At 52.6% G+C, this 67503-nt stretch overlaps 4 protein-coding genes across 12 annotated transcripts in view; 3 read left to right on the top strand and 1 right to left on the bottom strand.

The window, feature by feature from the left end:
• Positions 1–16354, top strand: part of MAJIN (membrane anchored junction protein) — a 25282-nt gene extending 8928 nt beyond the window's left edge. For 3 of the 5 annotated variants that reach the window (XM_059929795.1, XM_059929794.1, XM_059929796.1), the window contains exons 2-11: positions 829–946; positions 3417–3462; positions 6647–6722; positions 6902–7027; positions 7873–7904; positions 8203–8294; positions 9657–9720; positions 13738–13810; positions 15341–15458; positions 16076–16354. In XM_059929795.1, coding sequence (XP_059785778.1) covers positions 846–946; positions 3417–3462; positions 6647–6722; positions 6902–7027; positions 7873–7904; positions 8203–8294; positions 9657–9720; positions 13738–13810; positions 15341–15458; positions 16076–16121 — 774 coding nt within the window. In that variant the 5' untranslated portion in view covers positions 829–845 and the 3' untranslated portion in view covers positions 16122–16354. The remainder of the gene's footprint in view (positions 1–828; positions 947–3416; positions 3463–6646; positions 6723–6901; positions 7028–7872; positions 7905–8202; positions 8295–9656; positions 9721–13737; positions 13811–15340; positions 15459–16075) is intronic. The other 2 variants (XM_059929797.1, XM_059929798.1) reach the window with 2 other exon arrangements.
• Positions 16355–18746: 2392 nt separating this feature from the next.
• On the top strand, positions 18747–19600 carry GPHA2 (glycoprotein hormone subunit alpha 2). The gene is made up of 3 exons (XM_059931950.1): positions 18747–18849; positions 19010–19194; positions 19306–19600. The coding sequence occupies exons 1-3, from the start codon at positions 18747–18749 to the stop codon at positions 19405–19407; spliced, it is 390 nt and encodes a 129-aa protein (XP_059787933.1). The 3' UTR covers positions 19408–19600.
• A 10-nt stretch (positions 19601–19610) lies between these two features.
• PPP2R5B (protein phosphatase 2 regulatory subunit B'beta) lies at positions 19611–28097 on the bottom strand. 5 transcript variants are annotated; one of them, XM_059931944.1, is made up of 15 exons: positions 28008–28097; positions 27100–27556; positions 26125–26321; positions 25408–25509; positions 25155–25247; positions 24899–25029; positions 23376–23435; positions 23167–23275; positions 22565–22618; positions 22441–22491; positions 22197–22316; positions 21183–21310; positions 20814–20915; positions 20608–20673; positions 19611–20407 (listed from the first exon to the last, which is right to left on the bottom strand). In XM_059931944.1, the coding sequence occupies exons 2-15, from the start codon at positions 27296–27298 to the stop codon at positions 20260–20262; spliced, it is 1560 nt and encodes a 519-aa protein (XP_059787927.1). In that variant the 5' UTR covers positions 27299–27556; positions 28008–28097; the 3' UTR covers positions 19611–20259. The 5 variants fall into 5 exon arrangements, with proteins under 5 accessions (XP_059787927.1, XP_059787929.1, XP_059787931.1 ...); XM_059931946.1 differs by having other exon boundaries at positions 27100–27515; positions 28008–28095; XM_059931948.1 differs by lacking the exon at positions 28008–28097 and adding an exon at positions 27949–27967 and having other exon boundaries at positions 27100–27515.
• A 10722-nt stretch (positions 28098–38819) lies between these two features.
• ATG2A (autophagy related 2A) lies at positions 38820–59936 on the top strand. Its single transcript, XM_059931943.1, has 41 exons — positions 38820–39317; positions 41498–41660; positions 41786–41938; positions 42080–42182; positions 42588–42723; positions 42872–42970; positions 43259–43355; positions 43444–43608; positions 43713–43853; positions 44386–44623; positions 44709–44853; positions 44952–45044; positions 45503–45661; positions 45772–46015; positions 46374–46470; positions 46596–46752; positions 47433–47575; positions 47656–47795; positions 47881–48038; positions 48502–48652; positions 48789–48988; positions 49093–49173; positions 49372–49478; positions 49566–49658; positions 51718–51788; positions 52013–52089; positions 52631–52801; positions 52943–53069; positions 53156–53370; positions 53899–54107; positions 54371–54506; positions 55924–56124; positions 56351–56452; positions 56537–56621; positions 56720–56855; positions 56942–57014; positions 57189–57271; positions 57508–57629; positions 57772–57926; positions 58986–59138; positions 59230–59936. Exons 1-41 carry the CDS (start codon positions 39147–39149, stop codon positions 59464–59466), a joined length of 5787 nt encoding a protein of 1928 aa, XP_059787926.1. The 5' UTR covers positions 38820–39146; the 3' UTR covers positions 59467–59936.
• The last annotated feature ends 7567 nt before the right edge of the window (positions 59937–67503 follow it).

The raw sequence follows: 67503 nt of genomic DNA, 5'->3' as shown, positions 1-67503 counted from the left end.
GCTTGATTCTTACTTCTGAGTGCATATCAAATGCTCTCTTGGAGTAGAAGAGACATGCCATACTTCTTTTTCCATTTCTTCCTCTCCTGAGTTTCCAGCAGAGAGGACCTTAAGTGAGCAGAGATTCTGGAATAGGAAAAGTAAAACTAGTAAGTGCTAGGAGAAGAGTGGACACTCTTATGGCACAGGGCACTCTCATAAGTGGTGAGGAAGAAGAGTAGTTGAGAGGTAGGGAAGATAAGGCATTCCTTGGCAACACTGGAAAACATTAGTATACATCCTTATTTACTGCATTGGCTGTAGCAGGGAGGTGTGCTAATTCCTAAACTTCATCTTAATAGCAGAGGTGTTCCCAATTGTGCCTCTTATTGGTGCATCCTTTGTTTCATTATTTGATTTGAGCCCTCTTCACCTTGACATAGGTTCCAGGGAAAGTGGGGGCAAGGGACAAGAACAGATTCAAGAGATATTTGGGAGATAGATTTAATCCTAACAAAAACCCTGTTAGTCATCAGATGTTAGTATCATTAGTCTCATGGAAGATAAGTAATTTGCACAAGGTCATAAGGTAAACAGCAAAACTTCAACTCAGGTCTTTTGACTTCAAGTATAGAGATTGTCCCAGAATATCATGTATCCTCCCCATGCAGGTGGGGAAATGGTCCAGGTAATTAATATCAGAACTGAGCCTGGAACATAGGCAGTGACACTGAGAACTGGACATTATACTGATGAAGAGATGCTACAGATTAGGCAGGCTTTCTTTCCTGTACATAAGGAACCATATTTAGCTTTTTAATAATTCTCTAATATTTCTATTTTATTTAGGTTATTGTTTGGAAGCAATGAGTTTAAAACCTTTCACCTACCCATTTCCGGAGACGAGGTTTCTTCATGCAGGACCCAACGTGTATAAATTCAAAATTAGATATGGGAACAACATGAGGTAATTTTAAAACCAGGAGGGTAGTCTTTGCAAACACAGGTTAGTACCTTCCCACAGGTCATTCGTTCTCTGCCTTCACCCAGTCCAGGAGACTGGCTGAAGCAGCACCTTGTAGGACTCTTTCCCAGGTATTTTGTGTTCTATATATTTATTATTCATATAAGTTTTTAAATTAGCAATGGCATACCTTTGGGGTGGTGGTTCTCAAATTTTTTTATCTCAGGACCCCTTTGCACTCTTAAGATTGAGGATCTCAAAGAGTTTTTGATTAAGAGGGTTATACCTGTCAATATTCATCATATAAAATTGAAACAGAAAAACTAAAATAATTACTTATTAATTTTAAAATAATATAACATTTTATTAAAGTAACTATATTTTTGAAAAATTAATGAGAGGATTGACATTGTTTATATTCCCAGGACTTACCCCAGGAATGCAAGGATAGTTCAACATACAAAAATCAATCAACATAATACACCACATTATTAGAAAAAAGAGAAAAAAAACCACATGATCATCTCAATTGACGCAGAAAAGGCATTTGACCAAATCCAGCACTCTTTCATGATAAAAATACTCAAACTAGGAATAGAAGGGAACTTCCCCAACATAAAGGCCATATATGAAAAACCCACAGCTAACATCATACTCAGTGGTGAAAAACTTAAACTTTTTCCTTAAGATCAGGAACAAGATAAGGATGCTCACTTTCGTCACTTCTATTCAACATACTACTGGAGTTCTAGCCAGAGCAATTAGTCAAGAAAAAGAAATAAAATGCATACAAATTGGAAAGGAAGAAGTGAAACTTCTCTGTTTGCAGATGACATGGTCTTTTTTTTTTTTTCTTTTTTGGCTGTGCTATGTGGCTTTGCGGGGTCTTAGTTCTGTGACTAGAGATTGAACCCACGCCCTCAGCAGTGAAAGCACAGAGTCCTAACCACTGGACCGCCAGGGAATTCCCAACATGATCTTATATGTGGAAAAACCTAAAGAATCTACACAAACTAACAAAAAACTGTTAGACCTTATCAATGAATTCAGCAAAGTTACAGGATACTAAATCAACATCAGTTGATTTATATATACTAGCAACAAACACTCTGCAAAGAAAATTAAGAAAACAATTTTGTTTACAATAATATCAAAAAGAAAAAGTACTTAGCAATAAATTTAACCAATGAGGTGTAAGACTTGCACACTGAAAACTACAAAAAAAATATATTTCTGAGTGAAATTAAAGGAGACCTAAATAGAAATGTATCTGTGGGAATTCCCTGAGTGGATAGGACTCAGCAGTTTCCTGCCGGGGCCGGGTCTAATCCCTGGTCAGGGAACTAAGATCCCACAAGCTGCACAGCGAGGCCACTTGATTTTGTAACCTGAAGTGTTTCGTTGGTCATTTGAAAAATATTGGTTCACTGGCTTATGCAGATTGTTCAAATGTCAACACATTTCATTATATAATATCAAAAAATCACATTTGCTAATATCACTACTAAACTTGTCAGAAAAATGTCTAAGTATTTGGAAGCTGTCAACCCCACAGTGGTGGATAGAAGTTTTCCAAAATTCAAAATTTTGCTTGAAATCCCAAAATTTATCCTTAACAACAAATACTGTCAATTGTTTTCCTTAGATTGATAAGCTCACTGTTCATTTTTGAGAAAATGTCTGTCACATTCCCAAGTCTGAATAACAATCATAGTTTATCTGTCAGCTGATCATTCAAGTAAAATATCATGAAAAAGCAAGTGGTTCAGTTTGCAACTTAAACAGTTGTACAGGTGCTTTTTCTCAAGACAACCATCATCTTCTGGTATGCAGCAGAAATGCTTTATGCATACTTCCTGTTTTATCATGTAATATTAAAAAGACATGTATTCAAGGGTTGAGATTTATAGAATTATTAATTTTTCACTGCTTCCTCTAGGATATTAAATGAAACTGGATTTTTTTTCCTGTGTGGTGGTAAAGATGACTACAACTGCTAGTACAGTTTAGTGCAACTGGCTAGATTTGTGCTAAGGCACCAGCAATTTTGCCCACCATTGATTTTGCACTACAGATTACAAATGTTAACATAGTGAGAAAGGCAAATAACATCTTAATATTATTATGAAACTAGTTTTGCCCTTGGAGACTCCTTAAAAGGGTCTTGAGGACCCCTAGAGGTCCACAGACTGCACTTGTACAACTGGTCTAACAAATTATTAACTTTCACAGTGGAAATTTCAGGTCTTGGCGGGTTAATGGAGAAGATATTTTGGTACAGCCTTGTACCAATTCTCAGACCACACCACCTAGGTGATCACTTCTTCCCTTGAGCACTGGGTCAGCACACACAATTGTTATTTAGCTATGTTTCCTTAGCTCAATGGAAGTTTCATTTTTTGCTCTACTAGAGTCTGTTGTCTCCAGAGCTTTCCTTCTTGGCTTACTTATCTCTTGTCTGTTTACCTTCTAGAGGAGAAGAGGTAGAAAACAAGGAAGTCATCGTCCAGGAGCTAGAGGTAGGGAAAGAAGCAGACAACTTCTGGGAATGTTATTCTTTGAGCTGAGGATGCGTCCATATTCAGATTTTAGTTATTTCCAGCAAACTGAGTCACAACCTCCACTTGATTACTTGGCTTCTCCCTGCCACATTTCCTCTGCAAAGAAACTTTACTGTTTTTCCAGGGAAATTAAAGCCTATACTCTTTCTCAGTTCTCCTAGTTGAAGTGTCAGCACCTTTGAGGCTAAGAGTTATTTTGTTTCCACTAGAGTTCCCAGCCACGGGCAGCTCTCTTTTGTGGCAGCTGGCAGTAGAGAAAGTTTCCGGAGGACTGCAGCCTTCCAGGGCTCTGGGAAACCTCACCATCCCAACCACTGTCTTGTACTTGACGTTCAGGAAACTCAACTGTAAATACACAGACAAGGCTGCTGTGTGTTCATTTTAATTGGAAACATTTGCAATTGCTTTATTCCCACTTCATTTTCATTCCTTTGCTACCCAGCTTCTCTAGCTTTAGATCCTCCCACAGGAAGAAGACAGAGAAGGTGGGCAAATTCGCAGATTGGTGAAAGCACTGGAAAAGAAATTAGAGTTCTGGGGGATGGCCCTGGGTTCCAGTCCTGGCTGAACCACTAATTAGCTGTGTGAGCCTTGGCAAATCATTTATCTCTCTGGGTCTTAATTGCCTCATTCATAAAATGAGAGTTTTAAACTAGCGTATTCTCTTCTAACTTCACAACTGAGTGATCTATGACTGTTGTGATTTATGAAGACATATGTTGCCACATTACAAAGAATTTGAATATAATTACATACACAAACAAAACTCTGTGAAACCAAAGTCTTAAAGGTACCTGCGGCTCTTCAGCTGTGTGTTGTAAGATACATTAAGATCTTTGAGGACTTCAGAGGCATCATTATAAATAACAATTATTTTAATATAGGACCATGACAGTTTTCTGCTTATTTTATTTATGAGTAGCGCAGAATTTATTTCACTTTGCTTCACTTAATATGGGCAGAGAAAAGCTCAAGGCAGCATAGTAGAGTGGAGAGAGCTTAGACTTTAGAGCCAGTGAAACCTGTATTTGAACTCTAGTTTTGCCTTTACAGTGTGACTTTGGGAAATTTGTCTGCCTTCTCTGAGTCTGTTTCCTTACCTGTCAGTGAGATTGACAAATAATATCAGTTTTCAAGGTTGTGGTGAGGATTAGAAATAGATGTATGCAATGCCTGCCACACAGTAGTTCAACTAAGAGTAGCTAGAGAGCATTTATATCCATTTATAATCATATTTAAAGTTTTTGAAATGCTTTTTATATGTTCTTTTTCTTACTCTCATCAGTTTTGAGGCAGATGTTATCCTTTTCCACTCATTTTGAAAACATTTATTTATTTATTTTTAAATTTATTTTTGGCTGCGTTGGGTCTTCTTTGCTGCGCGTGGACTTTTCTCTAGTTGCTGTTGTCTTCGTTGTGGTGCACGGGCTTCTCATTGCGGAGGCTTCTCTTGTAGTGGAGCATGGGCTCTAGAGCGCAGGCTCAGTAGTTGTGGTGCACAGGATTAGTTGCTCCGCGGCATGTGGGATCTTCCCGGACCAGGGCTCAAACCCATGTCCCCTGCATTGGCAGGTGGATTCTTAACCACTGCGCCACCAGGGAAGCCCGAAAACATTTATTGATAGGCAGTTTAGTCTAATGGTTAGGAGTGTAAGCTCCGAAGCCCCACTGCCTGGGTTAATATCTTAACTCCATCATTACTACCTGTGTAGCCTTCCATGAGTCATTTTACCTCTTTGTCTTAGTTTCCTCATGGGTAAAATGGGGATAATAGAAGTGTTTATGTTATAGAGTTTTATGAGTGTTAAATTCATTAATATGTATAAAAACAAAAATATTTGCCATAGTGATTACTCAATAAATACTAGCTATTAAAATTATAAGCTAGATACTATTCTAATAGAGATCATACAAGATGAACATGACAGTTTCCGTTTTCTCTGAGCCCAAATATGAGGAAAATGAGGCTTAGAGAGATGAAATGACAAAACTGAGACTGAAATTCAGATTTTTTTCCCATAGAAATTTAGTAGTCTTTTCATGATACCAATTGTTTAATTAGTATATACTAATAAGCATAGGTTAATTAGAGACTAATCAATTCAGATTTAAAGAGAGTAGAAGAAAAGATTTGACTTAAGCAAAAGCAAAATAAGTACATGTAGATAAATACCAGTATTATTCACTAATCCAGTATATATTTGTTGAGGACCTGTTATGCTTCATCCACTAATGGTAGACACCATAGAAGGGATGCTAAGATAAATCAGGTGTATATTCTACTTCAAGAAGATTTCTCAGTAAGGAAAATAAAAGTATGTACAAAATAAAAATATGTACAATAAAAATATTCCCTACATAAAAATATGTAGGGATGGGCTTCCCTGGTGGCGCAGTGGTTGAGAATCTGCCTGCCAATGCAGGAGACACGGGTTCGAGCCCTGGTCTGGGAAGATCCCACATGCCGCGGAGCGACTAGGCCTGTGAGCCACAATTGCTGAGCCTGCGCGTCTGGGGCCTGTGCTCCACAACAAGAGAGGCCGCGATAGTGAGAGGCCTGCGCACCGCGATGAAGAGTGGCCCCCACTTGCTGCAACTAGAGAAAGCCCTCGGACAGAAACGAAGACCCAACACAGCCATAAATAAATAAATAAATAAATAAATAAAATTAAAAAAAAAAAATGTAGGGAATTCCCTGGCAGTCCAGTGGTTAGGACTCAGCCCTTTCACTGCCGGGGCCAGGGTTCACTCCCTAATCAGGGAACTAAGGTCCTGCAAGCCACGGGGCATGACAGAAAAAAAAAAAAAAAGTACATGGAATATAGTAAAGACCCAAGGCTAACTACTGTGAAATTTGAGAATAATAGTTAATAAAACTCGGGAAATCAGGGAAAACTTTCTGGAGGAGATGGCTTTTGAGCTGTATCATAAAAGGATAGGTTGAATTTGGTCATATACTGATGGGTTGAAAGGGTATTTCAGGCAAGAGCATAGAAATAGAGAAGCAGAAGGCATATTCAGGGAACAGCAAGTAGTTCAACTTTAAAAGCATATAGAGTATGTGAAGAGCAGTGATAAGGATAAATTGATAGATTGGCTGAGATTAGACAGTATTAACGTCATTTCAATTTTTTTTTTTCAGGATTCTATTCGTGTGGTCTTGGGAAACCTGGATAATCTGCAGCCGTTTGCTACAGAACACTTCATTGTATTTCCCTGTATCCTTTCTTTACTGGGTGGAAATGAACTACAATTCACACTATAGATTCAAATGGAAGCAACAAACACATAGGCAGTTTGGAGGGTAGGTCAGGGAAACCAGAGGGAGTCTTTTCCCTAAAATAGTACTCAGGGATTCGTACTGGCTTCTTTCCTCACTCCTTAGCACATTTCCCAGATAAAAGCAAATGGGAGAGAGTGTCCCACCTGAAATTCAAACATGGAGAGATTGTCTTGGTCCCTTATCCATTTGTTTTCACTCTGTACGTGGAGATGAAATGGTTTCATGAAAACCTGTCAACTGGTAAGTAGAATGATAGAAGTGTAGGTGGTGGAGAAGAAAAAAGGGAAGGTTGAACATCCATGGGTTAGCAGTGCAAGCTGAATATGGTGAAGCAGTCGGCCAGATTGGGCGCCAACACTGGCAGTGCGGAAGTCAGGAGCATGTGCTCCAAACTAGACTGCCCGCTTCAAGTCTTGGTGGCTTTGCCACTTAATAGCTCTGTGACCTTAGATAAATTACTCAGTCTTTCTATGCCACCTTTGTGAAATGATGAAAAATAATAATGGTACCTATCTCATTAAGTTGTTAAAAAGATTAAATGTATAAATACTGGAAGATGGAAAGTACAGTGTGACTTAGAATAATCATTCAATGAAAGATACTTATTATATAAATAATTCCTCCATTTTAGAGTATTTAATGACTTTCACCTTAGTAGTATCTTAAAGATATCTCCCAATTTTTAATCTCTGGGGGCCACCGCTATTTTTACAAATAGAGGGAAAAGGAGACACCTGCCAGTTTGATTTGAAAAAAGGTACAAAGGCCTTACCTCAAAATATCTCCTCAATTCATTTGTCACTCCGCTGAAAGTTCCACTTTTTTTCTTTCGTAATAGAGATCATCCCCTTTTAAGTGACATATAGTTAGAATATAGTACGAATCGAACTATTTTTAGCTTGTAGATGACAGTAGTTCTAAAATAAGGGAGGAAGAAAGTTTGAGGACACAGTATTTGTAGGAAAAGTGGTACCGGGCGGTAGGGAAAAGGGCACACACCAAAGTTTTGTCTAGGACCAGGTCTAAGACGTCAATGATAGCCAGAAAGTCTCGCTCCATTAAGACATTCAAATTTTCTGTTGCAGGAAAACCAGTAAACAGCAGTCCTCTTGGGTTGGTAAGTTTACCTTTTCTGTGAGAAATGAAAATTGCCTTTATTGCCTTCTGTTGTCCCAAAAGTCCTGCTCTTGTCTTTTATGCCCCTTGGTTGTTGCCCAAGTCCAATCAGAATTGTATACGTGAGACATTCTTTTTCCCCTTGGCTAGATTTCTGAGACTATGTCTATCCTTACTTGCAAAGCTGGTGTTAAAAGTTGCCTTTGGCAATTTAAAGATGGGGAGTTCTCGTCACTGTGCCCTCATGTGAGCAACTCTGGAAAAGGAAGAGTCACAGGAAGTGTGGTTCCTTTCTAAAGGTCCTGGCAGAGAGGAAAGCAGCAGGAGCCATGACGAGGAAACGAAAACACGCAGAAGCGCCCGGCTCCCCAACCAGGCCAGGGCTGGACAGGTCAGTGGTTTTGGCAGAGGGGCTAAATCCTGCGTCCTAGTTAGGCTTTGCCAGCTGTTGCTGCTGGTTGATCTTGTCCTTGGGCGTGTCACTCTCTGTCTCAGGGCTTCATTCATACCTGCCTATTCTAGTGGGGGGACTAAGAGAAGGAAGCAAGTTGATGTTTGCAGTGTAATTGGAACACGGTCCCTTCCTCAGCAAAGTAGAATTCTTCTGTTCATCAAGATGAAGACTGAGGGAATTCCCTAGCAGTCCAGTGATTAAGACTGCGCTTCCACTGCAGGGGGCACGGGTTCGATCCCTGGTTGGGGAACTAAGATCCCACAAGCCGCATGGCACGGCCAGAAAAAAAAGATGAAGACTGAGAGGAAATGTAAACATATCTGTACAATTGAATCCAACAAATATTCAGTGAGTACTTACTATGGTCATACTATAGCAAAACACAGAAGGCACAAGATATGAAGTCCCAAAATATTATCCGAACATAGAGAAACCCTCAAAAGAGTGAGAATGAATAAAATATAATCTTATTTTATCCAGTTAGCAGTAAACTTTTGGAACTCTACCTTAAGAGGTAGTACAGACTGAAACATAAATGTCTGCAACAGGATATGCATCAATTACTGGGTGAGGTGCTGCGAATTAGGGGGAGTGTTAAGCACAACCCTTAACATGTTGAAGTTGCTGTTGTAGAGGCTACTTATTTTCTTCTTTTGATTCTCTGTCAGGGACAGAATGAGTCAGTAAGACAATTCAGTTGTTCATGTTAGCACCCAGAGAGGGATGATGGAATAATCCAAGGTGTGGTTTGCTCCCAGCCCAAAGTGCTTTCAGCCCAGGTTCACAGAAAGCAGCTGTTCTTTTCCTGGTACTGTATGGGCCCCAAGACATACAGGAGCAGTGAGGGTAGACCATGAAGGAGCTGACCCCTACACCCTCCAAATGCACACATCGGTGAAGAGTTAGGAAATTCCTTTCCCAGCCAGGTGGGATGTGAGGGTACTTGGAGGTATGAAGCTTTGGTCAGTTCCATTTGACTGAATTATCCATGGAGATGAGGCCTCACATCTTCCCTTTCTCTGTGTTTTGATGCACAACCAAGTATTTCAAAATCTGATACCTGCTGTCAATCACATTTTCCCTTTCTCAACCCCTAGATCCCAAAATGTCTCAAATTGTGATTCTACTGTGAATTAAAGCAGCACCCAAAGAGAGTTTGGCCACACAATTTATTCTGCAGGCCAGGAGTGGCATAAAAATAGCCAACCTGCTGAAATATTCATTTGGGCCACATTTGCTTGAATGTGGTGATGTTGCTGCTGCCAGTAACACTTCCTGGGCTTTTTTCTCCCACCTCAGGCCCAAGAAGGGGACTTCCAGCCAAGAGCTCAGCAAAAAGAAGGCCCCTATGGAAACCAGGAGGGTAAGCACCAAAATGGAGACTTCGAGACTCTTGGCTATTTCTGCTCAATTACAAGTCAGGATTCCTGTTACCAGCACATCTTGATCCTTAGTACAGACTGAATTCACTGGACTCATTCTCACGTTTCACCATCTGCAGAACAACTTTCAACCATTCCACCCTCGCCACAACCTGTCCTAAATGTAGCTGCATAATACACACATTGATGAATCCTTTTGTTAAAAGGTCTTCTCTTAGCTTAAAAAGCTGCTTTCTTATACTCTGCAGTTGAAAAAGAAAATAGATCTGTTGAATTGAGGTGGGATCCAGCTTAGAATTTTTTTTAGAAAACTTTTTGCCTTCGTCTGCACTGGACTCTGAGTCTGGGAACATCTAGTTTTTTGGTTTTGTTTTTTTTTTTGAAATTTTGAATTTTATTTTATTTATTTTTTATACAACAGGTTCTTATTAGTTATCTATTTTATACATATTAGTGTATATATGCCAATCCCAATCTCCCAGTTCATCCCACCAACCCCCCACCACCACTTTCCCCCCTTGGTGTCCATACGTTTGTTCTCTACATCTGTGTCTCTATTTCTGCCCAGCAAACCAGTTAATCTGTATGGGAACATCTAGTTTTTACAGGCAAAATAGGTATGTATCAGCACAGGATACTGGTAAGAGAAAACTTCATTTAGAGCAGTGATGGTCCGGCCTTAATAATATATGATTTCATTTTGTGAGGTCTGCTCTCCATTTAGATATTCATACAACTGCTACTCCTCCATTTCAGGACTCCTTTTCCATAGTAGTCTCTAAAATAGTGCCCTTTTTCTTGAAATAGCTGTTATTTGTGACTTTATTTACTTCTTTGTCATCGCTCCAAAGCAGCTCTGACCTTAGGTATCCAAACATTCCCAACTCACCTCCCTCACCTTCCCAGGATCTATAACATGATCAGTTATTGAACAAACATTTACATATGCATTCATTCCACAAACATTTACTGAGTGACTCCTATGTGCCAAGTACTAGAGCTATCACACACACTCTCCCCGAAAAATGCCAAAAGTGTAAAGCTGGGCAGACATTACTGATAAATGTGCTACGTGCAGGAATGAAGAAAGCACAGGGTACAAAGGGACCACAAAGGAGAACCTCATTCAGACCAAGTGGATGTGAAAGAGAGTTCCCAGAGTAGCTCAGAGTAGCTCAAAGAACTAAGGCTAAGAGGAAAGAGTACAGTGCTTTTGGTGGCTGGAAGCCAGTGCACCTGGCGCTTAGAGGACAGTGCTGAGAAATGTCACTGGAGAGGTCAGCACGGGCTGGATCCTAAAAGGCTTTAAAGCCACCTTCAAGATCATAGGAATTCCCTAAAACATTTTAAAGTAGAAAAGTGAAGTGATTTTCATTTCTAAACAATTCTGTCTCTTGTTAGCAAGGCATTGTGTTAGGTGCTGGGGTGCACCCAAACATATAAAACCTAGTTTTTTTCCAGGAGCTTATTAGCATTTAGTTGGGAGTAGAGTGAACCCTTAAAGATGAAGACCTCTGCCTCTGTGGGCGGGGGCACAGTACAGAGCCCTGTTGTGCCCATGGCCAGCTGGCCCATGGAGTGATTTAAAGCAGATGGTTTCCCTCTTCTATACTCTCATCCTTCAGAGAGGGAAGAAGAAGAAATTAGAAAGTACAAGAAGAGTACACGAAGCTCTGGAGAACAAAGACACTTTATACAACCAAGATAATTACTATTAAAGGAACATTTCCCTCACTCTCTACCCTTTGTATCTTCCTATTCTTAGTTTGACACATCATCTCCCTTAAGAACCCACAGTTTCTTACTCAACATAATTACCTTTTCAACCTGATACTGGGTTTAGAAAAAACTCTGAGCAAAAAAAAAAAAAAAAAAAAAAGGAACATGTTTATTGATTTTGACTCAAAGCCCAAGCGGTCTCCATTGTAGACCCTGTTCCCAGAGAGCAGACTTCTCCTAAATTAAAGTGATCACAGGGACTCTTAGTGTAAGTCACTTGAGCCGGAAGAATTGAATTCACTCCTATGGTCCAATGCCTAATATCTTCTCTTCCCTTTGGGGGAAGTTAAGGTGTAGAAACACAGTGTGGGTTGTGCACATCTGTACACACAGGGAGCCTGTGCAGGGAAAGCTTAGAAGAATACAACATGCACCTGAATAAGGTCTCTGTTTCATGAGAGGTGTTTTGAGGAGAATGGGACGGAAGGACAGACTCATTCCCTTTGTTACTTTGGCTCCCAGATCTAGAGATCCAGACTTTAAAAAGATAAAAAATGGGAGAGAGCAGATGAATGGACCAGAAGTGAAACAGACTGCCATGCACGTAGCTTTTTTTTCAAGCCTTTGCTTGAACTGCACTTCTAAGCAGATCTGACCCTGAACATACAGGGGACAACCTTGCATCAGGTTTTCAGGGTATTATGTGTTGTTGGATGTCCTAGATGGTACCCTCAGTCTTAGTCAGGCTATAATGGTTTTCCTCTCTTAACAACGTTGGCCTGAGGAAACCTCTATCAAGATTTCAGGAGAGCACAAAGGCTGCCTTATGAGGGAAATTTCCCCTGGTTCAGAGGTAGGCTATACCTCTGCCCCAGGGCCTTTGCCCTTCTGGTCCCCACTACCAACCTTAGTAGATGCTTCCATTAGGGCCAATGAAGCAGTATTTAAACCCCAAACCATAGTTTCCATACCTTACCATAGTAAGTTTGTGAGAATCATTCCCTCAAGCTAGAAATCAGATCTGGGCCCTCTAAATTTCATCTCCACCCTGTCCGGAAGAGAGAGTCTCCTTCTCCCCAGAGTTCCCTTTCACTTTTATAGGAGTATGATTTAGGTGGCTGCCCATGTGGTCTGGGATTTGAGGGGTTTGTGGAAAAGCTTAACAGAAATATCAGCTTATGCTTAGGATGGGGGATCTGTCCTAATTTTCCTGGGATTGCTGTGCCTCTGCCTCCTAGATACACCCTTGCTATAGAATTCTTCACCAGCGGGACTTCCCTGGCAGTCTAGTGGTTGAGAACCTGTGCTTCCACTTCAGCGGGCATGGGTTCAATCCCTTGTTGGGGAACTAAGATCCCGCATACCGCGCGGCGTGGCAAAAGAAAAAAGAGAGAGAGAGAATTCTTCACCAGCAAAATGGCTCAAGGAACTCCCCAGCACTGCTGGGCAGGCAAGCCCTCAGGTTGTGCCTGGGTGAGGGAAGTGGCCAGTTGGCAGATTCTCAAAGGAACTATATCAACCATGTTTCTGGCTACCAGGGTGTCTCCTAGAATATTATAGGCTTGGAACCAGGTTGTAGGATGTCCCCTTCAAAGTACAAAGGAAGGTCTATAGAGCAGTAGACAGAAATAATAAGATTGCTTATGCCATAGTCATGTTTCTGCTGCCCTGGCTCTAGCCATGTTGATCATATTTACATATTAACGGCGATGTGCCCTTGTATGTCATGTCCCTTTCTGGAATGCCCTGCTCTCTCTGACCCCTTGATGCCATCCACCAAGGCCCCATTTAAATAACACTTTCCCTGTGAAGTCTTCCTTGATTAACCACTACCCACTCTATTCATGTCCTCCTCAGTAACCAGGGCACTCTATATAGACTGATGGAGTAGTCTTATCACACTGACTTATAATACTTAGTTTATACATCAGTTTTACCACATAGATTATACTTTTCTCCAAGGTAAAGTAAAGGTCCTCCTGATATCTGAAACCTCAATATTCTGTCCTTGGCAATAGTTGGCAGTCAGAAACATGGAATGATAAGGTATACCCAGCTTGGTTTGTTCTTGGCTGTTAAATATTATGATTTTAGAGAGACAGTGTTTGGGAAGCTGATATGGAAAAAGGACAGTCCTATAGAAGGAAAAATAGAACCTGCCTGGACAGTCAGAAGACAGTCCCCAGCACTGATGTGACATCACCTTACCAGCAAATAGCATTCAGACCACCAAGCTGTAAAGGAGTAAAATTTAAGACTTTTCTTGGTCTTTTTATCAGAAGAGAGAAAGAAAAACCCAGCAGGAATGGCAGGAGACCTCAGCATTTGATATCACTGATGTTCAGGACCAGGGTAGGTTCTGGGAAATTCATATGTATTCTCCTCTAATAATCATCCTGTCCTCTTTTTTTTTTTTAACAAATTTATTTATTTATTTATTTATTTTTAACAAATTTATTTATTTATTTATTTAAATTTATTTATATTTATTTTTGGCTGTGTTGGGTCTTCGTTTCTGTGCGAGGGCTTTCTCCAGTTGCAGCGAGCGGGGGCCACTCTTCATCGCGGTGCGCGGTCCTCTCACTGTCACGGCCTCTCCCGTTGGGGAGCACAGGCTCCAGACGCGCAGGCTCAGTAGTTGTGGCTCACGGGCTTAGTCGCTCCGCGGCATGTGGGATCTTCCCAGACCAGGGCTCGAACCCATGTCCCCTGCATTGGCAGGCAGATTCTTAACCACTGCGCCACCAGGGAAGCCCCCCTGTCCTCTTTAGTCATCTGATGAGCAGAGCAGCACGGAGCTCTGAGTCTGGACACGCTCAGTGGGTGATGTACCTCGCTCCCGTGGAGGTGCTTGTTGGCCATCCTCCAGTCTGGGGGCAGGCTCTTGAGTAATAGAAGCCCCCGCAGTTCCCAGAAGGAGTGAAGGAGGCAATGCATGTCCTTCTTGTGCTTCTGATAGCGAAACTGATGCTCCCACAGTTTCAGAACATTTCCATATTGTGTGGTAAGTTTTACAGAAGAGTTGGGAGGGATATGTTTCACTTTTCTATCCTGGAGAACAATCTCTGGGAAGCTGTCTCTCCTCCTCTCCCCTTTGGGGCACTAGTATTAATATTGAAGGTGCAGGTGGATGCTTGGCAAGGGCTGGGAATGCATGTTGAGGTATCGCTCTTTCAACTTGCTGATCTTTCACTCAGCATGAGGATTCGGTATGGATGCAGTTATCACAGATGCAGTCCTGTGAGCAAGTGAGTTCTTCAGTAAGTTGTCATTCCATGTGTAGACACACCAGCCATGGTAGGTGTCTAGGATTTGAGCAGTGTAAAAATCTCAGGGGCAGGGCTTCCCTGGTGGCGCAGTGGTTAATAATCCGCCTGCCAATGCAGGGGACACGGGTTCAAGCCCTGGTCCAGGAAGATCCCACATGCCGCGGAGCACCTAAGCCCGTGCACCACAACTACTAAGCCTGTGCTCTAGAGCCCGTGAGCCACAACTACTGAAGCCCACGCGCCTAGAGCCCATGCTCTGCAACAAGAGAAGCCTGCACACCGCAACGAAGAGTAGCCCCTGCTCCCCGCAACTGGAGAAAAGCCCACGCAGCAACGAAGACCCAACGCAGCCAGAAATAAATAAATAAAATAAATAAATTTATTTAAAAAAAACAAATCTCAGGGGCCTGACTTTGAAAATACTCCAAGGTCAGAATAGCACCTTACTGAGCTGAGATGAAATTGGGATGTCAGAACAAGCAATTCACCTGGCTTCGAATAATCCTGGTTTGAGGCTGCCCTGGGCTCATGCTCGGTGTCCTGCCTTCTCCTGCTCACATAAAAGTAGCCTGAGGACTGACACCTTTTCCCTGCCTGAGTGTTTTCCTTGCAGATTCTAAGTGGGGGGACAGCCGAGCAGAGAAGATTACCCCACCATTGCAGCAAAACGATCCACCTCCACCTGAAGGACGCACAGAGCTGGGAACCAGTGGCTTCTTTGGGTTTCTAAGGTAGGATAGACTTCTCTCCTGCCATCAAACTGAGACCCAGGGCAGTCCAGCTCCAGAGCCTGCCCCACTGAGTCTCTCAGGGAAATTAGAATACAAAAGAAAGCAGATTACCTGCATAATCTCTATTTTGTGCGGGATAAATGATGGAAATGAAGTGAGCATGAGGGCCCTAACTGTGAATTTAACAAAGACTGTGTCTTGTTCATTTTTACACAATCTACCCCACCCCGATGTGCCCAGCATTGGACCTGATTCCACAAATGCTGCTTGGACAGAATCTATTCTGATCGTGCTTGGGTTATTCAGATGATTTCGTTACCAAAATGTTTCCATTCTCCCCTCTGAATCTAGGCTGTCTTCAGAGTCCTTTTTGCAGAGTACAGTTAGCAAATCCCTTTATCTAGAGCTCAGCCATACCATTGCAATTGTTCTTCTTTATTTCCACCTCCTGAGTATACTCTAACTTGGGTACCTTTTCAAATGCTGTTTCAGACTTGAATTTCCATTCAGTGGTCTCAGAGCAAAACTGCCCTAGCTAATAATGGAGCCCTAATGGGACCTGGGAGAAGGGAAGTGGACCTCTAGAGTTTCAACCTGCTCTGCTCTTCTTCCTGCAGCTCCCTCTTCCCGTTTCGGTATTTCTTCAGAAAGAGCAGCCAGTGAGCCTCCTAAATGCAGCGGTGGGAAGAACATTATCTCCTGCAGCGACTCCTCCCACTCCACTCTCTGCTTATGACATTCCAGTCATGGGGAATGAGAGCCCCAAACTCCCTGAGTCCTCTTGTGGGTTTGTCCTTTACAATGGAATGTCCATTTGCCTCTTTACAATGGAATGTCCTTCCCCAATTTAAAACACTGAGAATGTAACTTTCTAAAATGCCAGTTAGGTCTTTCATCTGCAGCACTTAGATTTCTAATGAAAATAAATTATTTATGAAGAGTTATTGACTGAATTTTAGTGGAGTAGAGAGAGAGAGCGCGAGAGAGCAAACTCTTTCCTCAAGATATAGGGAAACAATGCCTGAAACCTCCCCTGGGTCTCCCTGGTTGTTGTTGACAGAACAGTTTGGGTAGGTGGGGTCTGTACCTGACCTCAAACCTTAAACTCCCCTGGCCGGGTTAGAGAATGGGGTTTTGCAAGACTCAATGTCCTGAGCCCTGCTGACCCTCAAGAAATCATGTCTCCTCAGTTCACCCAGTTTGGCCCCAAAGTGCAGTCTCTTAGTAGGTAAATGCTTCTCACCTAGCTACCCCTTTGGCTTTTGACAGTAATGCAGATTAGTTTATTGGATCAACTGGAAGTCAGTGTAGGTTAGGGCCAAAGGAATCATTTTGTAACCGTAGAGCTGTCCAATATTAGAATGGGCCACCTCGTAAGGTAACACGCCTTTGTCAACCCTAGTCTCTAAACAGAGCTGATTATCTGTCAGACGCTACTCTCGGTGGATGGGAACGCTGGGGCTGGACTGCTAAAGTCCCTCAGAGACCCCTTGTTCTGACGCCTTTCCCTTGGCTGAGGAGGAGAGAAGAGGTGGGCTGCTGAAGGGCCTGGGACCTGAGGGGAGGAGGGCCAAAGGGGAGGTCGTCATGTGTGAGGACTGGAGGACTAGGCACAGGTTGTGTGTACAGCCATTGCCCTGCTGTCCCCAACGCAGCCCGCTTTACAAAGCTCTTCAAAGGCACAGCTCCAGAATCTGGAGATCTGCGCGCCATTCTGACTTACAAGCTTATAATGAAGGCTTGGCAAAGTCACTTTCCTTTCTGGTTCTTGTTTTTCTCATCTGGAAAATGAAAGGGTAGGATCTGATGAGCTCTCAGTGCCTTCCAGCTCTGGCAGTCTGTGGCTGGCTCTGCCTCTCGGAGCAGGTCACTGAGCCAGTAGCCCTGGGGTGTGTGGGGACAGAACCAACACAGGCTTCCTTCTGGTCGCTACCCTGCCCCGGCCCCTGTGGCTCCTGCTGACTAGAGGTCTTTTTCTAACTTGCCACATTCTTGCCCCAAGTGTAATTTAGCACCAGGCATGAATAGCAGGAGATCTGGGTTCCAAAACAGCCCTGACATGAACTAGCTGTGTGACCTTTAGTAACTTTCCTTCTCTTGAGCCTTAGTTGCCTCACCTGTAAAACCAGAGCCAGGGCTGGACTAAATGATCGATTTGCAGGGGTTGATAGCTTCAGGCACTTCCAGGAGTCAGGTCCCTGTTAGTCCAGAAACTAGGGGAAGCCCCACTCTGTAGCTGACCCCCGGAATGAGAAGTCATCCACTTGACAGTGAAAGTGAAGCTCTGAAACAGACTTAGAACCAGCCCCCTGACTCTCCCTGGCTCTGCCACCAAGCATCTCTCAGGAGACCCCCCACTGATAGCATTTCTGTTGTCCATAAGAATCTCCTCTCCACCCTTTCCTTTGCAGTGGGTAAAAGAGACAGGCAGGGCTGAGTTTAATAGTTTTAAGGATGGGCTGGCAAGGCCCTAAACAGAAGTGTCCTGCCCAAGGTCACATAGCAAAGAAGAGAACCCAGGTGGCCACAACTCAGCCCAGTGAGAGCCCTCTCTCCCCAGCTGCACACACGCTGCCTACTCCACCAGCTCCTGGGCTTTTCTCTACACCTCACTTCCCAGCCCTGGGCCACCAGCAGCTTTTGGACATAGGGGAAGCAGAAACCGCCCTAGAGGACCACACCTCAGAGAAGAGCAGGATCTCCCAGGTGGTTTTGCTGTGAGGCTTCAGGCAGAGAAGGCAGGCCTGAAAGCCGATCTCCAAGAAGGCGTGGCTCCAGAATGATGGCAAATAAAAACCCAGAGAGCCAGCACGGCCTGGAGACCAGCAGGAGGCCAGAGGAGCCACTCAACAAGCCACTCAGCTCCTGGGCCTTGGAAGTGGTGAGCTCACTGAGGCAGGAAGAGCCCTGGGAGGGCCTGGGGACTGCAGATAAGGGTTCTGCGGGCAGATAGATGGGGCAGATGGAGGGAGGCAGAGGTTTGTGGTCCAGATGGTGGAGGAGGTTCCGGGGGAGAATCACGGCAGTGGGCTGACACACAAGTCACACTGGGACAGCTGCGCACACTCACACGCATCCAGAGAGACACGGGCAGACACGCACATCCACATGCACACGCACCCAAAGGCAGGTACAAGGAAAAGACAGCCCCTCACAGGCAGGCCTCACCCCAGTCAGACAGACCAACCTAGCCCCGCCTCATTCACCTGGAGGCATGCAGTATTGAAAGAACACCCCCTCCCACCTGCACACCCATCTAGAGACATCTATCTACCCACTGTGTTTCAGATGCCCATGGCGTCCCCCCAAACCCTGCTCCTCTGCCTGCTGGTCCTGGCGGTCACTGAAGGCCAGGGTCAACAGGCAGCCATCCCAGGCTGCTACTTGCACCGTAAGTAACCCTGGGAGCAGAGCGCTGGGCGGGAGCAAAGAGCTGATGGACTGGACAGAGGGGCAGGCAGCACCCTCGAGGGACCCAGTGAGGCTCAGGCAGCAGGAGCTGGGCGAGCCTCCGCCAAGGCACCATCTACCGCTCGCCTGTCTTCTTCCAGCCTTCAATGTGACGGTGCGAAGTGACCGCCAAGGCACCTGCCAGGGCTCCCACGTGGCACAGGCCTGCGTGGGCCACTGCGAGTCCAGCGCCTTCCCTTCCCGTTACTCGGTGCTGGTGGCCAGTGGCTATCGACATAACATCACCTCCGTCTCTCAGTGCTGCACCATCAGCAGCCTGAGGAAGGTGAGGGGGCCCAGCTCGGTGGTGCTCGTTGCGGGTAGGGGAGACGGAGGAGACGGGGATCTAAGATGGCCTGAGAAAGGGGACTGGAACAGACACCCACCTCTCCCACAGGTGAAGGTGCAGCTGCATTGTGGGGGGGACCGGAGGGAGGAGCTGGAGATCTTCACGGCCAGGGCCTGCCAGTGTGACATGTGTCGCCTCTCGCGCTACTAGCCCATCCTTCTCCCGCCACCCTCCCCTTGGTCAGAGGGTTTAATGTTGGAGTATATCCTACATATCCTGAACCTCAGCAAGGACAACAGCTCCAACCCTGTGAGAAGAGGGGCGTTTCTGCCTCTTCCCCACCTCTGCCTGGCTTCCTAACCAGTCCTTCATCATTTCATCTCCCTCTTTGTCCTAAATAAAGCAAGCAGATCATGAGTTTCTCTCTTTATTAAATCTACCCCCAGCCAGGGAAAGGGGAACAGACCATGGTTACTGTGACCACCCCCCCTTGCCCCAGGACACAGGGAATCTTCTGCCTGTGCCCTCACCCCTCCCCCTGCCCAATAAATAAAAAGGGGACAAGGATGTACAGGGCAAGGGAGGGGAGGGAAGGAAGGAGGGTGCCCCAGGCCCAGGATAATGTCTGTGTTGCAGGTGAGCTGGGGGAGAATAAATAGACCATGGATCCCATGGTGGGGTGAGGAAGGACCTCCCGCTGGCACAAGGTGGGGCAGGTGAGGGGCCGAGTCCCCTTGCCCTAGGCTGGGAGCAGGGGGTGGGAACCTGCCTGCAGTCTGTAGCCCAGCTTTGTGGGGCAGAGGCAGATCCCCGATGGCAGCTTCCTGGTCAAGCTTGCCCTGGTCAAGTCCTGCCAGGAGGGCCTGAGAGTTCTGTTGCCAGGACCCCCATCTCTCCTCCTCTCCCCCCAGTGGAAACTGCCCATGCTGGGCCAGGCAGGAAGCCCTCCGAGCCCCCTCTGGCAAGGCCAGGAGTAGGTGTGTATCTCTCTGGACCCCTGGGCAGGAGGGAGGATGGAGGGACTGACAGCTCTGGGTTTAGCTCCTCCCCTTCTGGGGATCTTTAGCTCTGACCTCCACCGGTGGCCACCTGGGGTGTAAGCCGCTGGAGCGGGGCCTCTTTGGCCCCCTGGGTCCCCTGTAGCCGGCGTAGCCGTAGCTCCTCCAGGCCTTGCCACAGCTCCTGACGTTCCTGGGCCTTCTGCTGTTCCCTGGGGAGAGAGGGGGAGGCAGTTCCCTTACCTGGGGCCCCCACCTGCAATCCAGCCTCCCTCACCACCACCCCACCTGCAAAGAGACTCCACTTAGGGGAGAAGGCACTGAGGAGAGACTGGTCCCAGCCTGTGCTCGTGGAGTAAATGGATCAGCCTGGCCCTGAGAGGCCCCAGCTGAAGTACAGGGTGCTCCGTACCAGGACGAAGTACTTGGGAGGATAATTGGAGGATGCAGGGGACAACTGGGCTTGGATGCCCCAGCACTTGGCAAAAACATAGGGAGAGACTTTAAACATCTGATCAGATGGGATGTGGGTTGTCCTCTTCGGTTCCCTCCAACCAGGAACTGGTTCTTTTCTGCTTTTCTCCCCTCTCCCTCCATGTCCAGCCTCCCAGCACTCACTGCTGCTTTTCCAGCTTGTAGGAGGCTGTGAGCTCATCAAACAGCTTCCCATTCATCTCCATGAAGGTCTTGAGCACATTGTAGATCAGAGACACAATGGTTCTTGGCAGGGTCAAGGGAGGGGGTGAGAGATGAGAGCAATTTCAGTTGGGTCCCACCTCCCTGTCTGGCATTCTGCCTGTCCCTGTGTCCCAAATACAGCATGCAGCCCTGAACACCACAAGCACTGCCCTCTGCCTGCCCCTTTCACCACCCCTCTGCCATCTTCGGATGCCTTCCCTGATCCTCTCCAGCTAGCAGGAACCCCAGTTCTGGACCGGCTGGCCCTGCCCCAGGTTCTGTGGGTTAGGTCAAGGCCTGGGTACTCACTGATTCCAGTGCTCCTTGGAGACTTGGTAGAGGGTCCCAAACACAGCAGGCAGCACAGTATGGCAGTTGTCCTCAATGAGGCTCAGGATATACTCATTGTTCCAGAAATACAGAGCCCGCTCTGCAACCTGGGGCAGCGAGATGGCAGAGTAAGCGCCTGGCAGTGGCTTCCCTGCACATGCAAGGCCTGGTATCCATCCCCAACCCAAAACCCAGGGCACCCTCCCCTCCACACACCCCGTCTTCAGGACTCATCTGACCCACGGGAGGAAGCAACATGGTGAGGTGAAAAGAACACTGGATTAGGAGTCCAACGCTCAGAGGTGAATCCTGGCTCCACTACACACTGGCCACGTGACTTTGGACAGGGTATTTAACCCCTCAGCCTCTGTTTTCAAATCTGTAAAGTGGGGCTAATAATAGCTACCTCCATATGCCTGTTGTAAGAATCAAATGAGGTATTCAGTAAACTGAAGTGCCCGAGTCACTGTGAGGAAAAATTGACAACCACCAGGTATGGCTCATAAAAATGAGAGAAAGTCTGCACACACGTGTAGGAGAACACCGGTTACAGCCAGCCTGGATGGTGTGGAGAAGCCTCGCTGGGCTCTGAAGTGGGGCTAATGAAATGTAAGGCCACTAAGGAAGCGGAAAAGTCATGACAACCATCCACCCCATTCATGGACGTTTGCTAAACATCCATTTCAGTTTACAAAATGTGTTTATGCTACCGTCTCTCCGGTTCTCATCACCACCTGTTGGCCCATTCTACAGATAAGGAAGCCTAATCTGACTCAGAGTGGTGAAGTGATTTGCTCAAGGCTCCTCAGCCAGTGGGAGGTGGATCTGAGGCTTGACCCTAGGTCTCCTGACCCTAAGTCCAGCATCTCCCCATTATTAGACCCAGGAAGGTCCAGAGGAGAAACTGAGGGCAGAGGAAGCTGTGTTAGGTCAACTTGCCAACCTTACCAGTCCATACCCTGGCTCTCACCCCCACCCATTCCGGCCCCATACCTGGAAATGGGGGCTGGACACACAGCGAGCCACCTGCTTGAAGAGGGGCTCCTGGATCTTCACGAACTGGGAGGGCTCAATGACATCCAGAATCTCTTCCATCTCCCCCAGAAACATCACCTGGGGTGGGGGTAGGGACACAGGGAGCAGCAGTTCCCATCTCCCCTGACACACACCAGACTGCCCTCTGGAAGCTGAGCCCTCCCAACCTCCCTGTGGTGGACGTCAAAGCCCTTCTTCATACCTCCTTCTGGGTACAGGTTTTTGGCCAGTATTTGAGCAGCCCCCGGATCACCTGTGGGAGTTGAGGCAGAAAAGAGTCAGACCTGCGGGGGTGGGGGCTTGCCCTTCCCCCCAGAGGTACTCACATGCTCTGTCAAAGTGGCATCCTTCTCCAGGAACTGTACCACACAGTATGCCAGCTGCAGCGGGGCGCGGCGGGGGAGGAGTAGGCAGAGAGAAGGAGGACAGGGGTCAGGAGGGGACCAGGACAGGACGCTAGACATTTGCTCGTTTCCTATGTCTATCCTCTTATTCACCAATCATTTACTGACCACCTAGGATACACCAGGCACCATGCTTGGTGTGCGGGGACACAATAACGACCTCACAGGGGAAACATTCAGCAAACTAGTCCTTACAAATTTTACAAAAGTTTCCTTAACCGGAATCTGTATCATGATCTATGGGAATACAGAAGGAGGAGAGCTCAATCCTGCCCAGGCAGGTCGAGCGGGAGGGGGCTGGGAAGTCTTCGGAGGCCAATGTCTGAGATTGGCCTTAAACGGTCATGGGGATTCTCTAAGGTAGACGGAACAGAATTAGTCAAGAAAAAGGTGAGAGAGGATCCCGTGAGTTCACGCTTTAGTGTGGCTGAAAGCAGAGTGTCAGGCTGGCTCTGCAGGCCCGCGTGGCTGCCCTGACTCTGTCAGGACCTCTCTGCCGTGGCAGGACCAGGCCTGGCCCTTACCTGGGCGTGAAAGACAGACAGCGACTTGACAGAGTGCAGGGGAATCAGGACTCGAACCAGAAACTGCTTGTGCTCGGTCTTCAGGGGCAGCGCAAAGCCGTTGATGATGCTGAGGAGGGGGCAGGAGAGATGAGGAGGGTAGGGATGACTGGGCCTCAGTCCCTCCTCCCAGAATCCTGATGTTCCAGCTGATGCCCAGAGAGAGTCACCTTCCTAAGATCTCCAGCAGCTCAGCCACGCCATTGAAGTGCTCGAGTTCATAGATGAACCTTTGAGAGGAAGAGAAGGATGCAGAAGGGCTCAAGGCAGTTGGAGCAGGCCCAGCCCTCCTCTCTGTCATCCTGCCTGCCCACCCCCAGCCTGCACATCAATCCAACTCTCTCCCCACCCAGAGGCTGTGCTCCCTTCCCAAAACCCCAAACCGGGCCCCACTGAGATCCACACCCACCTCTTTATTACCCTTCTCAGCCCAGCCACCAGTGCCACTCTGGGTCCCAGCTCAAACCTTTCTTCTTCTTCTTTTTTTTTTTTTTAATTTTTATTGGAGTATGGTTGCTTTACCATGTTGTGTTAGTTTCTACTGTACAGCAAAGTGAATCAGCTATACGTATACATATATCCCCTCTTTTTTGGATTTCCATCCCATTTAGGTCACCACAGAGCACTGAGTAGAGTTCCCTGTGCTATACAGTAAGTTCTCATTAGCTATCCATTTTATACATAGTATCAATAGTGTATATATGTCAATCCCAATCTCCCAATTCATCCCACCCACCCTTTCCCCTCTGGTATTCAAACCTCTCTTCTATGAAGCATTCCAACTCGTCTCTTCCTCCCCGAGACCCTAACCCTCATCACCTGGTCCCCATCCAGTCCACAGGCACCTAGCCTGAGTCCTTCGCTCTTCATGCCAATCAACCAAAAGAATGACAAACACTCACAGTGTCTATTCTGTGCTACGTACTTCTCAAAATTATCCCAGGAGGTAGACCTTATTAGATCCATTATACAGATGAAGAAATCAAGGCTCAGCAGTTCAATGAAACTTGCCCCAAAGTTAATAAGCAAGGGACCTAATACACCACTGAGCTCCTGGAGGAGAGGGATCATGCCTCACCTATTTTGTAGCTAATAACGATAAAAGCTAATGTTTCAGAGTTCCGGCCTTGGTCCAGGAGCTATACTGAGTATTTTGAAGGCACTGCCTCATTTCATCTTGATGATTATCTCTGTGTAGTATAGCTATCATTCCCATTCTAGAGATGAGCAAACTAGGAGAGAGCTTAAATAATTTGCCCAAGTTCACCCAAATATTTGAACCAAACTCAAATACAGGCCATCTAGCTCAAGAGCCAGTCTCAACTACAAGGCAATGTGGGTCCCTGATGCCCAGTGGGCATTGGTGCTCAATACATATTTGCAGAAAGAATCTCTTTCTTTGGGTCCTTAAGGCCTGGTATGACAAGGATCAAAAGATTTAGATCCTAGGCCCCCTGAACTGACCTAGTCCCTGCAAACCACTTCATCTCTCAGCCTCAATTTCCTCATCTGTAAAATGGAAATAAATACCCTTTCTCTACTGATCTCACAGGATTTGTATAAGCAAAAATTATACAATATGTTGCCAAGAAAAAACTGGGCCCCCCAGCCCAGAAGCTTTTGCCTCTGTCTTCTCCCCATAGCTCTCTCCCTCCCTCCCCAGGTCTCAGCGGGGCAGGCTGCAGGCACCCACCGGAGGAAGATATGGCTGCACTGTTTGCGGATGTAGGCCCGGAGCCCCAGGAACTTGCCGTAGACCCTGTGCAAGATGGTCTTGAGGTACTCACGCTCCCGAGGGTCCTCGCTATCAAATAGCTCCAGGAGCTGTGGGACACAGGATCAGGGGTTAGGAAAGAGGCCAAGCCAGGTTGCTTCCATCCTATCCCCACGCCACGCAGAGAGCCTGCCCCTGCCCCATGACACCACCCGGCCTGGGCTCCCCACTTCACCATCAGGACAAACTTTTGATCCACATATCTCTTGGCCACGGAGGGCTGGAAGTCTGGGCTCTCCAAGAAACGCAGGAAAAACTCATATACCAGCTGGAGGAGGGGAACAGACGGAAAGGTGAGTTCAGGAGCAGCCTCCCCCCTCATCCTGCCCTGTGGCCCTCATCCAACAGTCCGGGGCCTAAGGAGACCCTCTACCCTCTCCTCAGATCTCTTCTGAAACTCAGATCCCTGTCTTCTCCAGCCCTCATACCTGAAGATGTGGCCATGAAGGCTCAAGGTTGGGCTCATCCTCTTCAGGGTCAAATTCAGGGTTCTCACTGGGTGGCAGCGTCCGGAAGATATTCACTGAGATCTGAGGGGACAGAGTCAGGGTTCTTTACGGAAGAACCCTTGAAGGCGGAAGCCAGGACATCCCTCATCCAAAGTTTAACGGGCCTCAGCACCTGCCCAAGCAACCAGTTCACTCCTTGGCAATCATCACCTGAACATCTAGTTCATGGAAGACCTGGGCCCAGGGTTGGGGACCCAGGGGTGGATGAGATACATCTCTGCCCTCTATCAGGTGCAGTCCAGCAGGGAAGACGAGATGGCAAGTGGTAAGGTCTAAGGACATTCTAAGCAGCAAAAGGGAGATTTCTAGCTTGGGCATTGAGAGAGGCTTCATGGAAGAGGCAGCACCTGAGCCAGGCCATGGCGATAAGGAACGTGGTGGGAGTGCACACCAGGCCTCAGGAGAGCATAAGCAAAAGCGCAGGGTGGGACAAGCCCAGGAGGCACTGAGTGACCTACACTGGCTGGGTGCTGGGCAACAGTGGGGCTGGGACAGGGGTTGCGGGCGAGGAAGATGTGGGCCTTGAGGCCAAGCCAAAGAGTGTGGGTTTATTCTCCGCACGGGGGCTCCGCAGGCAGGCTTAGGGTTCCCATGGGCACCAAGCCCTCCCCCAGAGGCCAGGTGCCAGGTGCTCACCATGCGGATGATGTCTGGGTAGACAGGCTCAATGAGGACCCCCCGAGTGCTCCCCACACACTCCACCAGCTCATTGAGCGCCGCCCGCTTCACCTCCTTCCCCTTCAGGTCGGCCACACAGTCCAAGAAGTCAAACATCACCCCACACTGGGCCAGCTTCCGGCTCAGCAGCTCATGCAGCTCAGAGGCTGGCACATCTGGGGAGGAAGGAGGGGGCTGAGCCTGGGCCCCAGCTGCCACAGCTCTGGGCAGGGGCGGGCCCTCCTAATCCCTAAGGCAGGCTCCTCTGCCCCCCAGACCCCATGCTTTTGTGCCATCTCCCACTCCTTGCAGAAAGCAAACAACTTCTGTCCCATCCTCCATTCTTTTGAAGTAAAGGAGCTTCATCTCTTCATCCTAACCTAGGCTCAGTGAACATGATAGCCTGATTTTCAAGCGTGGTAACAGACCCTGGCTGCCTGGGCTTTCCACAGGTGCCCAAACAGCCACTGCCTCCCTCTCATAGGCGGCACTCTGTTCTAAGAGCCAGAAGTGGGGAGAAGAGCCAGCACTGAGGACCTCTCGGGTGCCCTCTGCCTCAGCCAGTTGGGCTCTGTAGCCCAGAGTCGGGGGGACTTCACGGTGACCGCAGGGAGGCATGCTAAGCACCTGCCCCAGGACCCCGGCAGCAGCTGGGCTGCTAGTGGCCTCCTGGAACCCAAGCTGTAGGCCCCACCCTTGGCCCTGGTCTGCCCCCCAGGGTGGCGCCACCTCCAGATGCCCCACCTCCAAGGATGACAGGCCAGTCAGGCCATGCGTCAGCAGAGAGGGTAGAGGGCTGGGGGGTGGCGGTCAGGTGGTGGAGTCCCTGGCCTGGAAGGGGCCGTCCAGACTCCCTCCGATGGCAGCTGCCAGCTGCTTCCCACCACCCCACCCCCAAACCTCACTTGCCCACTCCAGGACTCAGGTAGCCCCGGAGCCAAGAGCCGGGCTCACCTTTGAGCAGGGGCAGTGGGATGAGTTCCTGCTGGTTGCTCTGATAGCGGAACTGAGAGGAGCTGTGGGACCGCCGGGGCCGGGCCCTGCGGAGGGAACGGCGGGAGAAGCCGTCCACCTTGTCGGGTGGGGGCACCGGGGACAGCCCTGGGGACGAGGGGCTGCCGGGGGTGCTCGCGGGGGGCAGCTTCGTCTCCATGGCGGTCAGGCGGTGGGCCAAGCCTTCAGAGCCCCTGAGCTTCCCTCTGGGCCTGCAGGACGCTGCGTGAGGCTGGGCTGACTAACTCAGGCCCATCCTGTGCGGTGGGGAGGCGCACAGCCACAGTCCTGGCCCCCCCCCCAGGGCCTCTGGCAACTGCCCAGTCCTGGGGGGCAAGCACGGTAGAGAGGAGGATGGCTCAGGTCTCAGGTCCTTCCTGAGGGTCGGAAGAGTCCAGTTAGGGTTCCCACCCTGGCTCTTTTAAAAAAGAAGTCAGGGCAGAGAGGTCAGCAAGAAACAGACAGAGAGAGCCTGTCAGTTCTTTCAGGACAGCGTGTGGGGCTGCGGCGGAGCGCCCAAGTCTTCTTTCCCTCCTACCCTGGCCCAGACCCTAAAGAGAGGCGCAGCCCTCTCCCACAGGAGACAGGGCCCTCCCTTCTCCCGGGCTGAAAGGCCCCAGACTCCAAAACAACCCTTCTCGAAACAGGGCCTCTCCCGCCAGCCAGCCCCTACCTGGAACGGGGACCTCGTTCCTCATCCCTGGCCCCTAAAAGAACGGGGTTTCTGCTCCACTAATCCGGTCACCAGGGACTTCCCCAAGAATGAGGGTCCCATCCCCCTGCCCCCCCACGACCCGCAGCCTCCCCCACCTCAGTTTCTCCTTCCTCGCCCCCAGATCTCATCTGCTTCTCGAGGGGGGGCCACTCACTTCTCAGATGCCCAGACTTTGGTCGCCGACCCTCCAGGGGCTGCCGGTGGGGAGGGGAGCAGCTGTTCAGGGCTCCCGAGCCGCGGTCCGGTTCAGGGCGCTGGCGCTGGGAGGCGGCGCTCCTGGGTTCTCTCTCTGGCTCCGGGTGGGCCGGAGCGTGCACCCAACTCAGCCCCGGGTCGGGGCGCGGGCGCCCGACGGGCTCTGGGCTGCCCGGGGCAGCGCGCAGACCTCTCCTCAAGTCGTGGGACCCGACCCGCGTAGCACCACAGGAGCCCCGGCTCTGTGAGCACCGGCACCCGCCGCCCAGCTGCTCACGATGACATCAAGTCACCTCCCCCAGTCGGCCCGCACATCCCCGCGGGTTTGGGGGCCGGGGGCGGGAGCGGGGGGGGGGGGTGGTGCTGCGTCAGGAAGTTCCCGCCCGGGGCAGCTGGGAGATGTAGTCCCCTCACCAATTAAAGCGGCTGCCTGACCAAAGGGGTAATCCCTGCGGGCACCCAGGGACAAGACTGAAGCTGAGCGGGAAGGGGTCCAGCTGGCGCTGGGTTCCTGCTTTCTGCAAGGGAGACTGCATAGGGAGAGAGGAAGACTCAGGAGTCTGCACCAGGAAGCTGGGGGCGATGGCAGGACTCTGGCAGGAAAGAGGCCCAATCCTATGTCAGGCCCAAAGATTTGGCCTGCTCCATCTGTGCCCCAGGCATTCCACCCCCAAGGGAACCCCACCCTCACTCCAGAATGGCTGGACGCTTCAAAACCCCAGTAGAAACTGGCACTGGACTGGTTAATAGTCTGCAGTGAGCCAGTGCCTGCTGGGAGGGGTGTGGTGCACCCAAGGCTGCTGGGAAATGCAGTCCTTCCTCAGGCCTGCAGTCCCCCTCCCGTCCCTTGCTGTCTAAGGTGACATCATGATCTCGGTTTAAAGGGCCAGCCTAGGAGTGGCAAAGCATCAGAGCAGGGGGTTCTCCCTGGTGCTGCCACCCCACCCCAGGCAAGCTAGCCTCCCTGGATGGAACTCCCAGCCCCTCTGGGACCTAAGATGTGCTACTGGGGTCTCTTGTTCAAAATCCTGCTGCAGAGTATCCAAGGCACAGGTGGACTTCCAAGAGTTTGGCATTCCTGCCAAAATTTTCCAGCTTGTACTCCAGGGCCCCCTTCCTAGCACTCTGGACCCCAACACCTTTCATTCCCCTGGACTCCATCCCCTATACTAGGCTGTGAAATCTCCACCCAGCAATTTTGTTTTGCTTTGATTGATTGATTGATTGATTGATTGATTTATGGCTGTGTTGGGTCTTCGTTTCTGTGCGAGGGCCTTCTCTAGTTGCGGCAAGTGGGGGCCACTCTTCATCGCGGTGCGCGGGCCTCTCACTATCATGGCCTCTCTTGTTGCGGAGCACAGGCTCCAGACGCGCAGGCTCAGTAATTGTGGCTCACGGGCCTAGTTGCTTCGCGGCATGTGGGATCTTCCCAAACCAGGGCTCGAACCTGTGTCCCCTGCATTGGCAGGCAGATTCTCAACCACTGCGCCCCCAGGGAAGCCCTGTTTTGTTTTTTGAATTTTATTTTATTTACTTTTTATACAGCAGGTTCTTATTAGTTATCTATTTTATACATACTAGTGTATACATGTCAATCCCAATCTCCCAGTTCATCCCAACCCACACCCCCCCCCCACCTGCCGCTTTCCCCCCTTGGTGTCCATATGTTTGTTCTCTACATCTGTGTCTCTATTTCTGCCCTGCAAACCAGTTCCTCTGTACCATTTTTCTAGGTTCCACATATATGCGTTAATATACAATATTTGTTTTTCTCTTTCTGGCTTACTTCACTCTGTATGACAGTCTCTAGATCCATCCACGTCTCTACAAATGACCCAATTTCGTTCCTTTTTATGGCTGAGTAATATTCCATTATATATATGTACCACATCTTCTTTATCCATTCGTCTGTCCATGGACATTTACATTGCTTCCATGACCTAGCTATTGTAAATAGTGTTGCAATGAACATTGGGGTGCATGTGTCTTTCTGAATTATGGTTTTCTCTGGGTATGTGCCCAGTACTGGGATTGCTGGATCATATGGTAATTCTATTTTTAGTTTCTTAAGGAACCTCCATACTGTTCTCCATAGTGGCTGTATCAATTTCCATTCCCACCAACAGTGCAAGAGGGTTCCCTTTTCTCCACACCCTCTCCAACACTTGTTGTTCGTAGATTTTCTGATGATGCCCATTCTAACTGGTGTGAGGTGTTACCTCACTGTAGTTTTGATTTGCATTTCTCTAATAATTAGTGATGTTGGGCAGCTTTTCATGTGCTTCTTGGCCATCTGTAAGTCTTCTTTGGAGAAATGTCTATTTAGGTCTTCTGCCCATTTTTGGATTGGGTTGGTTTTTTTTTAATATTGAGCTGCATAAGTTGTTCATATATTTTGGAGATTAATCCTTTGTCAGTTGATTCATTTGCAAATATTTTCTCCCATTCTGAGGGTTGTCTTTTTGTCTTGTTTGTAGTTTCCTTTGCCTTGCAAAAGCTTTTAAGTTTCATTAGGTCCCATTTGTTTACTTTTGTTTTTATTTCCATTACTCTAGGAGGTGGATCAAAAAAGATCTTGCTGTGATTTATGTCAAAGAGTGTTCTTCCTATGTTTTCCTCTAAGAGTTTTATAGTGTCCGGTCTTACATTTAGGTCTCTAATCCATTTTGAGTTTATTCTGGTGTATGGTGTTAGGGAGTGTTCTAATTTCATTCTTTTACATGTAGCATTCCAGTTTTCCCAGCACCACTTATTGAAGAGACTGTCTTTTCTCCATTGTATATCCTTGCCTCCTTTGTCATAGATTAGTTGACCATAGGTGCTTGGGTTTATCTCTGGGCTTTCTATCCTGTTCCATATATTTCTGTTTTTGTGCCAGTACCATATTGTCTTGATTACTGTAGCTTTGTAGTATAGTCTGAAGTTAGGGAGTCTGATTCCTCCAGCTCCGTCTTTTTCCCTCAAGATTGCTTTTGCTATTTGGGGTCTTTTGTGTCTCCATACAAATTTTAAGTTTTTTTTGTTCTAGTTCTGTAAAAAATGCCATTGGTAATTTGATAGGGATTGCATTGAATCTGTAGATTGCTTTGGGTAGTATGGTCATTTTCACAATATTGATTCTTCCAATCCAAGAACATGGTATATCTCTCCATCTGTTTGTGTCATCTTTGATTTCTTTCATCCGTGTCTTATAGTTTTCTGAGTACAGGTCTTTTACCTTCTTAGGTTGCAAAGGTGAATGGGATTGTTTCCTTAATTTCTCTTTCTGATCTTTCGTTGTTAGTGTATAGCAATGCAAGAGATTTCTGTCCATTAATTTTGTATCCTGCAACTTTACCAAATTCATTGATTAGCTCTAGTAGTTTTCTGGTGACATCTTTAGGATTCTCTATGTGTAGTATCTTGTTATCTGCAAACAGTGACAGTTTTATTCCTTCTTTTCCAATTTGTATTCCTTTTATTTCTTTTTCTTCTCTGACTGCCATGGCTAGAACTTCCAAAACTATGTTGAATAGTAGTGGCGAGAGTGGATATCCTTGTCTTGTTCCTGATCTTAGAGGAAATGCTTTCAGTTTTTCACCATTGAGAATGATGTTTGCTGTGGGTTTTTTGTATAAGGCCGTTATTATGTTGAGGTAGGTTCCCTCTATGGCCACTTTCTGGAGAGTTTTTATCATAAATGGGTGTTGAATTTTGTCAAAAGTTTTTTCTGCATCTATTGAGATGATCATATGGTTTTTATTCCTCAATTTGTTAATATGGTATATCACATTGATTGATTTGCATATATTGAAGAATCCTTGCATCCCTGGGATAAATCCCACTTGATCATGGTGTATGATCCTTTTAATGTGTTGTTGGATTCTGTTTGCAAGTATTTTGTTGAGGATTTTTGCATCTATATTCATCAATGATATTGGTCTGTAATTTTCTTTTTTTGTAGTATCTTTGTCTGGTTTTGGTATCAGGGTGATGGTGGCCTCATAGAATGAGTTTGGGAGTGTTCCTTCCTCTGCAAATTTTTGGAGGAGTTTGAGAAGGATGTGTTTTAGCTCTTCTCTAAATGTTTGATAGAATTCACCTGTGAAGCCATCTGGTCCTGGACTTTTGTTTGTTGGAAAATTTTTAATCACAGTTTCAATTTCGTTACTTGTGACTGGTCTGTTCATATTTTCTATTTCTTCCTGGTTCAGTCTTGGAAGATTATACCTTTCTAAGAATTTGTTCATTTCTTCCAGGTTGTCCATTTTATTGGCATAGAGTTGCTTGTAGTAGTCTCTTATGATGCTTTGTATTTCTGCAGTGTCCATTGTAACTTCTCCTTTTTCATTTCTAGTTTTACTGATTTGAGTCCTCTCCCTCTTTTTCTTGATGAGTCTGGCTAAAGGTTTATCAATTTTGTTTATCTTCTCAAAGAACCAGCTTTTAGTTTTATTGATCTTTGCTACTGTTTTCTTTGTTTCTATTTCATTTATTTCTGCTCTGATCTTTATGATTTCTTTCCTTCTACTACCTTTGGGTTTCATTTGTTCTTCTTTCTCTAGTTCCTTTAGCTGTAAGGTTAGATTGTTTATTTGAGATTTTTCTTGTTTCTTGAGGTAGGCTTGTATTGCTATAAACTTCCCTCTTAGAACTGCTTTTGCTGCATCCCATAGGTTTTGGATCATTGTGTTTTCGTTGTCATTTGTCTCTAGGTATTTTTTGATTTCCTCTTTGATTTCTTCAGTGATCTCTTGGTTATTTAGTAACGTATTGTTTAGCTTCCATGAGTTTGTGTTTTTTACGTTTTTTTCCCTGTAATTTATTTCTCATCTCATAGCGCTGTAGTAGGAAAAGATGCTTGATATGATGTCAATTTTCTTAAATTTACTGAGGCTTGATTTGTGACCCATCCTGGAGAATGTTCCATGTGCACTTGAGAAGAAAGTGTTATCTGCTGTTTTGGGATGGAATGTCCTATAAATATCAATTAAATCTATCTGGTCTATTGTTTCATTTAAAGGTTGTGTTTCCTTAATAATTTTCTGTCTGGATGATCTGTCCATTGGTGTAAGTGAGGTGTTAAAGTCCCCCACTATTACTGTGTTACTGTCGATTTCCTCTTTTATAGCTGTTAGCAGTTGCCTTATGTATTGAGGTGCTCCTATGTTGGGTGCGTATATATTTATAATTGTTATATCTTCTTCTTGGATTGATCCCTTGATCATTATGTAGTGTCCTTCCTTGTCTCTGGTAACATTCTTTATTTTAAAGTCTATTTTATCTGATATGAGTATTGCTACTCCAGCTTTCTTTTGATTTCCATTTGCATGGAATATCTTTTTCCATCCCCTCACTTTCAGTCTGTATGTGTCCCTAGGTCTGAAGTGGGTCTCTTGTAGACAGCATATAGATGGGTCTTGTTTTTGTATCCATTCAGCAAGCCTGTGTCTTTTGGTTGGAGCATTTAACCCATTCACGTTTAAGGTAATTATCGATATGTATGTTCCTATTACCATTTTCTTAATTGTTATGGGTTTGTTTTTGTAGGTCCTTTTCTTCTCTTGTGTTTCCCACTTAGAGAAGTCCTAAAGGTACTTTGTTGTAGAGCTGATTTGGTGGTGCTGAATTCTCTTAGCTTTTGCTTGTCTGTAAAGCTTTTGATTTCTCCATCGAATCTGAATGAGATCCTTGCCGGTTAGAGTAATCTTAGTTGTAGGTTCTTCCCTTTCATCACTTTAAATATATCGTGCCACTCCCTTCTGGCTTGTAGAGTTTCCACTGAGAAATCAGCTGTTAACCTTATGGGAGTTCCCTTGTATGTTATTTGTCGTTTTTCCCTTTCTGCTTTCAATAATTTTTCTTTGTCTTTAATTTTTGTCAATTTGATTACTATGTGTCTTGGCGTGTTTCTCCTTGGGTTTATCCTGCCTGGGACTCTCTGTGCTTCCTGGACTTGGGTGGCTATTTCCTTTCCCATGTTAGGGAAGTTTTCAACTATAATCTTGGGTCCTTTCTCTCTCTCTTCTCCTTCTGGGACCCCTATAATGTGAATGTTGTTGCGTTTAATGTTGTCCCAGAGGTCTCTTAGGCTGTCTTCATTTCTTTTCATTCTTTTTTCTTTATTCTGTTCCACGGCAGTGAATTCCACCATTCTTTCTTCCAGGTCTCTTATCCGGTTTTCTGCCTCAGTTATTCTGCTATTGATTCCTTCTAGTGTATTTTTCATTTCAGTTATTGTATTGTTCATCTTTGTTTGTTTGTTCTTTAATTCTTCTAGGTGTTTGTTCTTTAATTCTTCTAGGTGTTTGTTCTTTAATTCTTCTAGGTGTTTGTTCTTTAATTCTTCTTGGTTTTTGTTAAACATTTCTTGCATCTTCTCGATCTTTGCCTCCATTCTTTTTCTGAGGTCCTGGATCATCTTCATTATTATTATTCTGAATTATTTTTCTGGAAGGTTGCCTATCTCCACTTCATTTAGTTGTTTTTCTGGGGTTTTATGTTGTTCCTTCATCTGGTACAAAGTCCTCTGCTTTTTCATTTTGTCTGTCTTTCTGTGAATGTGGTTTTCCTTCCACAGGCTGCAGAATTGTAGTTCTTCTTGCTTCTGCTTCCACCCAGTTTTGCCTAAATAAACAACTGGTCCATGTGAGCAACAGGAGTGGGCAATGAAACCTGGCGATAAAGTCAGGGAGTGGGCTGGGGCCCTTTTTAGAGTCTTCCTCACTCTGCCTTAGGCCTTGTTGACCACTCAGTACCCCAGTGGAACCACCCAGCCACCTTCCCTGCTGCAGAGGGAGCCTGGGTGCCCAAGAGGTGCTCACCTACTGGAGCAATAAAGAGCAAAGGCCATTTGTAAAGCAATTATACTCCAATAAAGATGGTAAAAAAAAAAAAAAAAAAAAAAAAAGAGCAAAGGCCATAGTTTAGCGAGGCTGAGATCCAGGATGAAACCCCTTGCTCAGCAGGTCTTGTCCATCTGGCTCTTGGTGACCTCGTCTGTCAGCTGGAAACCCATAATCCCCTCCTTGCCCATCTCCCAGGCTCAGGAGATGAAGCCTGTCCCACGCCCCTGCAGAAAAAGCTGGGGGAGGGCAGGCCCACCAAGCCTTCTACAACCAGGTGAGGACCCCGAGGCCCAGAGAGGAGAAGTGCTTTGCCCAGGGTTACATAGCCTACCATCAAAGCTGGGACCACGGTCCAGGCCCCCACCTCCCAGCCTAAGTCAGGATCATGCCAGCGCCAGACCCCCACCCCAGGTCCCCTGGGGGCTAGTGCCCTGAACTCTGAGGGTCTCCAGGCCAGGTTGGCCATGGAGGGTTGGTGCTTTGTACAAAGGGGGTGCTCAGTTTGAGGACTGGGGCACTGAAGTGTGGAGGACACACATAAGACTTCCTGCAAGAAATAGCCTTTGAACTGTGTCTCAGAACAGATACAATGTCACATGGGGGGTGGGGAGTTGAAAATTATTTTCTAAATCATCTTTCTTGGGGTATCATTCACATATTACAAAATTCACCCAGTTTGGTGTTGCTGTTTAATGAGTATAGAATTTCAGTTTTGCAAATGAAAAAGTTCGGGAGATTAGTTCCACAACAATGTGAATACACTTAGCACTACTGAATTGTACTTTTAGAAATGGTAACATTTATCATGTATATTTTACCACAATTTAGACAAAATGCAAAATCCAGGCCCTCCACCATGGCCAAGTCAAAAACCACAGCCCCCAGGCTACCTTCCATGATCAATTTTACACCTATCATGATCCCACTGAGGAAATTCCCAGAGGGGCTTCTTCTGGATGGGCCATTCCTAGGGAAGGGAGAGCCTCCCCCTCTAGGCCCCTGAGGCCTAGAGAACCTGGTTTGCATTATAAGTTCCCACCTATCTGATGTGGGGAGGCCCCCAAGAAGCCCCACAAAGCCTGGCCCTCTCCTTTTCTTTCTGTGGGGAGGAACCCTGGCCCCATGCTTTTCCAGACCCCTTGAGTTCTCTGAGATCCAGTTGTCCAGTGCCCAGGGCCACTGTATTTGTTGGATTTCTGTGGAGTTCACTGTGTATTGTCTAGGGGAGGTGGCAGGAAGGAACTTTCTAACCCTCTGAGTCCTATATACTTCTCTGTTGTAGCACAGACACTGCACTGTGTCCTGGCCACAGAGGGAATCAGGCTTAGGAGTGGACTCACAAGAACCCACTTCTGAGAGACAGATGTGGCTTCTAGTAAAGTTACAATGAAAGACAAGATTTGAGTGCAGCCTCCGTGGCAGGAAGCCAACCTAGGAAGCAGCCACCCCAGATTGGAGGTCTGTCTGGATATAGGGAATGGCCCGGTGTCCCCACCCTTTGCAGGTGGTACTCTCCATTCCCACTGCAGGGGAATGGTAGCTCCCTCCTAGATGGAACATAAGGACAACTTTTCCTAGACTCCAGAATCTGCCCTTCTATTCCCACTGCCTTTGGGAGGAGAAGTGATGCTTGTTCATTCACTTGCTCCACAGGCACTTAGGCACACAGCCTCAGTTTTCCTCTCTGTAAAATGGGGGTATTAATAGTGCTGTTGCCAAAATCTTGGCTCCCTGTACACCAATGCCGAATAAAAATACGGAGACAGAGATTTGGAAGGTAAGAAATAGAGAGGCTTTTTTAATATTCTTTGCCAGGCAAAGGGAGGACACAGTAGGCTAGCACCTCAAGAACTGTGCCCCCCTTCCTGGGGAATTACAGGGATCCTTATAGGGGAGTTTGCAGTCCGAAGTAAGTGATAAGGATCAAAATGGTGAATGCCTTGCATTCTTCTTGCATTATTTCAAAACAGCCACTGCTGGAGTCAGGCAAGCCTGTAATTGGGTCCAGCAGCCCGGTAATTGGGTCCGTTAGTCTCTGGGTTATTGGTCTGGGACCTCCTTTCTGAAATGCGAACAGCTACAAGGGGTGATTTGCTACTAGAGATTATAGGGGGAGCAAATACCAGGTGCAGAATGTAAATTACACAGGATTAGTGGTGACAGGTTAGCTTTGTGAAGGGCAAATCTAACTACAGACATTACGGTTTAGTAACAGTTAAAATAAAACCAGGATTGACACCCTCTTTCAGGCCAGGTTATGTTTCTTCTCTAGCCTGTTCACTGTTCCTTTTATTTTCCTTGTTCTCAGGAGAGGGAAAACTTCATTTCTATTTCTGCTGCAACAGTGCCTCCTTCATGAGCCTGTGTGGTGACGAGCAGATGAAGTCATGCATGTCAAGTGACAAGCCCAGGGTCCAGGACATCACATGGGCTCAATTCATGGTGTCTATTATTTTTATTATTAATTTAATGAACACTCGATGAACACAGCTCTGCCCCTGGCCTGTCACGGGGGTCAGGCAGACCTCTTGATTCATTCCACAAGCATTTTCTGAGTAGCCATCTTATTAGCCAGTCTCCTAGAACGGGGCCTTCCTAGTGTTTCCCACAATTCTCTCAGAGGCTGTTCTTCAGTCCCTTCCAGGTAATGAGCCATCCTGCCTACTAACCCAACCCCAGGCTAAGGGGGATAAAACAGTCTCACCAACAGGAGCAGTGACTTGCCTGAGGCCACACAGAGCTGCGACTGGAACCCAGATCCCTGAGCCTCAGGCCGGGGTGGTTGCCTTTGCTTCCGGCCAACTTTTGGCTTTAGATTGCAGTAGGGTCCATCTCCCTAGTAAGGCTAAAATGGAATTATAATTATAATTACCTGTGGGTATCTCCTAAGTCATCATGATGTAAGGGAGCTTGTGTGACTAAACCTGTAGAGCAGGAGTGGGCAAACTTTTCCTGTAAAGGGCCATAAAATAAATATTTTAGGCTTTGCAGGTTGAGTCTCAAGTACTCAACTCTGCTATAGCAAGAAAGCAGCCCTAGAGAGTACTTAATCAAATGAGCATGGCTGTCTTCTACTAAAACTTTATTTGTGGACACACTGTGAATTTCATATGATTTTCACGTCATGAAATCATATTCTTCTTTTGATTTTTTCCAACTATTCGAATATGTAAAAACCATTCTTAGGGGGCTTCCCTGCTGGTCCAGTGGATAAGACGCCGCACTCCCAAGGCAGGGGGCCCAGGTTTGATCCCTGGTTGGGGAACTAGATCCTGCATGCATGCCACAACTAAGAGTTCGCATGCTGCAACTAAAGAGTCCACGTGCTGCAACTAAAAAGTCCCATGCCGCAATGAAGATCCCATGTGCTGCTACCAAGACCCAGGGCAGCCAAAATAAGTAAATAAATACATAATTAAAAAAAAAAATTCTTAGCTCAAGGGCTGTGCAAAACAATAAACCTCTGCTCAAGGGGGTTAGAATCCATTCTTTATTGAATTTTAGGATTAGAGATATTAAAAAACATTATTATTATTATTACAGGGAGGGGCTGGAGGCCTGACCAAGTACAGAGAGAAGGGAAGATCAGTTAACCTCCGGTCAAGCATTCCAGGTGAGACCTCCTTCACAGTGGACTCACAGCAACCTTTATAAATCTGTTTCCTTATCTGTAAAATGGTGACAATAATCTCCACGCTCGAGGTTGTTGTGGGGGTTGAATGAGACAGCGGAAGGTTAAGCGTTTTGTAAAATGCAAAGGTTTTCACTTAATCGTTTCTAGAGATGCGTACTGGGCTCTCACACTAAGTATGCCTCTGGAAAGCTTTTTACGAAGTTTAATGGGACACTGTCCCTTTAAATCCTCGCCAACTACCTCAAGTACTAGTTGGACGAGTCGGCACATGCGCATTCCTTTGAGGGGCTGGCACCTCAAGCGACAGCCTTCCCGGAGCCCGTAGGAGAGAGGTTAAAGGTCCTCCCACACAGAATTTATACGCAAGCGTAAATTAATATTGGGAGCCCTATATCTTGCAGAGAGCCCAGTCCCTTTTTCGCGCCTGAAGGCTCCGCCCCCGCGGCCAATCAGTAGGCCTTGCCCTTTGCAGTGGCCAATGGCAGTGAGCGTGGGGGGCGTGGTCAGGCGTCCGGGGGTGCGGCCTGGCGCTAAGAGAAGCGGCGGGGTGAGCCGGGGGCTCTAGTGAACAGCGCAACCGGACGGGGAACGCCGGCGGGCGGCGAGTGGAGGCGGCCCGGGCCCGGCGGTCTCCGAGATGTCACGATGGCTATGGCCGTGGTCGAACTGTGTGAAAGAGCGGGTCTGCCGCTACTTGCTGCACCACTACTTGGGTCACTTCTTCCAGGAGCACCTCAGCCTGGACCAGCTAAGCCTCGATCTGTACAAGGGCAGCGTTGTCCTGCGGGATATACACCTGGAGATCTGGGTGAGGATCCAGGCCCGAGCCCTGGAAGGGTCTGACTGGGGGGCGCAGCATCCTGAGGCTCCCTGCGAAAGGGTCGGACTAGGGGACCAGGCACCGGAGTGGAGAGGCCTTGGGCGTCCGGCCCTTTCCAGGGGTCAGCTGATCGCCTCCAGAGCCAGAAGCTGGACAGAAGGGGCCCCTGCCTCTGCTTCACAGGAGGAGAAACTGAAGCTGGGGAGCAGGATGTCACTTGTCTGGAGAATGCCAGAATTAGTGTATCAAATTGGGGGCCTGAGTTGAGCGTGGTGCCAAGGGGCTAAGGAGAGGGTGAGGAGGAACCTCGGAAACTAGGGGGCTCTGGTGGGACCAGGCCAGGGAAGTGGCAGAGTTGGGGCATACAGCTGGTTAGGGAAGTCTAGCAGGGGTCCAGGGCCCTGCTGTGGGCACCTGTGGGAAAAGTGCCCTGACCTCCTGACCCCACGACCCTGGCTCGGTGGGTGGCGTTCATCTCCGGATATGGATGTCAACAACCGCGTCAGCACCCCTGTTGATCAACACGTTGTGTGACTGCCACTGCTGCCTACTTCCTGCTTGTAGGAGAGTGGGATGGACTGAATGGGTGTTTGGGGAGGAGCTTGGGCATCAGCATCCCCACCTAGAGGAAAGCCCTCGAGGAAAGGTGGAGAGATCTGGCCTTAGGCAGAGAGGAGAGAGATGCTGGCGAAGCGGAGAGGAATAAGCTCTGGGTCAGAGGCCTGCGGCTGGGGGCAGTGAGGAGCTGTGTCTCACGGTTCAGCTGACCTGGGAAGTTGCAAAGGAGCCACCAGTTAGAGGCGCCAGACCAGGGCTGGCACTGGGTCAACCCTCCAGTCCAGAGCAACAGAGGTGGGCATGGGGACAGGGGCTTCTCAGTTTTCTGGGGGAGTAGACAGGGTGCCTGGCCTCAATACAGTCTGGGCAGGAAAAGCTGGGCTTTAGGGTAGACCAGGTCTTCCTGAGCAAACGTGGGGTAGGCGGAGACCCCTGAGCCCAGACTTGGTGGCACCTCTTGCCTGTGAATCCCAGTGGGGGAGACCTTTTCTGACCTCTGACCTCAGCCTCTTAGGCTGGCCCAGACCTCTAGGCTGCCTTTCTATACTTCCACCCGCCCTGCCCTCTGGTTGGGGATTTGAATTGGCTCCTAGCTAGGCTGCTTTCCTGCCTGGCCTCCAGGGAGGAGTTGGGCCCTGTTGGAATGCAAGTGCTTTCCCAGTATGCCCGCCCTTCTCCAAGCTGCCAGGCCTGCAGCCCCTCCCTTGCAGACCCCCAAAGAAGCCCAGTGCCTGGGTCTCAGTCTCAGTTCCCATAGTACACTGGGTGACTAGGCTAGTCCCTTCTCTTTAGGCCTCAAGTTTCCCCATCTGTGGATCTGTAGGTGAGGAATTTGCGTGTGATATCTGTGGGCCTTCTAGCTCTGCCGTGTATTTCATTCATGGATCCAACAAGTGTTTACTGAGGCCCTCTCTGGGTGGCGCCACACAGAGCACCTGGAGTCACACAGAGAAGGCAGGTGGGCTCCTGCCCTCAGGGAGCTCCCAGACTGGTGGGGGGGGCTGCTCCCCTATTTGTAACCAGGGGCTCTAGCCTTGTGCCTCAGAGAGAGTACAGCTACCCCAAGTGTTTGGAGTTGTGGGGCCCCCTCCAGCTCAGGTCAGCCCCCTGCCTACCTCTCCTGGACACTCCCCTTAAACTCCACGCTCGCCCAGATAAATGTGGGCTGCCGCTGCTCTCTCTGCCAGGCCTTTGCATGTGCTGTGCCCACGCCTGAAACCCTACCCTCCATCCCCTCTGCCTGGCTCCCTCCTCTTTGTCCTTCAGTTCTCCTCTCCTCTGGTTTGAAAGACTGGGCACATTGGACTGTATGGTAATAGGGCGGGCCAAGAGGAGGGGTCAGTGGAGCCAAGAGGAGGGGTCAGTGGAGCCAAGAGGAAGGATCAGTGGAGCCAAGAGGAGGGGTCAGTTGAGCCAAGAGGAGGGGTCAGTTGAGCCAAGGTAGGATTTTGTAGGTAGCATGTGGACGGAGAGGGGGACGGACAGGGGGATGGACAGGGGGAGCGAGGGTGCTCTCCAAGGTGGAAGAGCCAGGCAAGGATTGCAGCAGCCAGGGAGACGGCTGGGTGTGGGGCTTCCCTGAGCTGGCTTTGTCTCCTGCCTGCTCCCAGTCTGTGAATGAGGTGCTGGAGTCCACGGAGTCGCCACTGGAGCTGGTGGAAGGCTTCGTGGGCTCTATCGAGGTGGCCGTGCCCTGGGCCGCGCTACTCACCGACCACTGCACCGTGCACGTGTCAGGCCTCCAGCTCACCTTACAGCCCCGCCAGGGCCCGGGTGAGGGCAGAGCAAAGCTGGGGCGGGGGTAGGGGTGGCGGTGGGGGAGCAGGTGGTGCGAGTGGGCCTGGGCACCCAGGAGCTGACGGGGCCTGCCGGCCCTGAGACCCTCTTCCTACCTGCAGGGCCGGGAGCTGCCGACTCACAGAGCTGGGCCTCGTGCATGACCACGAGCATGCAGCTGGCCCAGGAGTGCCTGCGGGATGGGCCGCCTGAGCCCTCTGAGCCACCACAGCCCCTGGAAGGACTGGAGATGTTTGCCCAGACCATTGAGACTGGTGAGCAGGCCCCGCCCAGCCGCTGTGCCTCTCCGTGGCCCGCAGGGCAAAGGCCTCAGACAGCACCCTGCCGTCTGACAGGGAAACTCTTGTCTGGCCCTTGCTGCTCTGCCTGACCTGAGACCCCTCCCCACCCCTCAGTACTGCGAAGGATCAAGGTGACCTTCTTGGATACTGTCGTGAGGGTGGAGCACTCGCCTGGTGATGGGGAGCGTGGCGTGGCAGTGGAAGCCCACGTGCAAAGGTAGGGGCAGGCTGAGCGTGGGGGGGGTGGGGCTGGCGTGAGGAAGAGGGGGAGTGAGGGGCTGCTGAGTGGCCCTGGCCCCGCCTGCACCCCCAGCCTGGGCTCCTGGGAATTGTCAGGGCAAGTCTGGGTGGGCCTGGGCTGTGGCCGGGGTAGGGGGCGGCGAACTGTGTTGTGAGCCTGGAGTGGTGTCCCTGGGCCAAGTGGTAGAGGCCAAGGGTAGCTGGGCCCCCGGGATCAGGTGACACGCTGAGGGTCTGAGGAGCAATGGCCGCGGAGGTCCAGGATGGCCTGGCTATGATGGGACGGCTCCGCAGGCCAGGCTTCACTGACCCCAGACTCCTAGAACAGAATGCTGCGTGGGGAGAGGGTGGCCTGGGCAGGAGCTGATCCTACACTCCCCAGACTAGAGTACTGCGATGAAGCAGTGCGAGACCCAAGCCAGGCACCGCCAGTGGATGTGCACCAGCCCCCTGCCTTCCTCCACAAGCTGCTGCAGCTGGCGGGGGTCCGCCTGCACTTCGAGGAGCTCCGCCCACAGGTGGGCCAACTCTGGTCCTCGCAGTCTCTTTCTCCTTCTAATCCCTGTCCTCTCTGGCCCTTGACCCATCTGCCCCTCTCCCTCCCTTCTGACCATCTTTGGCTGCATCTTTTCACCCCCTCCCCTCCCATGTCTTCTTGTCTCCCAGGAAGGACCCCCAGAGCCTCCTTTGCAGATTGGCAGCTGCTCAGGGTGCCTGGAGCTGACAGTGAAACTGAAGCAAAATGAGGCCTTCCCAGGCCCCAAGGTGGGTCTCCAGGCCCCTGGGGAGGAGGGAGTATGCCGCATCTCAGGATCCTCCTCAGCAATGCTGATCTTCCCTGGGACGGAGCGGGGTCGTTGAGTGGGGGAAATTACTGCCTTCTAGGCAAGTGGAGAAACTGAGGCTCGGAGTGGTCAAGTTGGAGCCAGGGTCACACAGCTAGTTGGTGGCAGAGCTTAGCCTGGCCACTGGCGTCCTGCCTCCTCAGGGTGAGGGCACGTGGGCGGCGGCGGTGGCTGGTGTAGGCTCCACGGTTGCTTCCTCCACCCCCAGCTGGAGGTGTGTGGGCAGCTGGGCTCCCTGCACCTGCTCCTGACCCCGCGGCAGCTCCAGCAGCTTCAGGAACTGCTTGGCGCACTGAGCCTTGCAGGTGAGGCCTCTGGGCGGTCCAGGCAGTGGGGTGGCTGGGAAGGCACCGGCCAGACTGGACTGACACAAGGAAGTGTCCTCCCCTGTAGACCCCGAGGGCCTGGTCGACAAGCTGAACAAGAGCCGCCCACTAGGTGCTGAAGATCTGTGGCTGATTGAACAGGATCTGAATCAGCAGCTGCTGGCGGGGACTGTAGCTGAGCCCCTCGGCTCAGACCCCCTTTCGAACCCCCTTGTCAACTTGGAGAGCACTGGTGGGTGTGGAGCCGGAGCCAGCAATTGGCGGGGTGTCTACTGTGGGCGCGGGAGTCAGGGGGCTGAGCCCGGCTGTCTCTGACCCCCTTCCTCTGGCCCACAGACCTCTTCTTCTCCATGGCGGGCCTCACAAGCAGTGTGGCCTCAGCGCTGTCTGAGCTCTCCCTCTCCGATGTAGACCTGGGCACCTCTGTGCACAGCAACGTGGCCTCCCGCCGGCTCTCTGCTCAGGGCCCCCCAACCGGTGAGTCCTCCAGGGGCAGGAAGAGCTGGAAGAAGGCTTGGCGCCGGTGTCATCTTTGCTACGTGCATGTGGGAGGCCTCCAGCGCTGCCTGGAGGTCCACCGTTGGTGACTTGGTTCCGTGGGAACGCTCAGGGGAGGTGGCGATGGACAGAACCTGAGTTTCGGAGTTAGTGACCTTGGGCCAAGCACTTAAACTCAGTTTCCCCTTCCATAAAAAAGGGATAAGATCTGACCCTGCCAGGCTGCACGTTTGGGCTGATGTTTATTGAGAGATCGCAAGTGTCAGGTACTGAGTAAGTGCTTCGTCACCTCCAGTTCTTCCAGCTTCCTTGAGCGGGTTGAACTGAGCGTAGACTCAGTGTCTGGCATAATAAGGCTTCACGTCACCCGTGCCTGGCCAAGCCCCTGGCCAGAGTCACGATCCAGCTAGGCCAGGGCTTCTCCTGGCCTCTAGCCCAGTGTCTGACTGTCACTTTACCTGGGATGCCCATGAGCTCTGGGGAGCCTCTGGTGAAGCCTTTGTCCTCTCAGGCAAGACAGCCCCTGCACCCCCCTTGAACACCCTGCGCCCCGACTCGCTGCTGAAGATGACCTTGGGGGGTGTGACCCTGACCTTGCTTCAGACATCTGCCCCGTCTTCCGGACCACCTGACCTCACCACCCACTTTTTTGCGGAGTTCGATGCCACCAAGGATGGGTCCTTCGGCTCCCATGACTTCTACCATCTCCGACCGCGCTTCCAGAGGGCCTGTCCCTGTAGCCATGTCCGGTACAAGCCCAAGGCGGGCCTGAACTAGAGGGGACTCCCTGAGCCCCTGAAGCCCACCTTCTGATGCCCAGCTTCTTCCCCATAGGCTAACGGGTGCCGCTGTACAGCTTTCCTGGGAGCTGAGGACAAGTAGGGGCCGGCGGATCACCAGCACGGAAGTGCACTTCGGGCAGCTGGAGGTGCTGGAGTGCCTATGGCCCAGGGGCACTTCGGAGCCTGAGTACACAGAGGTGAGGGCCGAGAGCCAGTGTGTGCACGGCAGGGCCTAGAGGTGAGGGTGGGCTTGGGGGCTCGGCCTGACGCTGTCGCCTTCCATGTCCCGCCCCAGGTCCTGAGCTTCCCCGGCAGCCTGCGACCCCAGGCCTCGGCTCAGCCTTGCGCTCACCTGCGCCACACGCAGACCCTGCGCCGGCTGCCCAAGGTAACCCACGCTACTCCAGGCCCAGGGGCCCTTGGCTGTTTCCCATGGTGTATTGCCCCCCACCGGCCTCCCCTGGTGCCTCCCTGCTCCCACCCTCTACCCCCCTTACCTGTGCTCAAGCCAGAGCACACCTCCCCATCCTGGAGCCCTTGAGTACTTCCGGGCCATATACGTGCCATTCTCTTAGCCCCTCTCCTGGCTCGCCTTGGCAAACCCCTGCCAGCCTCCAGGGCTGGAGGTGGTAAGTATTGGGTGGTTTCCATTAAACGAGCTTGGTCGTCTGCCCCGAGCAGGCGGTGAAGGTCTCCCCATCCCCTCCTGGGCTCCTCACCCAAGCTCTTCTCCTCACAGCTTGGGAGGGCTCTGTGTCCTTTCTGTTTTCGCTCAAGGGGAACCCTGCCCATCCTGCCCTCGCCCACCCCACAGCCCTCGCTGACCTGAGCCACCCTCACCCTCAGAGCCGGCCCCGGCGCCCAACTGCCTGCCATTGTCACTCAGAACTGGCCCTGGACCTGGCCGACTTCCAGGCAGATGTGGAGCTGGGGGCCCTGGACCGGCTCGCTGCCCTGCTGCACCAGGCCACCACACCCCCTCCCGAGCAGCCGGCTGGCCTGCTGGTGAGATGCGCAGCCAGGGAGGAGAGCAGGGCGCGGGCCCTCTGGCCTTTGGCCACAGTTGGGTGGGGGCGGGGGGGCCAGCAGCAGCTCTGACTGCCCGCCTCCCACAGACAGAGCCCCCGCCAGCAGCTCAGCAGCATGCAGTGGTGCGGCTCTCGGCACCCCGCGCCACGCTGCAGCTGCGCTTCCCCATCGCTGACCTGCGGCCTGAGCGGGACCCCTGGGTGGGCGGGGCCGTGCGGGCCGAGCAGCTGCGCCTGGAGCTGACTGAGCCCCAGTTCCGGTCAGAGCTGAGCAGTGGGCCTGGCCCCCCAGCCCCCACCCGCCTGGAACTCACCTGCTCCGACCTCCATGGTAAGAGCCCCCCCCCCAGGAGACAACCCCTTGGGCAGGGGGGCTCAGGCCTCTAGGAGAGGTGGGCTTGGGGCCACGGAAGGGGCTGGGTCACGATGGGGGCACACCCTGGTCCAGACCTCATCTGCTTCGTGAGGCACCAGCACTGCGTATCCCTGGGCTCCTCTGGGCAGCGGGCAGAGTGGGCCGTTTATCCCCGGGCCGCTGCAGACTGGGTGCGAGGGAGGGCACAGGTCTGTACACAGTAAAACACAGCTGTCATGGTGGGGCTCCAGGCCCCCACTGACCCACCTGGCATTGAGGAAGAAATGGGGAAAGGTGGCAGTGACAACCCCCCGCCCCTCCCCATCCCCTCCAGTCACCTACGAAGACGGAGAGAAGCCACCTGTCCCCTGCCTGCGGGTCTCCAAAGCCCTGGATCCCACGAGCCCTGGGCACAAGTACTTCCTGCCCCAGTAAGTTGGGGCTCTGGGAGGAGCAGACAGGAGAGGAGGGCTTTGCTACTGAGGGCAGTGGGAGGCCACTTGGGACCAGGGGCTGGGGGGCCCTGCAGGCCAGTGACAGGCCTGTGCCCTGGCAGGGTAGTGGTGACCCTGAATCCCCAGCTCAGCGCACAGTGGGAAGTGATCCCGGAGAAGGGAGAGGAGCTGGAGTTGTCGGCCGAGAATCTGTGCGAGCTTCGGGAGCCTGAGCCCTCACCCTTCTCCTCCAAAAGGACCATGTACGAGACGGAAGAGGTGAGGTACAAGGCCTTTTGGGTCTCACGGGAGCCACTTGGTGGCTCTGGATTAGGGGGACAAGACCACATGGGGCACCAGAAAATGTGAACCAGCACCAGTGAGAATTTCATTTCTTCCATTGTCTGTGGTCAGTGGGGAGTCTCAGGGGGCCCAAGAGTGAGGGCAGCGCCTAAGGGACATGGGCCCTCGGTGGGGAAGATCATGACCCCGTCCCATCAGCCATTTATCATCACGGTACATTTGGGCCTCAGGATCCTCTTCTCTGAAGGTGATGAGGGTTGAGTGAGAGGTCGTTAGGGGCCTGGCCTCTGGGCCAAACGACCTGGGTTCGAATCCAGCCTCTGCCACTCAGTGGCTGTGTCATCTGGGGAAGCTGTCTAACCTCTTGGAGAGTTACTTACAGATGAGTTTCCTCATCTGGAAAGCGGGTATAATGACCTGTCTCATGGGCCTGTCGTGAGGATAAAGGGTGGACACAGACGAGGCCCTTGGAGCAGGGTTTGCCTGCAGTCAGCGCCTCAGACAAGGTGGCTGTCATACATCCCAGCAGAGAAGGGCTCGTGTGAATGAATGAATGAATGAATGATAGGAGTTCAGGGAGCAGACCTGGGTCTGATTCTAAGGCCGGCAGCAGGCCCTGACATCTCTCGCATCCCCTTCCCTGCTCCCCCACCTAGATGGTGATTCCTGGAGACCCTGAGGAAATGAGGACCTTTCAGAGCCGGGCCCTGGCGCTGTCCCGCTGCAGCCTGGAAGTGGTCCTGCCCGGCGCCCACGTCTTCCTGCCCAGCAAGGAGGTCTACGAGAGCCTCTACAACAGGTGGCGACGTGGGCAGGGCAGGGGGTGGCAAGGGGCTGGGCCGGACCTCCCTCACCGCCGTGGTCCAACTGCCCTCTCAGGATCAACAACGACCTGCTCATGTGGGAGCCCGCGGACCTGCTTCCCACCCCCGCCCCTGCCACTCGCCCCACTGGCTTCCCAGATGCCTCGGGCTTCTGGCACGACAGCTTCAAGATGTGCAAGTCTGCCTTCAAGCTGGGTAGGAGGGGCGCCCTGGTGGGGTCCTGCGGCCGGGGCAGCTCTCCCAATTCTCCTTCCCACTCGGCTCCTTGCTCTCCCCCCAGACTCGGACTCGGACGACGAGGACACCCACTTCTCAGTGGGGGCATCAGGCACCCCCCAGCACCTTGCCCCTGAGTCCCAGAGCCCTCACTCCCAGAGTACCTTCTCTACACTGGTGACGGTGCTAAAGGGTCGGATCACGGCCCACTGTGAGACCAAGGTGAGCACAGCCCAGGGGAGGTGAGCCCCTGACTCCAGAGCCCCCACTGGCAGGAGAACAAGGCCGGTATGAGCAGCTCCAAGCGGGGAATGTGGGAGACAGAGGCCCCACCGGGGGCCGAGTGTGGCCTGTCCAGCCAGTAGCATCCCCCCGCCACCCACTGACCCACCCATGCCACCCCACCCATCCCATCACGCCCCGTCAGCCACTCACTAGCACCTGCTATACGTTCGGTACCATGCCAGGGGTCCGAATGGACACCACCTGATGCCCGGAGGTAGGCAGGGCAGGGATGACCCTTCCCCTCTGGCAAGAGAGAAGGTGCTGCTCCGGACCTCCAGCGCTCTGGGTAGAGGCTGGAGCCGACCCTAGTCAGGCCCGGGCTCCGAGCGGCGCCCTCACCCCTGAGGGTGTGCAGGCTGCTGAGTGTAGCTGGTGAGGCCGAGCCACATGCTGCCTGCAGGACGAGTGCGGGAAGCGGCTGGAGGCCACGCACGGGGAGCTGGTGCTGGACATGGAACAAGGCACCGTCTTCAGCGTCTCCCAGTACCGAGGCCAGCCGGGACTCGGCTACTTCTGCCTGGAAGCTGAAAAGGCGACACTCTACCACCGAGGTGTGAGGGCTGGGGGCCAGTCGCCATGGGGTCTCTAGGGTACATGGGCAGGGGTGGTCTTTCAGGAGGGACGTGTGCCCTGGGTGGAGTGGGTGAACGGCCAGCTTGGCAGGGAGCTCACCAGATGCCTCCTCAGCGGCTGTGGATGACTACCTGCTGCCCAGTCGCCTGGAGGTGCCCACCTTTGCTCCTCCGGCCCAGCTGGCCCGAACCATCTACCCGTCGGAGGAAGGGATGACTGAGCAAGGAGGCTTGGGCCGCAAAGGCCAGGGCCGGGGCCCCCACATGCTGTCCACCGCGGTGCGCATCCAACTGGACCCTCACAGGAACGTCAAGGTACAGCCGCGCCTGCTTCTGGCCCACCTGTTTGGCCCGGGCCACTGCCTCCCTGGTGCCTGGAGGGCTGGGCTGCCGCCATGCTGACTCTGCCCTGCCCCCAGGAGTTCCTGGTGACACTGCGGCTGCACAGAGCCACCCTGCGCCACTACATGGCCCTGCCAGAACAGAGCTGGCACTCCCAGGTGAGGGAGGGTAGCGTGGGGGGCGTGGGCTGGGCCAGAGCTGACCTTGGACTGGAGCTGACTTCTGGGTGGAGACCCTGGGCAAGGGTGTGACAGACAGCTGATGGGCAGCAACTGGGGAGCTGTGCTGCGGTTGGGGGGGTTGAGGAAGAAAGAGACCCCCTCCTCCCCCTGTCCCTTTCACTCTGGCCCCCAAAGCTGTTGGAGTTCTTAGATGTCCTGGATGACCCAGTGCTGGGCTACCTGCCTCCAACGGTCATTACCATCCTACATGTACACCTGTTCTCCTGTGCCGTGGACTACAGGTACCCAGGCTCAGGGGGCTGGGGGCCGGGGGCCGGGGCCCCTGTGTAAGGAGCCTGCCCCAACCCAAATGTGACCCACCCCTCCAGGCCCCTCTACCTCCCCGTACGTGTCCTTGTCACTGCTGAGACCTTCACCCTCTCCAGCAACATCGTCATGGACACCTCTACCTTCCTGCTCAGGTATGCAGCTCCCCCCCGCCGAGCTCCCCGTCCATCCCACCCCAAGTTGGCTGCAGCTGCCACTCCCCCAGGGTCCTGTGTAGCTGCTATACATCCTCAGGCCAGTCTGAGCCTTTCTGGACATTTAGGTGATCCCTCCCTGGGGAACAAGATTGAGTTTCACCTTCCCAGAGTCAGTCAGACCTTCAAATCAGAGCCTTAAAGGTGTTGGAGCTCTCTGACCTGATCATCTCACTTCTGGTGGTTGTCCTCAGGATAGAAGGATAAGAAAGGTAGAATATAATGCCTCTGTAGTATAATTTAAAATAGTCAAAAGTTGTAAACAATTTAAATGCCCCCAAATTATGACCTCAGTCAGTAAGCATGGCCCACTCAACCATTAAAGTCAAATTTAAGAATAACATTGAAAAATATGGGGAAATGCCATAGTACAATATTTATATATAGATATAAAACTATACATATATATTTTTTTTTTTTTAAGATTTTTGGGGGTGTGTTTTATGCATCTCTGTGTGGCTTCATAGAAAAGACAGGATGGAGATGTACAGTTGTCCCTTGGTATCCCACAGGGGATTGGTTCCAGGACCCCTCATGGATACCAAAATCCAGGGGCGCTCAAGTCACATATAAAAGGGTGCAATATTTGCATATAACCCATGCACATCCTCCCATATACTTTTTTTTTATTTATTTATTTATTTTATTTATTTATTTTTGGCTGCGTTGGGTCTTTGTTGCTGCACGCGGGCTTTCTCTAGTTGTGGTGAGCGGGGGGCTACTCTTTGTGGTGTGCTACTCATTGCAGTGGCTTCTCTTGTTGCGGAGCACGGGCTCTAGGCGCACAGGCTTCATTAGTTGTGGCACGTGGGCTTAGTAGTTGTGGCTCACGGGCTCTAGAGTGCAGGCTCAGTAGTTGTGGCGCACGGGCTTAGTTGCTCCGCGGCATGTGGGATCTGCCTGGACCAGGGCTCGAACCCGTGTTCACTGCATTGGCAGGCGGATTCTTAACCACTGCGCCAGCAGGGAAGTCCCTCCCATATACTTTAAATCGTCTCTAGATTGCTTAATAATACCCAACACAATGTATATGCTATGTAAGTGGTTGCCAGCACATGACAAATTCAAGTTTTGCTTTTGGGAACTTTCTGGATTTTTAAAAAAATATTTTTGATCCGCGGTTGGTTGAATCCTCAGAAGCAGAACCTGCAGATATGGAGGGCTGACTGTATAAGGTCCTTTTCTCAGAATTTGGGATTAGCTATATTTTTTAAATATTTGAAAGGAGCTTATGTTAGGTTGCCATTAAAATAAGGACTTATTTTAAAAGAACAATGCAGGGCTTCCCTGGTGGCGCAGTGGTTGAGAGTCTGCCTGCCAATGCAGGGGACACGGGTTCGAGCCCTGGTCTGGGAAGATCCCACATGCCGCGGAGCAACTAGGCCCGTGAGCCACAATTACTGAGCCTGCGCGTCTGGAGCCTGTGCTCCGCAACAAGAGAGGCCGCAATAGTGAGAGGCCCGTACACCGCGATGAAGAGTGGCCCCCACTTGCCGCAACTAGAGAAAGCCCTCGCACATGAAACGAAGACCCAACACAGCCATAAATAAATAAATAAATAAATAAATAAATTAAAAAACCCCAAAGTTAAAAAAAAAAAAAAAAATAGATGTAACACTCAAGATTTCAGCTTTAAAAAAAAAAAAAAAAAGAACAATGCAGGCTGTAGGGGGAAAACAAGACATTTCCCTCCCAGGGCTGCTATGAGGCCCAGGTGAGGTGGAGAAGCTGGAAGTTTTTGGAGAAAGAGAAATGCTGCCCGGTTGCTTCGAGTGCCTGTTGTCTGGGCCTGGGGTACAAGACTCCAGGCCCAGTCTGCCCCCCGTACAGACAAGAACACCGAGGCCAGAGAAGACCCAGCACTAGTTTCTTGTGGGCTTGGGACCCCCTGTTGGTGCCCCCTCTGCTTGTCTCTATGAGCGAGCCCCACCCCTGCCAGCTCCATCGGAGCTGCCGCCTGCAGCGGCTCCCGGCCCTTCTCAGCCCCGTTCCCCCCCAGGTTCATCCTCGACGACTCCGCCTTGTACCTGTCCGACAAGTGTGAGATGGAGACTCTGGATCTGCGGCGAGGTGGGCAGGGCCTGGACTGGGCTCCCTCCCCTCTGAGGGGCTGTGGCCCCCGGCCATACCCAGAGCAGCCCGCTGTCCTCACCCAGCTGCTGGCCAGGTTCTCAGCACCCACGCACATGTGCACGCACACAAGGGCTGCACCCAGATAAACCCTAGATTCTCCCAGCGGGGCCAGGGGCTGGGTAGGAGGAGGCAACGGGAGCCTCTCCTGCCTTCTGCCTCAGATTATGTCTGTGTCTTGGACGTTGACCTTCTGGAGCTCGTGATCAAAACCTGGAAGGGGAGCACTGAGGACAAACTGGTGAGTGTGGCTGTCGCCCAGGGTCCCCCAGAGCCAGAGCAGGTACCGGGCAAGGGAGCCTTCGGGGGATCACTTTTCCCCACGCACCGTCCCTCTCTTTCTGCTCCCTGGGCCTGGGCTCAGGTCCCAGTCACTGCCAGCCCTTCCCTGTGGTTACTGGCCCTCCTGGGAAGGGCCAGACCTTTGGTGGACATCCCTCCATATGAACCCTGCCAGCAGAGGGCAGCTGTAGCCACGATAAAGCAGGGCCTCAGGAGTCAGCCTTTCTGGGTCCCCGGTTTCCTTATCTGTAAAAGGGAGATCCCAGGCCCCGCCTCACTGGAGACTGGGCGCTCAAAGTCCTTCACACGGGAGTGCACTCTTGCTTCCCCAGGCGGCCCTGGGCGAAGCCCCTTTTACTCTCTAGGCTCAGTTTGCCCATGTGTTCAAAGGGTAGTTGGCTGACCGCCCCAGGCTGACCGCCCCAGGGGAGACCTGGCCCAGTCCTGTCTAAGTCCGGTGGGGCCAGAACCCGGGCTGATACCCGCCCCCAACCCCGCAGAGCCAGCCACTCTTCGAGCTGCGCTGCTCCAACAATGTGATGCACGTGCATAGCTGTGCTGACTCCTGCGCCCTGCTGGTCAACCTGCTCCAGTACGTGATGAGTGAGGGCGACCTGCACCCCCCTCCCCGGCCCCCCAGCCCCACAGAGATCGCCGGCCAGAAGGTACAGGTGAGGCCTGGCCGTACAGGCCACCAGAGCTCTGCCCAGCCCCCTCCCCGCCATGGCCCCCAGGAACCTGGTGATGGGGGAGCCCTGGGGCCCCCCCTCCCTCCTGACACGCATTCACCAGTCCTCCCCTGCCTGGCCCAGCTCTCGGAGAGCCCTGCCTCCCTGCCCTCATGCCCCCCAGTGGAGACAGCCCTCATCAACCAGCGGGACCTGACCGACGCCCTCCTGGACACCGAGCGCGGCCTGCGGGAGCTGGCCCAGGCTTCAGGTGGGCTCAGGATGCTTTGGGGCCAGCAGACACAGTCAGACACCCACATCGGGCATCCGCCTAAACCGGCTCTTTCTCCCCCACAGGGAGCCCCTTCTTTCAGGCCTCTCCAGTGTCGGTCTACCTATTCCCAGGTGAACGGAGTGGGGCTCAGCCCCCCTCGCCCCTGGTTGGGGCCCCCACTGGCAGCTTAGGGTCCCACCCAGAGGCCAAAGAAGAGGAGAAGGAAGAGGAGGAGGATGGAGACACTCTGGACAGCGATGAGTTTTGCATCCTTGACGCTCCTGGCCTGGGCATATTGGTGTGTGGTGGGCAGGCTGGGCAGGGGCCTGGAAGAGGGTGGCTCAGTTCTAGGCCCTTCTAGAGCTCCCACTGTGGGAGAGGCAGGAGGTGGTCACTATCAGTGGGGAAGTGGGGTTGGGTTCCTGGGGAGGCAGCCCTCACTCTGGGCTTTGAAGGAGTTGACGGATTTCCAGAGGAAGTGACAAGGCGTGGAGTCCTGGGCAGAGGGACTGGGGCGTTCAAGAGCAGGGAGGGGCAGGAGCAGGGCAGTTAGCGGGAGGGTGAGGAGAGCCACTTGGCTGCAACGGTGCTGGCCTCCTGGCCCCCAAGTGCCAGTGGGAATCATGTCCGAACTCACTGTCACATGCAAGCAAGACCTGACAGGGCTGGCAGGGGCAAGGGGCACTCAGGCTGCTCGGGATAATCGCCCGTGAGAATCATCTTTTGTGAAAAAGGGGAGAGAGATGTGAGGATGAGGGAAAAACAGGTGACCTGGGCTGGGCAAAGCTTCTGTGCCCTATATGTTCACTTGGCCTCCTCCCTGCAGCCCCAAGATGGGGAGCCCGTGGTGACACAGCTGCATCCAGACCCCATCATAGTGCAGGACGGGCACTTCTCACAGCCGCTGGGCAGCACGGACCTGCTGCGGGCACCTGCCCACTTCCCAGTGCCCAGCAGTCGTGTGGTGCTGCGTGAGGTCTCCCTTGTCTGGCACCTCTATGGGGGCCGAGACTTTGGCCCCCATCCCGGACACAGGTGAGAAGGAGAGGGCGCAGGTGGCAGCCGTGGCAGTGGGGCCCCCAGGAGATGAGGCCCGGGCTGGGGTCCAGTTCTGACCCTCAGCAGCTGGTAACCTTGAACTAGATCCTCACCTTCTGGCCTTAACTCTTCCTCTTCCCTTGCCCCGCCTACCTCCCAGGAGAGGGTCTCTTGCCCTGGGCTGAAAGTCCTGCTCTGACGGGAGGGAATGAGGAAAGGGGCTTCCCCTGAGTCACCTTGTCCCTTGTTCCTCTTCCCAGGGCAAGAGCAGGCCTCACAGGCCCCAGGAGCTCCCCTTCTCGCTGCTCCGGCCCCAACCGGCCCCAGAACTCCTGGCGTACGCACGGGGGCAGTGGCAGGCAGCACCATGTCCTCATGGAGATCCAGCTCAGCAAGGTGAGGCCAGCCCGGGTGGGGCACCGAGACAGGCCCTCCTGTCCCTGCTGCTCAGCTAGCACTCATCCACGGGAACTCCTGCGGGCCCCTGGTCCTGTACTAGGTCAACCGCTGCCATGCTGTTCCAGATGCTGGATGTAGCGATGAGCAAAGCAGACGGAAACCCTGCCTTCCTGTCCCTTGTATCGTAGTGGAGGGAGCCCAGTAAGACTATATGTACAGAGGCTCAAATGAGATAAATGCTCAGGGAACGTAAACAGAGAGGGGGCACAGGGAGTGCTGGGGAGGGCCGGAAAGCCCTCGTGAAAATGTGCCGTTTTGCACAAAGACGTGAGGCCACGGTAAGCCAGGGAGAGGTTTTCAGGCAGAGGGCACAGCGTGAAGGCCGCAAGCTGGGAGCAGCAAGCAGGCCAGCGAGACTGCCTCTGAGCAGGGAGGAGAGCAGTAGGAGACGAGGCCAGAGATCCAACCCGCACCAGGCCGCGTAAGGCCCTGTAGACCACGGATGGTTTTGGTTTTTACTAGAGGGACGGTGGAAAGAACCGCAGGCTGGGCTGCTGGACTGAATGTGCATGAGGGAGAGAGCAGGCCGGGCTGACCTGAGAACTTGTGCAGGTCAAGTGCCGCTTACTGAGAGTGAGCCCGCACAGACCCACTCCCTGAGCTGGTAAGGGCGCTTGTGCTGAGAGAACTCAGGGGGATGTACTTCGGAGTGGTGGCCGGGGCTCCTTGGACACCCGACGGGCCGGGGAGCCAGTGCCAGTGCCGGGTGAGGGGGAGACAAGGCTGGGGCGAGGACCCGCCAGTGAGGGAGGCTTTGACCTGTCAGGGGCAGGAGAGAGGCCGGTGTACCCCAGGTCAAGGGCAAGGGCCGAGGGTGGGCTTTGGAGGGAGAAGCACGGCCTCGCCAGGCCACAGTGAGGAGCTTGCAGGGCGCCAGGTGGGTGGGCGAACGCTTTACAAAGATCCCTCTGGGTGGGTGGAGAGGGGCTGGAGGGGACGAGCAGGGGGGCCGGGCAGGGGATGGGTGACGGCAGCTCCGAGACCAGGTGCAGCTGTGGCGGTGACAGAAGTGTGGAGGGATTGGAGAGATGTTCTGAGGAAGCAAAACTGACAGCCGTGGTGATAGAGAGATTGCAGGGGGAGGACCGAACCAACGTTTGCACTTAGGGTGATAGGGGGACAGGTGCCACTCGGGTGACGGGAAGGCTGGGAGACTGGGGGCAGGTGGATTCTCGGGAGGCAGTCGAGTTCATCGTGGCCGTGGGGGTCTGAAGTGCCTGTGGCACAGCTGTGTGGAGGTGTCCAGGTGGCAGCCGCTGTAGGACTGAGATTGGGCCGGGAGAGGAGGGGCCTGGGGTGAGCCCCCTTCCCTGTCCAGCCCTGCCTGCCTCTCAGGCCCCCGTCCACCCCGCAGGTAAGCTTCCAGCATGAGGTGTACCCGGCAGAGCCAGGCCCCGTAGCCCCCGGCAAGGAGCTGGAGGAGCAGCCGCTGTCCCGCCAGGTGTTCATCGTACAGGAGCTTGAGGTCCGAGACCGGCTGGCCTCCTCCCAGATCAACAAATTCCTGTACTTACACACGAGTGAGCGGATGCCACGGCGCACCCACTCCAACATGGTACAGGCCGCCCGCACGGTCCACCCTGAGCAGGGCACACACGCATGCTCGCGTGCACACACGTGCATGTACACATACATCCCCCGGTTGTTTGTGAGCCTGGGAGGGGGGCGGGGCTCAGGTGGGCTTAGCCGAGGGAACAGCATGTGCAGGACCAACTGGGGGAGCAGTGGGGGGCGGGGGCCTGAGGCCCAGGGGGTGCCCAGAGCTCACCCTCTGCCTGCAGCTCAAGATCAAAGCGCTGCACGTGGCCCCCATGACCAACCTGGGTGGGCCCGAGTGCTGTCTCCGCGTCTCACTGCTGCCCCTGCGGCTCAACGTGGATCAGGTGAGTGGGCTGCGTGGGGGCAGAGCCTGAGGTGAGCCCACTGCCTCCAGGCCTCGGAATCTGACCTGCTCCTTCCCCCGGCAGGATGCTCTGCTCTTCCTCAGGGATTTCTTCACCAGCCTGGCGGCCAGCATCAACCCTGTGGTCCCGGCGGAGACCTCCACTGAAGGTGAGCAGCTGGGCAGGGAGGGGAGGGGAGGGTCCGGGCCTCCTGCCTCACAGCCATGCCTGGGCCCATCCCTGGTCTGTCCCCCACCTCTCCTCCAGCTCACCCTGAGACCCCAGTCCAGCCCAGCGGCCCCCAGGAAGGGCAACCCGAGGGTGTGGAGACCACCAGCTCCCAGGAGGCCGCAGGCGGTAGACACGGCGCCTCCCCTGCTGAGCAGCAGCCCATCTACTTCAGGTAGGGCCTTGGGCTGGGGGCCCCGGGCCAGGCTGCAGCGGGTCCGGCCAGTGACCACAGGACCCCTTTCCCCACTCCCCACCCAGGGAGTTCCGCTTCACGTCCGAGGTGCCCATTTGGCTGGATTACCACGGCAAGCACGTCACCATGGACCAGGTGGTAAGCGGGGCTGTCAGGTCCCCATTCTGCCCAGGTGTGGCCTGCTCTTTGGAGGCCAGGGGGCCAGGGCTGTGTCCAGGCACCATCGGCTACTGTCAGCCTCTAGTGGCTCCTGTGAGCTGGGCGGGTCCCTGGGTCCCATCATGTAAACTCCAACCCCTCCTCCCTCCCCAGGGCACTTTCGCAGGCCTCCTCATAGGCCTGGCCCAGCTCAACTGCTCCGAGCTGAAGCTAAAGCGGCTGTGTTGCCGGCATGGGTGAGCCTCCAGGCCTCTCTCAGGGCCCTTTCTCTGTTCCTGACTGTGGCCTTGGCCAAGACATCACCCCTCTGGGGCCTCAGTTTGTGCTCTGTGAAATGGCCACAGTCAATCCTTCCGTACGGGGCTGGGTGGAGCCATGGGGAATGTTGGGGTGCCTTGGGTCCTCCTGGCCCTGTGACCCCTCAGCGTGTGGCTCTGCCCCACCCCACCCTCCTCTTCTCTCCCCTTCCTAGGCTCCTGGGTGTGGACAAGGTGCTGGGCTATGCTCTCAACGAGTGGCTGCAGGACATCCGAAAGAACCAGTTGCCTGGCTTGCTGGGGGGCGTGGGCCCCATGCATTCTGTTGTCCAGCTCTGTGAGTATCTGACTTTGGGGGCTCTTGAAAATGCCATACTCTTGGGCAGCCTAGAAGCCGCTCTTGGGAATAGGTGGAAGAGTTCCCACAGCAGGGTAGGTGGGGGCAGCCTTGGGCATCTCTGACCACCCCGTCCCCCCAGTCCAAGGGTTCCGGGACCTGCTGTGGCTGCCCATCGAGCAGTACAGGAAGGATGGGCGCCTCATGCGGGGGCTGCAGCGGGGGGCTGCCTCCTTCGGCTCATCCACAGCTTCAGCCGCCTTAGAACTCAGCAACCGGCTGGTGCAGGCTATCCAGGTGAGTGGGCCCCCAGCGTCCAGGCCATGCAGGGCAGGGCGGGTCTGCTCCATGGCGCCCAATTCCATCCCCAAAGCTCTACTGAGGGTAGGCCATCTGGGAATGTGGTATCTTTTGAGGAACAGTCACGGAGAAAAGAGGCCGAGTGACTGGCTTGGGGCCCACCGTGGCTCCCATGTGGGAGGGTGAGTGCCCCCAGGCTTTAGAGCCCACTGGGTCTCTGGTCATGGCTGTGTCCTGAAGGGGAGGGAAGGGGGGTGGCTCTGTTTACCGACAAGAAACTGAGGCCCAGAGACTGGCCCTGGTTCATTCAGGCCTCACGCTCTGCCAGGCCCAGACGGGAAGCCAGGGGGTTATCCTGTGAGCAGTTGCAGTTGAGTGCCCTGGGCTCTGGAGTAGAGGGGGCCGACAGGCAGGTGTTTGTGGTCAGTCCTAGGAGGTGAAGGTGTTTGTGGCCAGTCCTCAGAGGTGAGGAGTGAGCTTGCAGATGCACTGGGGGGTGGGGGCAGGGTCTCTAGAGAGGAGGCTGGAGGGATAAGCAGGCATCTGAGGGCCACCCCCAGGGCATTAAGCTGGGGTGTAGCACAGCCAGGTGGGGAGGTTGGGGTGGAAGGAGTGACACTGGGGGCGAGAGAACAGAGGAGCCAGCAGACAGAGGGTCACGCTCAGTGATGGCTTAGTGATCTGTGGGAATGGGTCAGGGGAACCCAGGCTTCTGCCAGGGCCGCCCCTGGAGCTGGTAAGGAGCAGGAGGGGGAAGGCCATGTGCTGAGCTCAGGCTGCATCTGTGGCACCCCCCAGATGGGCAGGGTGCCGGGTGTGGTGGTCAACAGGAGAGGGGTGGGTGTGGGTCCAGAGGACATTAGGAGAGTCCCCTCAGGAGGCATGCAGTCCACCTGCAGCCCCCTGACCTGGGTGGTGGTGGGAGCTTGGCAGGACCCCAGGAGCAGCACAGTGAAGCACGGATGTGGGGGAGGCAGGGTTTGGGGGGTGGGCTCCCACCCGGTCGTGGGTGCTTAGGCCCCCTCTCCTCATCTGGTGCCCGCCGTGCTCCCCCAGGCCACAGCCGAGACGGTGTATGACATCCTGTCCCCAGCAGCGCCCATCTCGCGCTCCCTGCAGGACAAGCGCTCTGTGCGAAGGCTGCGGAAGGGCCAGCAGCCGGCCGACCTTCGGGAGGGCGTGGCCAAGGCCTACGACACAGTTCGAGAGGTAACGAGGCCCAGCCCTGCTCCCATTCGTCCCACGTCCTCCCCCCCGCCCCTCCCCCACCGACCCCGGCACTGACCCCCAACCTCCACAGGGCATCCTGGACACAGCTCAGACCATCTGCGAGGTGGCGTCTCGGGGCCATGAACAGAAGGGGCTGACAGGCGCTGTGGGGGGCGTGATCCGCCAGCTGCCCCCAACGGTGGTGAAGCCCCTCATCCTAGCCACAGAGGCCACGTCCAACCTACTGGGGGGGATGCGCAACCAGATCCTCCCTGACGCACACAAGGACCACGCTCTCAAGTGGCGTTTGGACGAGGCCCGGGACTGAGCCCCGGGCACCCGGGACCCCAGGGCGCTGCCTGCCCACCTCGCCTGGCCAGCCCAGTGGCACTTGCTCCCGCACCTCCTGAGAGCTGGGGCCCACAGCTGGATGGGCCAGGCCTTCAGGGGATGGACCGGGAAGGACCCTGATTGGCCCACCCACTGCCAGTCGCCGTGAGAGTGGAGCCTCCCTGCCTGGGCCCTCGGCCCTGCCTCTGCACTTTTCCTCTGGAGAGAAAGGACGCCGCCCCCACCATCACCCGGGCCCACACTGCTGCCTTGTTCCAGGGTGGAGGCTCTCGGACCCTCCATCCTTGTTCCAGGGTGGAGGCTCTCGGATCAGCCAAGTGTCTTTCTGTGTCTCGGGGGGAGATGGGGGAACGGACACCTTGTGGTTCAATGTATTTTTAAGTTCCTTGCGTGTGTGGGTCAGTGTCTGCATGCAGTGGAATAAACTGCCCACCGCCAGCCCCCTCATCCTGTGTACCTGCACTGCCCCAGCCTCAGCCTTGACCTTGACTCGCCCCATCCCCATCTCTGCACCCAGCGCCTCCCCTGTCACCACCAGAGGCTGCCACACCCTCTCTGCTCACTCAGCAGGTTAACAGTCCACCACCACCCTACCCACCGCCCCTGGCCTAACCCAGTCACCTGCCCACCTCTGCGCTCCTTCCCTTGGCTCCCCTGCCGCTACGCCGGGGGCTCCTCGCCACTCTCCCGGGGGACCACCACCCTGGCCCCACTTCTGGCATGACAGGCACGGAGTGGAGAGGGGAGGAGGACTGGTCCTTGGAGCCCACCTCACCCAGACCACGTTTCTCGGCCCTATCCCTGAAAGAGCTCAGGATCCTACCCTACCTGGGGCCAGGTGTGAGGTGCGCTGGGAGGATGCTGGACCAGAGTAAAGGGTAGGGCTGTGGAGTGCCCCAGGGAGGCTCAGACTCTGACCTTGTGACCTGAGGCCATGCCCTTGGTCTCTGAGCCTCAGGTCCCTCCTGGTAATCCCTGCCCAGCTGACCCAGGGACCACGAGGGTCAGTGATGCCGTTCCTGGAAGGCTGGGCCTTCTGGAGGCTGCTGCTGCCTTCCCTAGCAGAAGCTTTTCAGGTGACTGGAACCTCTGCCCTGGGGTCCCAGCTCCAGGCCACTGGAGGGGGAGGGGCGCTGGGGGCGGCACTGTGGCTGGAAGGGGTCCTGACAGTGATGTTTGCACAGAAACTTACATGGGATGGGGAAATTGCTATTGTCCACCCCCTCCCCCAACACCCGGTACCTTGTTTCTTGTGAACGAGGAAGAAAGGGCTGCTCTGATCATGCCCCTCCCCACCCCGCTCCCCAGTAGCACTGGGCTGAGATGGGAGGGCCTGTGAGGAAACTGAGGCCCAGGTTAAGAGGCATGGACGTAGAGAACCCTCACCTTGCTGGGGTGTCAGCAAAGCCCCCTAGATCCCCCTTTGTGTGCCTGGTGGCCCCTCCTCAGTGAGGGAGATCTGGGCATCAAGTGAGCAGGGCAGAAGTTTTGTCCTATGGACCCCAGGGTCCTCACTGCCCACGGTCACACAGTGACGGGGGAGAGGGGTTTTGATGGCTGGGGTCTGATGCCACCCGGAGGGGCAGGCGGGGGCCCAGTCTGATTCTTCCTGGAATCGCCCCACCCTGCCCGAGCACAGTCCAGGGTTTCATGCCCTTTGAACCTCACTTGTGATCGGTATTGACAGGCGGCAGGATAATCATTAACTGCAGCCAGGGGCTGGGCCAACAGCTCAAAAGGCGCTGGGCTCAGGGTGGCCCCACTTCCTCCTCCTGCCCCGAGGGCCAGCCAGGCACCCAGGTAAGAGCCTCCCGCGGGTGGTCAGACCCCTGCAGCCTCTCTGCCCCGGGGTGCTCCTGAGCCCAGCCCTTCTGAGGAAGAAAGGAAGGGACCTAGGCAACCACTGAGTGACCCAAGCAAGTCCCTTCCAGCCCTGGGCCTCAGTTTCCACCCGTGGGGTAAGGGGGTCAGGACTCCTGACTGAGTGGCAGCATCTCTGCTGCTGCTACTGCCTCTGCCAGACCAGGTACCTAGTCTTGCCTGGGGGTCTTCGGAAGGGCCTGCTGGGCTTTTGGGGTAGGGGTTGGGGGCCACCAACTAAAGTGTCTTCATTCACAGGCACATCCTCCCAGGCAGAGGACTCCTGCCCTCACCTCACCTTGACTGCATCCCAAAAGGGAGGACACCACTTCAGGGAGGTTGCCGGGCAGAATGGACCCCCAAGGCCCTGATCTGTGACCTTGGGCAGCCTCTTTTGCCTGTCAGGGCCGGTTTCCACTGCTGGGAAAGGGGAACATAGCCCAATTTGGGGTCTCCAAAGTATCCCCTAGGCCTCAGCAGGACTGGCATTGTAACTTGGGCCAGTCTCTTGGGCCAAAGCCTGTCTGGTGGGGATGAGAACACATTTTGCAGGAGAAAGGTCTGTTCCCCCAGGGGTCCTGGGCCAGCTCAGGGACCCCAGACAACACCTCCTTCCTCTCCCCACTGAGGGGACAGACTCAAAGGTTGAAGGGAAGGTGGCTTCCCAACAGCGCAGGCCAGGATGGCCTCACAAGCCCTGATTTGCATATGAGGAACCAGCAGCGGCTCAGAGAGGTTAAGCCACTTGCTCAAGGTCACCCAGCTCCCAGGACCCTGCTGGCTCTCAGGCCACTGAGGTGCCAAGTGCTCTTCCAGATTGGCAGTTGCTTATAGCCCTGTTCTTAGCATTCTGTGGCAGGTTTGTGTATCAGCATCTTTTCCAGTTCCCTGTTCTTGCCCTTTTCCCCCTACCACTCTCTCCTCTGTCCCTTTCCAGTTCTCTGCCTGCCCCTCTCATCTCTTTCTCTCTAGGCCTCTCTGTCTCACTCTCCCACTTTCTCTGTCTCTCCTTCTCCCACCACCCTTCTCCTTTCTGTCTCATCTCCGCTTCGTATCTGGGGCCATCCTCAGGAATCTGGGCATTCAGAGGTCCCTGGAGATGGACAGGTGCCCAGCTGTCCCTCACTGTCCCTCTGCCCTGCGGCTGCAGCAAGAACGGTGGGCAAAGGGCAGAGAATGGAGGCCACAGTGGCCAAACCTGAAACTGGGGCCCAGGTCTGGTTGGGAAAGAAACGAGGAAACAAGGAACTTGGGGAGAGAGGGTGTGCGGGTGTCAGAACGGGCAAAGGCTGCCCAGGAGCTGTAAATGGGAGCCACTCCCGGCTTTATGAGCAGATCTGGGGTTGAGACTGGACTTCGCCCAGAGAAGCAGTGCTGGCATCAGACTCCGGGTGTGGGCCTGGATGATAAGCAGCCTCAATAAAAAGACCACAGACCTGGGGCCATGATGACCCAAGGGGCCCAGGTGGGTGGTCATGCTATACTCCCCAGACCTCTGCCCGAGGGGAGATGCCAGGCGGGCAGGGCCCAGGCCTCCGGTAGGTTCCCACCCCCTGTAACAGCAACTCCATGTGGAAGTGCCCACAAGTTCCAGTGGGGCTGCTGTTATCTGGGGTGGGGGCCAGTGTCCACAGAGGAGGAGAGGCGGCTGCTGCCCAACAGACCAGCAGGGACCCCCATGGCCATGCTCCCAGGCCCAGGATGGCAAAGGGTGGTGGGCTGTCAGCAGGCTGCCAAGACCGAGTGCACAGGGCTCTGACCTATGAATTGACAGCCAGTGCTCTCGTCTCCCCTCTGGCTGCCAATTCCATAGGTCACAGGTATGTTCGCCTCAATGCCAGCCTCCAGGACCTGCGGGGGAAGGGGTGGGGCTGGGGATGTCTGGTGGGCACTGAAGACTTGCTATCACAGTGCAACACTCAAAGCCCAGCTCCCTTCTGTCCCATTCCCACCTTTCCATTTTCCCTCTTGTGAGCATGAACTGCTTTAGGTCTCCACCTGTACCGACTGTGCTGCAGCATGCCTCTGTGCTTAGTCCATGTGGTTCCCTCTGCCTGGAACACCCTTCCCAGCTTTTTTGCCAGGTTCACTCTTACTAACCGTTCCAAGCTCTGCCCAAGCACCTGCTGCCTCCAGGAAGCCTTCTTAAAGCCCACTTGATCGTAAGTGCCTGGCCGGGCACCCCCAAGCACTGCATTCTCCCAGGGTTTCCGTTCTCCCTACCACCTTAGACTCAGCCCCCAGCCCAAGCCGAGCCCAGGTGTGTGCTCGATAAATGTCTGAACAGACCCTGAGCCTCCATCTTGCACCCTGAGGAAGCACCACCAACGTCCAGCGTGGCCAAGGGGAGCCAAGGACCCTGGGTTCCAGTCTGTGCTGGAGCCCCTCCGCCACCCCGGACAGGGACCCTGAGCCAGCCTTCCCCTCCGCTCGCCCGGTTCTCCTCTCTTCCCAGTCTCATCTCCCCAGGCTGCCCTGGCCCAGCCGTGGACAGAACGGCGGCCCCCACCACTGCTCCAGCTTCCCACAATAGCCTCGCTCCTGCCTGGTTTTTATAACATGGGGTTCTGGGAGCATTTTCATTTGAATAAAAAGGTTTCTGCTGCTAAAAATTTAGAATTTAAACCCTGAAAACACAGACCTAGGAATAAAGTCCAAATTGCTTAGTAACAGGAACTGGTTCTTGAGCCCTTTCTGCTTGCTGGGTGCTTGCATACATCAATCGCCTGGAATCATCTCGGCAACCTTGTGAGGTAACTGATGTGAACTTGTTTGGGAGATGAGAACTCAGGCTCAGAAAGGGTGAGCATCTTGCGAAAGTCACAGAGCAAGTCAACCTTTTCTCCCTCCGAGGACTCTGCGCGGCCGACAAGCGTTCAGCCCCCTGCTCTTTCCCTTGCCCCTTCCCACGTGCAGCTTTGCTCTCACTGCCCTGTCAGCTCCAGATCCCTGGGCCCCCATCCCCTCAGCTGAGGCCCAGCTGGGATGACCCTCCCATGACTGAAGGATCTGCTCCCCTTCCTCTACCTGCACCAGCTCCGTGGGCCTCTCCCACTGCCTCCTTATCTCATTCAGTGCAGGGTTGAGAGCTCTGCGAGCTTATCTTATCCTTGTGCTGATCCCAGACTCCTTGAGGGCAAAGTCCAGGACTCACTCATCCTCCCTGGTCAGGCAGCCCAACATAGTAGGTGTTCAACATACTCTGGCCGAATGGAGGGCATCTGAACTCTGACCCTCTCGGGGCTGTCAGGCCCCAGGCCTAGAGTGCTGGCTTAGGGTGGAAGCGGGTGGCAGGCAGCCTCCTGCTCTGGGTTTCCTCCTCCATCTGCCTCTACAGAGCCCCTGACGGCTCTCAGAGACCATGTAACAACTCGTGCAAGGCAGACCCAACTCTCTCTGACTGGCTCCTTGACCTGTGGCCTTTTCCCGGCAGGCCCTGGGCCTGTGCACATCTTGCCTAGCCTGGACACCTCCAGGGCACCTCCCTGCTCACCGCCAGAGCCGACTTCACCCTCTTCCCCACTCATTGGCCCCCATGATGCTCTGTGGCCTCTCTTAGAACTCCCATCACACCCCCTCAGCAACACCTGGCTATTCCCCCCGCCCCACCCTGACTGTGAACCCCTGGCAGCAGTGGCCACTGACTTTGTTTCCTGTGGCCTCAGAGAGTGGCACAGAGTAGGTGCTTAATAAATGCACGCCGAAGGACTGACCACATCCATGAATGAAGATGCTTGGGGGGAGGGGGGCAGCAGGTGCCTGGAGCTGTCAGCACAGTGCCCGCAGGTAGGAGGCCCTCAGTAAATGCCAGCCGTGGTCTTCATCACCGTCGGTCACCAAACGTCCGTGAAACAAGGCGATGCTGACTAGGCCGCTGAAAGTACATGCAAATTAAATGTGCTCCAACCTCAAAGAAAGGACGATGGGGGAAGGAGTGGTCAGAGTTGGGTGGCCTTGATCGGGAAAGGCTCCCTGAGAAAGGTGAGTCTGAGTTCAGCTTTTGCTGAGGTGAAGCCCAGGAAGAGGTCGTGAGCACTGGAGGGGGAAGGAGTGACAGGGACAAAGGTGCAGAAAGGGGAAGTAGGCATTCGGCGGGCCGGGGAGCCCGCTCTTCTGCAAGCCTTACTCCCAGTGGCCACCAGCAGGGGACGCCCCGGACCGCATCCCGCCAGAGCTGGGCGGGGCCGATCCTCCCCACCCTCCTCCCCGCCCAGCCCCGATTCCTGCAGCCATTCCCCCATCCCCCACCCCCAACGCCGGCCCCGCCCCGCCCCGCCAGGGCCCCTCCTGGCCGGCGGAGTACGTTCAGCGCTCCGCTCAGCGGCAGGTCCCAGATGCTCAACGCGCAGCTCACACGAAGTGGGGTTCCTGGTGGGACGTTTACAGCTGTTATGTGTGTATTTGAATAAGTATAAAATGCGTCCCCGCGTAACTACCACTCAAGGTAGGAAAATCCGCCTTGCAGAACCCCCCAATGTGTCCTTGCAGGTGACCCCTCCCCAGGTAAGCGCAATGCTGACCTTTACGGTAACCACTTCCTTGCCTTTCTCTGAGGTTTACCCCCAGGTACGTAGCCCAAAACAGTTTGTGTTCATTTTGCCTGGGGTTGTTGTTGTTTAATCATCAATGGAATCTTGCGGCTGTGTCCGGAGGTCTCCCGGTGGTTGCTGGAGCTGCGGTTTGTTCCCATTCGTTCACTGCCCACGATGTTCTGTTGTATGAGTAGAATCCAGTTGACTTATCCAGTAGACTGTAAATGGACCTTGGCACTACTGGGTAATGAGGCAGCAGATGTAACGTTGGACCAGGCCGCTTGGTGCCTGAAGGAGGGGTACCTTGTTAGAGGCCTTTTTCTTTTTTTTCTTTTTTGGCCCCACCAGGCGGCTGGCTTGCGGGAGCTTAGTTCCCCCACGAGCAGGGATTGAACCCGCAGCTGTCAGCCAGGCAATTCCCTTCTTTTTGTTTTTGACAATCAGGAAACCTTCAGAAAAGCTGCAAGAAAAGTACAATGAACATCCATCTAGGGGGCTTCCCTGGTGGCGCAGTGGTTAAGAATCCGCCTGCCAATGCAGAGGACACGGGTTTGAGCCCTGGTCCAGGAAGATCCCACATGCCACGGAGCAACTAAGCCCGTGCACCACAACTACTGAGCCTGTGCTCTAGAGCCTGCGAGCCACAACTACTGAGCCTGCGAGCCACAACTACTGAGCCTGCGAGCCACAACTACTGAGCCTGTGTGCCGCAACTACTGAAGCCCATACACCTAGAGCCTGTGCTCTGCAACAAGAGAAGGCACCGCAATGGGAAGCCCACGCACTGCAACGAAGAGTAGCCCCCGCTTGCCGCAACTAGAGAAAGCCGGCGTGCAGCAACGAAGACCCAACACAGCCAAAAATATATATATATATTTATTTTTTAAAAAAATCCATATACTCTTCACTCAGATTCACCAGTAGTTAACATTTTGCCCCATTTGCTCTCTCTCCCTCTCTCTCTCTCTCTCTCTCTCTCACACACACACACACACACACACACACATACACACACATGCATTTTTTTCTGAACCATTTGACAGGAAGTTACATAGGTCATGACCCTTCCCTCTTAAGTATTTCAACATGCATCTCCTAAGAAAAATGACATTTCTTACACAACCGCGGTACAGTTACCAAATTTAGGCCTGGTAACAGTGACGCCAACACTGATGCAACCCTGGGATCTGATACGCTGTCCCCTTTCATGTTTCTGATTGTCCCAGTGAACTGGGATCGCACCTCACATTTGGTTGTTAGGGCTCTTCAGTCTTTAATCTGGAACCATCCTCGGCCTTACTTTGTTTTTTAAGACCTTAACGTTTTTGAAGAGTACAGGCCACTTGCTTTGTAGAATGTCCCTCAGTTTCTTTTTCCCCTTTTCCCCCCAAATTAAGAAAGTCAAATATGTCCATTATGTAAAATTTGGACGATATAGAGAAGTAAACCAAAGTTTCCCCAGCTCCTTTGACGTAAGGATAACCCTTTAGACATTTCCTGTAACTGAAACCGTGCACCTCAGATTGGGACTTGAACCCATGAGGCTGGAACTTAAACCCGGCCAAAACCCTGATTGGGACTTGAACCCGGCCAAAACCCACGCTCTTCCAACTGAGGCCATA

The sequence above is a fragment of the Balaenoptera ricei genome, chromosome 8 (genome assembly GCF_028023285.1).
Source record: "Balaenoptera ricei isolate mBalRic1 chromosome 8, mBalRic1.hap2, whole genome shotgun sequence".
NCBI classification, from domain to species: domain Eukaryota; kingdom Metazoa; phylum Chordata; class Mammalia; order Artiodactyla; family Balaenopteridae; genus Balaenoptera; species Balaenoptera ricei.
Note: the sequence above shows the minus strand (reverse complement) of the source record. Positions and strands in the feature narration are given on the sequence as shown.

Coding starts and splice junctions, on each gene's coding strand:
- GPHA2 (XM_059931950.1), top strand. CDS start 18,747: ATGCCCATGGCGTCCCCCCAAACCCTGCTCCTCTGCCTGCTGGTCCTG. Junction 18,850..19,009: donor CCCAGGCTGCTACTTGCACC/GTAAGTAACCCT, acceptor GTCTTCTTCCAG/CCTTCAATGTGACGGTGCGA. Junction 19,195..19,305: donor CCATCAGCAGCCTGAGGAAG/GTGAGGGGGCCC, acceptor CCTCTCCCACAG/GTGAAGGTGCAGCTGCATTG.
- PPP2R5B (XM_059931944.1), bottom strand. CDS start 27,298: ATGGAGACGAAGCTGCCCCCCGCGAGCACCCCCGGCAGCCCCTCGTCC. Junction 21,311..22,196: donor TGTCCAGCCCCCATTTCCAG/GTATGGGGCCGG, acceptor TCGCTGCCCCAG/GTTGCAGAGCGGGCTCTGTA. Junction 20,408..20,607: donor CTCCCAAGTACTTCGTCCTG/GTACGGAGCACC, acceptor CTCTCTCCCCAG/GGAACAGCAGAAGGCCCAGG.
- ATG2A (XM_059931943.1), top strand. CDS start 39,147: ATGTCACGATGGCTATGGCCGTGGTCGAACTGTGTGAAAGAGCGGGTC. Junction 43,609..43,712: donor TGTCAACTTGGAGAGCACTG/GTGGGTGTGGAG, acceptor TCTGGCCCACAG/ACCTCTTCTTCTCCATGGCG. Junction 49,479..49,565: donor TCCTGTGCCGTGGACTACAG/GTACCCAGGCTC, acceptor CCACCCCTCCAG/GCCCCTCTACCTCCCCGTAC.